Source organism: Triplophysa rosa, linkage group LG23 (genome assembly GCF_024868665.1).
Source record: "Triplophysa rosa linkage group LG23, Trosa_1v2, whole genome shotgun sequence".
Taxonomy (NCBI): Eukaryota; Metazoa; Chordata; class Actinopteri; order Cypriniformes; family Nemacheilidae; genus Triplophysa; species Triplophysa rosa.
In genome coordinates this window covers 8,277,612-8,349,700 of record NC_079912.1, presented here as the reverse complement: position 1 = coordinate 8,349,700, position 72,089 = coordinate 8,277,612, and positions in this window count along the sequence as shown.

Genomic DNA, 72,089 nt, shown 5'->3' with positions numbered 1-72,089 from the left:
GTCCAAAGAAAAGAAAATCAGGGTAGAACAGGTACATTTACTCTACAATAGTTGACTTTCATGTCTAGCAAGCAGAACTTATTCGTGTCATTTAAACCCAAAAAGAAGAGAATCGTGTGCAATATTCAAAGTACATGAAATACATGTTACATAAAAACAGGGTATTAACTCTTTCTCAGATCAAATGAGACTATATTTTTTGACATATTTTTAGATTTAAAAGGATTCAACATGGAAAAAAACGTAGACTTCATTGGTTGGTTAAAGAAAAATGGACATTACCAGGGCTGGACTTGTGCATGCATGCATGCGTGTCTTTTGCATTCGCATTGCATGCATTCGCATTTATAATACGTCCGTCTAAGCGGCCAACGCCTCCGTTACGGCCCCATACGTTAGCGGCAAACGCGTCCGTTATAGCCCCATACGTTAGCGGCCATTGCCTCCGTTATGGCCCCATACGTTAGCGGCCCACTGGGAAAACGCCCGGTACGCCAGATGGCTAGTCCGCCCCTGGACTTTACACACATAACCTTATATTTTACAGTTCTCCCAAAAATGAAATTTCTGTCTTCATTTACTCACCCACGAGTTGTTGCAAATCTGTATAAATGTCTTTGTTCTGATGAACACAGAGAAAGATATTTGGACGAATGCTTGTAACCAAACAGTTCTTGGCCAACACTGACTACCATAGTAGGAAAGATTACAATGTCAAAAGTGCCTCAGAACTTTTGGCTGTCCTAGATTCTTCGAAATATCTTCTTTTGTGTTCAACAGAACAAAGAAATGTATAAAGCATGTTTTCCTACTATGGTAGTCAATGGGGGCCAAGAACTGTTTGGATACAAACATTCATCCAAATATCTTTCTCTGTGTTCATCAGAACAAACAAATGTATACAGATTTGGAACAACTTAAGGGTGAGTAAATGATGACAATCATTTTAGGGTAAACTGTCCCTTTAACATACAAGACTGGAGTCAGGTGGTTGGTGGAGGGATTAGTGATCAGCAAAAAATATAAATTTTTAAGGGCAGAGTCGAGTTGATTTTTTGACTTATGTATTTTTACATTTACACTGAATGATTTATATATAATGAACTGCCTTTTACTAGATGTCTGAATGAGGAAGGTCCTGTGTAGCGTGTGAGCTGGCTTGTGAAATAATTGGCCCATTTTGGGTTAAGGCACAAGGTTTTACAGTACTAAAACTACTTAAGGGACCTTGCTGTGAATCATGCGGTCATTCAGTTTAAAAAGAGAGAGTTTTCTGTTAATGGAATGTCCATGCGCTGGTGAAATTGCATTCTATGCATTTTTAATTGTTTTGAATTAATCATTAAGAGGGTCCACTCAAAACCCACTAAAGAGAGACTCCATTGGGTCTATACCGTAAAATACATTACAGCATATTAATTTGTCCAATGCGTTTCACATTGTTCCTCAATAGACACACAGTAATATCAAGAGCTATAAAGAGGCCGAAGTTACTTTCTCAGCAGTTCTTTCCATATCAGTAACTGGGAAGTGCAACGGTCTTTAAAAATGCAGGAGGAATACAGCTATTCCAAAAATAACCATGTGCAGAAACGCAGTCCAAAACTGTGATGTCTTAGCATTCTGGGAAAGATTAAATTATCTCTCCATATACACTGTTATAGTCCACCGAGTCCACAGCTTGAAGAAAGTGAGTATAAGTGCATTAAATATTTGTTGAGTAAAGAATTCATCTTATAACCGATGTCTGTTTAATGTCTGTTAAAATTGTGAAGAAAACTAGCCCCTGCTAGTTCATCCAGATGCATGTAATCGTTCTCTAAAGAGGATTCAGCTAAACCTGGCAACAATTTAATACAATTGGTTTTTGATTTGGTTTCTACAAACACTCGCCCTTGCCCACCACTGGCAAGTTCCAAACACATCATTGGCTAAGAGCCACTTCCAAACTTTCTGTCACTGAAAAACATCAAAAATTCAAGTGTAATAGCTCCCCAAAAAACTAAAATTCAAGCACAACCTGCAGTTACAGAATAGGTTCACTGTACCTTTTGAATTCGGCAGAAAAAAATTAAAAGTAGGAAAACTAGTACCCTACACTGTAAAACCTTGCTGTAGTTTTGCAGCAGGTTTGCGCCAGTAGATAGAATTTACAATTTTATTTTAAACATAAACTTACCTAGTTCTTATAGGTTCTTTCATTAAAAACGACTTAGGGCCCTATTGTACACCCGGCGCTACACAAGTATTTTTGCTAGTTTCCGCCCGACGCAGTTCTCATTTTCCCGTCCTGCGCTGTGTTGTTTAAATAGCAAATGCATTTGTGCGCACATGGGCGTGTTGATCTAAAAAAGAGGTGTGTGCTCAGGCGCATTGTTGGCGCGTTGCCATTTTGAGGAACTGAAAATAGACTGCGCCATAGACCAACTCAAACCTGGTCTAAAGTCAATGGCGCAATATTTTTTTAGTTATTTAAAGAGCGCATTAGGAATATGCACCTATAGGCGGGTGCACAGCGCTCGTACATTCTGCTTATTACACACAGAAGGACGCGCAGCAGCACACAATAATGCAACATTTGACAAATAAATGGATTACAATTTAAAATATTATTATTGTGGACATAAAGATAAAAATCCGGCTTGTCCTGTAGACGGTCTGCTTGCGAGCTTTAACTTGCGTTTCCTTTATGGAGAAGTATATGCTCTTCCGAATTCAGCCGTGTAAATAGCAAATCCGCCATGGCGCAAGCGCAACAGGGAATGGGAGATGAGACTCTGATTGGTTTACTGCATGTTTGGCCCACAAAATACCCATTACTCATTAAGAGAATCGGGACAACCCGTTTAGAACATGCGCCCAGGCGCCGACTGTTTTCCCGTCGTTAAATTAGCAAAAGTGGATTCGGACACGCCCTGAGTGCACATGCGACGTGCGCTTTAAACCATGTGCTTAGATCGTGAAAATAGGGCCCTTAATGTATTAGGTCACTTTTATTGTTATGTACATATATCGTAATTTAAGAAGTTTTAAAGGTTTCTCTAGAAAAAAAGACCAAAAATGCTTAGGAAGAATGTCATTTTGGCAGTGTTGTTGTGCTAATGCCAGTAATGAGACCGGTCTTAACTTGCTCATTTTGAATCTCAAAAGTCAAAGTGTTTTAATTTTGATTTAAGTAAAGTTTAACTCAAATTGAAAACAGTACTAATAGGAAAGTAGTATTAAGTAGTAATTAAATCTACAGTAAGTTACTAGCAAACCTGCTGCAAAACTACAGTAAAGTTTTACACAGTGTAGATTTGACGAAATCTAGTGGAAATTGCACACATTTTTGTGAATGCAAAATGATGAAAACAAAGCCGTTGTTGTTTGCAACAATATATTTTAATAGCTGAATTAATGTCTTGAGTTTTCAGTTTTGTTGATTATTTGTGCATCTGGATCTTGTTCAGGCAATGAAGTTCTGAACAGCTGTGCGTGTGCAGATAAATGACAATGAGGGAGTTTGGAAAAGCAAATTCTGTCAAATAAAACGGTAAATTGCCGTAAAATGACTGGGTTTTTGGGGGGACACATAAAGACAGTACTGTGGTTTTTATCATGTAAATATGAATATTTATTTTCATATATAAGGCACTTTCTGCGAGAGTTCAAAATGGACAGACAAAAAATGGACATATATGTGTATACAATAACTATCTAAGAGCAAAGTAAATACCAGTGTTATGAAAATACTAAGAATTTAGAAAACCTTATGACAATAGCACCCCGGTATTATTTAGGAAATGTTCATTAATCATGTTTTCACCTGTTTACTGCATTTCTTTTTCCCCTAAAGACTTTTTTCTGAACCTCACCATCCATGAACAGTTTCTCTGATCTCGTACAAGAATTACCTTTATTCTCTTTCATGTCACCAGCCAGAATCTGCGGGAGCATCCCTATTCATTTGCATTTCGTCTTCTGAGAAGCTGTCAAAAGCCATTAGCTGACTACCTGAAGACCTTGGAGAGCCGAGAGGAATTATCTAACGCTAGCGAGTGTCATGGTTGTCTGCTTCCGGCCCTCATCCCGCTACAAGCGTGCAGTCTTGTCCGCTAATAAAGCCAGACAACCCCTGGTGGACCTGGGCCCTGAGCAACCGAATCAATTGATCCTGGCAAGGTCAACATGAAAGGAGCTACTTCCATTTATAAGAGAGAGAAACAGTACAAGGTGTGAGAGGATATGACAGAGCTAACATCATAATAGAGCTATGATAATTTGACCGAGCCATTGTAAAATAATAGCTAACAAAATTAGGTAAGCTTATCCAATTTAAGATCTCAGTGTCTCGTGTCCATTCAAGCAGGTTTGCTCGCCAAAGTGCTTTGATCTAATGTCACATTTTGCAAATGTTTCAGTGAATTAGCTTGAATAAACAAAAATGTTCTTTAAGTTTAGCTCCACACGAGTCACAAGCCAGCACCACATGAAACGATGAGAGCTTGAGGGAATTCTTTCCGTTTGGTCACGGCATTATGATTGATGGGCCGCTCTTGTTTCAGCTCAGTTTTTTGATTGGTAGCAGCTTTATGTGAGTGCAGTTTATCAGACTCTTGAAGGAACTGCACTACAGTTTCAATACATTAAGCCAAAGTCTGTAAATGAATAGAGCCAATTCAATAGCACATATATCATTATACCAACAACCTGTAATGATACCTGTATTATGAGGCGTATATTGTCTGACACTGTCATTAATACACTTTATTTTTGCCCCAATGAGTACCCAGCAGACAGCTATTGAACCGCTAATTTTATATGTGAGTGTCTATGGGACACACAAAAGGTATTTGACAGTCACCTTTGATTTTTTTTAATTGCCACTTATCGGCCCCCACCCAAAATACTAATTACCATAATATGTATGGGTGTGTGTGCGTGTGTATTGTTGTATTTAAAGTGGAATAAATTATCGATTTACATCACAATTATGAGTTAAACTTTATACAGAGGGAAATGTTCTATATTGTCACAAATTTGTAAGTGTTCTAATATAGCTGTAATTAGGCATGGACCGGAATAACATTTTGACGGTATGGTAATCTTGCACAAAAATGTACCACGGTTTCACGGTATTGAAATTACAACACTAAAATGTGCTATTTTCAAATGTCTGCATATACAAACAACAACTTTTAAACTGGACACAATACATTTAATTTTAAAGCAACATATAAAACATGTATTTCAGGTAAAAACAAAGCCTTTAAATTACAATATTCTTTCAAAAGAAAGTTGTATTTTAAACGTAAAAATCTAACATCGAATTACACAATTTAATGATTTAATACATTTTCTGTAAACACAGCTCATACCTTAGAAATGGCATCACAGAAATTGTTAGTGATTTTGTAGTCCCGCGTAGACTGAATAGGTCTGGAAACTTTGGCCGCTTTCTTTGGCCAAGGCCCGCCCAAGAGGCCATATGACTGACAGGTAAAGCAACCAATCACGTTTCATCACGAACGTGTCGAGAGTTAACAGCAACAACAATGACTATACGTTTTTGCCGTGATCTTCGCATACTTTTAAGAATTAAGCGTTTAGTCAATCGTGATGAATTCTTATTGCAACCGATGTAAACATGACAGCTTACTTCTTCGATCAGAAGTCTATGTGTTGTTTCCAGGAGGACTGTTAAAGAACGCGAAACACACGTCGCGGAAATCCTATAAAATTCAACCAATCAGATGACGTCTTCGAACGTACAGAAGTGTTTCCAGAAAAGTGTGACTTATGCATATGATGTCCATGGGCGTGACATCTGAGGTCGAGACTAGTGGCTTTGAAACCTTGACTCATTCACCTTGGTATACCTTGAAACCGGTAACCGGCCCATGCCTAGCTATAATTTTCTTGCACGGCGAGCAATGTATTGATTTTTTTTTCTTTTTGTTCTCTACAAAATGTCTGCAGATAATACAGGCCAAAGCACTTCAGACGCCATTCAGACTTATTTTTTGTCAATTACACAAAACATAGTTAGCAGGAGGCTGAGGTGATCAACAAAAATAAGATTTGAAATTTGAATGTTCTAAGAATTGGATTCTATCAGATAGTAATAATTCGACACAAGTCTTTAACACAACTCGACACAATTCTAAAACTAAATTAGCATGACATTAACCTTAATGGCCATACACAAAAGATTAAAAAAATAATGCCTCTAACTTATTTCATTCATTGAAAAAGCAGCTTTTCAAAGTACAATCTACTAATTTAAAGCAGTTAAACTGCAGTCAAGCTAATCTTTTAAAATAGCACTTAGCAACATTATGGTGAAGCTACTGTATGTAATGGGGAAATGTGGCTTAAATACATACAGTAATGCGACGACAAATATTACAATTTTATCAGACCATTCTTTCAGAACAGACAGACTCAAGATACTATTTAATCTTCAACTATTTATTTACATGATCCTATTCACTACAATAAATTATAAGAGAAAGAGACATGTTTTCATATTCCCTCAGCTCACTCGGCAGCAACAGTAACATTAAAAACAGAAACACAGTGTTTGGTTACGCTACACCACAAAAAGTAATTTGCTACTGGGAAAGCGACACTATTATGAAAGCAATCGAACTTCTCTCATGCCGCTGAAAATGTTAGCGTTACTAGCATTGCTACATTCAATTAGTTTTTCGTTAGTTATACAAACAACGTATGATTTTCAAGTGAAATATGAAAACAATCGAACTTCTCTCACGCTGCTGAAAATGTTAACGTTACTAGCATTGCTACATTCAATTAGTTTTTCGTTAGTTATACAAACAACTTATGATTTTCAAGTGAAATATGAACCAGACATGTTGTTGGCTGTTTTCACGACACTCAATCCTTTTGTGTGTGTGCGTATCTGAAAGAATAAAAAGTAAGACGTGACACATTAAGATCTCGTTCTCCTCCTGATGTTTTCCATGGGCAGGGTCTCCAACTGTCAATCCAGCCAGCGATGCTAAAAAACTGGGAGCTACAGCTTATTTTGGCCATCTTGTAGTGTTTTCTCAGCTGAAACCACAGAAACGTTTGGATCAGAAACAGCCTGACCACTGAGGAGTCGCTCTGAGACTCTCGGTTTTGTCTCCAGCATAATAAGGAAAAAGAGACGTGTTTCAAAAACTGTCTGTTACATGATGATGGAGGGTTGATGTAATCATTTGTCAGCTGTACTGAAACACGATACGAATGTTTTTCCCCTCAAAGCGGTTCGTTTTCATTCATGGATTCATTTCTCCATGAAAATGACAACAGAATCGGCTCTTTTGTTGCCACTTACAATGGATGAAAAGATGTTGTGGCAAACATGGTTAGCGGCCTCAATGGCGGCGTTGATGAGACTGCAGCTTATTTTGACCGTATTTAGTCTCACAAACTGGCCGCCTTCCAACTGCAACGTACACCTGCCTACCATATGCCTGCATCTAAACCTGCTTTATTTTGAATCACGCGGATTCTTCTCAAAGCGAGATGGAGATCCTCCTGTTCTGCCATCCAGAAGATTCAAAGTCAAACGCTGTCGCCTTTGATCTTGCCGTGTACCGACGTGTCGGCATCCTCCGTATTTGATGAATTGCTTTTAAGAGGCTGAATTCTGACACGCTGCGTGAGGAGGAACAGTGAGGATTGCATCAGGCTCATAGATGTTCTCTTTGAAAAGCGTTAGGTTCGCTCACATGACGGCGTTCACTGCAAATGTGCGAGCGGGGGGATCGAAGCGGATGCGGGTGAGCGAGCAGAGAAGTGAGGAGACGAGAAATGAGGAACAAAGAGGAGAAAGAGAAAAGTAATAAATAAGAAAAGAAATGAGGGAATTTAGGATGATGAGCGGAAGTGTGAGGAAAGAAAGTACTGTAGCGGAGGTGTGAAAGGTGTGAACTCAGAAATGGAGATCTTGACACAGAAAGTGAAATAATGGGTAAGAAATGAGGGCATGAAGGATGGGGATAAAAGAGATTAATGATTAGGAAAAAAATTTGAGAGAGAAGAAAGATGAGAAATAATAGAGAGAAGTTGCTATTTTAAATCTCATCAGATTTAATGGGACACGCTGTTGTTTCATTTAAAGGGTGGTTCGCACCAAATTCTGTCATCATTTGCACGTCCTCATGTGGTCCCAAACCTGTGTTTTTTCTGTAGAAGATGAAACTTTTGGAGAAAGTTGGTAACCGAACACGGGGGTTAAAGCAAAAAAAACGTTCTTTTTGCGGGTTGCGAGAGTAGACACATACGCAGGGTTATTTGTAAAACAAAAAATAACATTATTTAAACATTATTTCTCTTGAAACGAACTAGTAACGTGCCGTTTTTGAGCGTCACAGACAGACATTTCTTAAACTTGGATGGTATGCCATGTGTGTATGGACCACAGAATGACTCGAAAGAAGTGGGGGCATAATTATAACCCACAAAACCATAGTTTTATGCAATTATGGTATGCAAAAACATAGCTTAACATACCAAATTCATCAAAATCCTACTTTTTAAAAAGAAAACAAGTAAGACTCACATGTTTTGGCCTATCGAGGGTGGCATTTTGAGAGCAAAATAAATTGACCAGATCTATGATTAATTTTGTACTCAACTAAACTATTTTGTGCTCTAGTAGTAATTTTATCATTAGTTTCATAGGTATTAATGGTGATGATGTGGCACAGGTCACATCCACAACACACAGTAATGAGATCACAGATGGTCAAAGCAGGTTAGCATAAATGAGCCCTCAAAAAAGCAAAAGTGATCACCTTTTTGAGATCGTTTTTTTTATAATAATTAGTGGAGGCAGATTTATTGTCATTTAAACTCCTACTGGCAAATTTTGCACTACAAACTGTGAAATGAAAACAATATAAATTCCTATTAAAGCTACAAAGGTTACGGAGTCAGCAGTGAGTGCTTCTCTTTTCATTTGTTTGAGTCATATCAACCATATAGAATAGCAGTAGGCTGCTGTCACTAATGTATTGATATCCGTTTTCTTTCTCAACTCTTTACGCTCACTTCAGACAAAAACTACCATGGTTATGACTTAACTCTGTGAGATAGGTGCAATAAGCTGTGAAAAAGTTTGAAAATGATTTAGACGCTTTAGAAATCGATCCTTGATATCTCAATTGCTGTTAGAGCACGTGTGTGTGACGCGCAGAAGCGGAGGTCTGATTAGATGATTTGCCAAAACACAAAGTTATCGATCTTTATGTCACAGTCTCCAATTTGTGTATGTCATATTTGTCATGACGGATTCAGGCTTTATAAACTTACTCTCCATCCTGCCAACTGTTCGCTTGCTAACGTACTCTCCAACGTGACATCTCCACCCTGCCAACCAAGACCCGCCCCATTTTAATTATGATTGGCGAGTAATGTTTGTTCGGTTGAGAGTGATAGCCGTGTTCCTCTCATACCATTGGTAGGCGAACTTATGAACTCGAACTGATATCAATAAGCTTTTTAAATGTAATCTTTTTTTTAAGTAAATATTTTTTTCCGCAGTCAAACGCCGCAAGCCGGAGAGCCGGCACGGTGCCGGAAAACTTTAAGCCCTGCGAACAACATTGACCCCCATTGACATCCACAGTAGGACACCAGAGAGACATTTCTCAAAATATCTTCTGTGTTCCACTGAAGTGAGACTCATATACACATTTCAAACCACATGAGGGTGAATAAAACATCTGAGGTCCTACAGGTAATCTGAAAGGTTCAAGTTTTCATCCACATTAGATTAAGCGCGCTGGAGATTTTACCTAGCAGCAGAAGAACGTGAGGGCGGAGCAGAGAAAAAGAGGAGGAGGAGGAGAGACCGAGAGCCAAGAGGAAGAGAGAGACAGGCGAGGGAGAGCAGAAGGGGGAGGAAGAGGAGAGACAGGAAAGCAGCTTTCCCGCTCTGGGACTCTTTCCTGAAGTGACTGGAGGAAGAGCAGCTGCGGCAACAGAATAAATTTCAATACTGATCAAGTCTCACTAATAAATAAGACTGAGAATCAGAGCACCTGGCCCCGTTCTCCAGCGTAACTTCACCAGAGCGCTAGACTAGCAGCTGATTATACCAAACCTGCTTGATCCCACTAGAGATGGATGGAGGGAAACAATCACATTTAGCACTGTAGCGTTTGCGGATTTCTGTATGAAGCGAGCTAGAATTGCACATCACGTTGAGAAAGCAGGAAAACAGATGAGGCCAGACTTTGCTTTCTTTTCTTTATTAGAGAGGAGTGAGAGAGAGAAGATGGTGAAAGAACATGTTGGTAACTTGCATAAAATGGGATTTTCTATACATTAGATAAGAAAAAAAAAACACCTACTGTAAGGCATCTCAAACAGCAATATTTATTTTTAGTATATTAATGTAATATTTCAATATAGTTCATTTATATAACTAAAATATTAATAAATGAATTAAAATACCTAATTTTGACCAATTTCTAAGGAAGCATCACATGAATCTTTCACAGTTTAAGAAATTATTGTTTCTTAATGCGTTAAAATAACATACATCAAACATTTATTGATAGAGCAATGTAGACTCTAAATACGTGTTTTATTCAAAAGTGTCAATAAAAATGTAAATATAATTAAAAGTGGACATGTGGACGAATGAAGAGTTTAAAAACTTGCAATGTCAAAAATCATGTTTTATAATGTTATTCTGTTTTATTGTATTTTTTTGTATTGTGTTAGCTGTATTTTTTTGTTATTATTACTTAATCAAAACAACCCAACTGCAGTTTGGTTGATATTACTTGGAATGAAAAAACATTTTGAACATTTTTATAAACGGGGTTATCTGTTTTTGCAAATGAACTCTTCAAATATACTTTTATGATTACTGGTGCATCACACTGATATCTTAGCCTGTTAACTTCAAACTGTATAGGAACCAATGACGGATCACCAAAAAATGATCTTATGTGTGCCATAAAACTTGCCTAAAGCAGTCACTTGCTGTATGAGGTTTCCTTTTCCGTTTTGGATGCAACCCAGAAGGGTTTGGAAAGAGCTACTGTATAAAGTAGAGAGAACTTATAAACATTAAACATGAGCCTACACACGTTTAACTTCTGCAAACTTTGAGATCTGGGTCACCGTGAACTTACTAGCTGAATAAACACTGCATGGATTCAATTTCGTTTTAATTACAGCAACAAATCAAAAAGAAATAACAAAAATACCATATTAATTACTATTTCAGAATAAAAACCAAACAGCATAGGATTCTGCAATCCCATATGACTCCAAACCGCATCCCGCCATCAAAGGAGAGAGCGGAAAAAAGAGGCATCATTTTCGAGGCACGGTGGGTTTGAATTTCTGGGTTACAAATTAACAATGTAAATATCTTTGCTGTTAGCAATTATACATGCTTCCATCTGTACACCACACTGCTCTCTCTCTCTCTCTCTCTCTCTCTCTCATACCATTTGCTGGAGGTCCAGACCTCTTGCTTCTTAGAATTACGGTTCGTTCCACTCGTACGGAAGACGAAGAGAGGAGCTCTTCTATGTCATTAACCCGTTTGCCAAATTCAACGAGTTTGGCTAATGAGAAATTCTAATTAATATTCTCATTAGGTTTTTTTTCATAATTGCCTGCACCCTATGATTATGGAGCAGGAGTGTATCACATACGACACAGGCACAATAGATACCAGATAAAGAGTACTGTAATGTTCGGGCGCTAAACAAGTTCAGCTATCGTGCTAATTACAATATGCCTTGATGATAAATACATGCCTTCAGTCGACTCATTAAGCTCGACGCGGATTATTTTCAACGGCGCAACGTTTCCGCGTGACAGAACTTTGTGCATTTGTTTATGCCTATTTACTGTTTGTTTGTGGGCTGGGAGGGTTTTTCTCTATGCACTTGAGAAACAGGAGGGCTGTGTGTTTACGGAAAAAGGAACCGTCACATGTTTTTAAAGAGATTTGTGTGAACATGTGCAAACGTGTTTCAGGCCTCTGCAACAGCCGTGAGTCAAATCTGGGTAGAGATAAAAAAAAGAAATATAAGAATAATAAACTACAAAAAGGAAGGTTTGCCAAAACAAACTTTGAATGTTGGTTTCATTGGTGTCAAGCATTCATTTGATGCTTATACAGCAGAGTTTATGTTGTCTGAATATTTAGACAGTTTAAAGAGAGAGATTTGAAGCTTAAAGGTTAAATAATGACTTTCAAACTACACAAGGCCTATCTGTGCATTGCTGTTTGCTACACCGTCATGAGCGATTGCTAGGCAGTTGCTAAGCTGTTGCTAAGGGTGGGCACTGATGAAGTTATTTGTGTGCTCTGCCCGGTTGCCTAAGAATTTGCTAAGGGGATGCTAAAATGCTCTCTAAATGGTTGCTAGGTGCTTGATTAGGTGATCTTAATGGTTGCTATGGTGTTGCTAGGTGCTTGATTAAGAGTTATAAATGGTTGCCGGGGTGTTGCTAGGTGCTTAAGTGTTCTAAATGGTTGCTAGGTGATTTCTGCTAAGCCCCTGCTCAATGTAAGTGCAATGATAAGTGGTAGATAGACAAATACTGTAGATAGGGGCATTTTTTACTTTGAGCTAAAAGAAAGAAATGTGTGAACAACTTTGTGAAGTAAAACAGGGAGAATAGGATAGAATCAAAGCTGACATTTTGATTGACACATGACTGCCGCTCAGTTTCTGCCTCCAGGAATGTGTCCCAACACAAAGAGCCCATTCCTCCCTGAGAAAGAGAGATTGTATTGATCATGTGCATGAGAGTTACTGGTGTTCGGTCAGTAGTTCACATTGGCTTGAACAGCAAACATTGAGGATGGTGTGGTATTTTTAATAAAGAGACCTTTTCATTATTAACCACCCTTGAAGACCACTAACCACTTGAAGAGTACTAACAATTGATTTAATTCTGTACTTGAGGATATTAATATGATTTCTACAGAATGTGCTGTAGTATTAAATTCATAAGAGCTGTAATGCTCTTATAAGAAAACTTAAATGTAAAAAAAGAAAAATGAGATCTCTCTAACAGGAGCTTTTTTCTCATAGACAGAAACGAAATTACATGGAGAGTAAAGAGTGACCTTTGCTTAAGTCTTCTGCTACTTAACTTTTTTATATATTTTTGGGTGAATCATCCTTTTATCATCCCTTTTAAATGTCTCAGAAGAGATTCCAACTCACAAACTGTGCTCATACTTAGCAAGATACCAAAGTCTGCCATCAAAAGTGAAAATTTACTATAAACAAAAAACAAATTCTAATCTACATCCACTGAATAGCTCTGTACTTTTACTGTATGTCAAAAAGTCTAATTTGTGTATGTTTTTATATATATTATAGGAGAAAAAAACAACACATTACTGTGTTAAGGACAAAACACATATATTGTATTATTTCAGATTTTGTGTTACTTTTAATTCAACTTGTGTTGTCCCTTTCATTTATTAAATATAAAATAAACACAAAATGTGGTAAAATGGCATGTTACATAGCATGACACAAACAATGTGTTAATAACTAACACATCAGTTGAGAGTGCAGGGACATATATTGGGTTCTCACAATATATTTTTACTAAGTCGTGAAAAAAACAACTCAAAGCAAAATAATTTAGTAGGGTTCAAAATGAACAAAGTACAGTAACTAGTCTTGTACGAGTTGCATTAACTTTAATACTCTTTAAGACAACAGTGACGAGAGTTTGCACCTCAATTATGGTCAATTTATTTAATAGCAGCATTAAAGGAGTCATATGACACGGCTAAAACGAATATTATTGCTTTAGATGTAGTGCAATGTTTATATTTTCCACATACCATGTTTGTATCTCCTCTTTGCACCGCCTCTCTGAAACACGCAGATTTTTTACAAAGCTCATCGCTCTGAAAAACAAGGTGTACTATGATTGGCCAGTTAACCAGTGCGTTGTGATTGGTCGAATACTGCAAGCGTGTGATGGAAATGTAACGCCTCTTACCATATTTGGAACATCAGGTTCCAAAGCAATTGTACTGACAGGTACGCCACCTTACTTGCGTATACATTTGGGCGGTCTTAGTCAACTCATACCACGAACTGACGTAGATTTGTGGGGGTGTGGTTACACGAGGTGTTTCAGGCAGGTCTGGGTGAGCATTCGCTTTTAGATAGAATGCATCTTTTGTTCCCACACTTTAATTTTACGTGTCTAATACATGCACGGGCAACTTATAACACACCAAAGACACAGAAAAAAACGTATTCGTGCCATATGACCCCTTTAATATTTATCAGCATTTTTATTTGACTATTTAAAGGTCCAGTGTATGTAATTTAGCGGCATCTAGCAGTGAGGTTTCGAATTGCAAACAACCGCTCACTCCCCACTCCCCTTCGCAGAACTACGGTGGCTGACACAGGACTCACATTTCCGCTTCTTCGCCGAAGGAGATAACGTATTAACGAAACACGCTCTGTAGAGCAGTCCGTTTAGGGCTACTGTAGAAACAACATGACAAATTCCATGTAAGGGGACCCACGGTGTGTGTGTAGATATAAATAGCTCATTCTAAGGTAATAAATTATAAGGTCTTTTCACACCTCTGAAGACATAGTTATGAACATTATATTGCATTTGTCAAAAGATCCTTAAAAAAAACTACACACTGGACCTATAAAGCTCCAATCTGTAACGTTTGCCTCTATGTCACAATCTCAGTTAAAATTGCAGTTGACTTTATGTACTTCCTACATATATTGAAGTCAGATGAATTCAAACTGACACTTCTCACAAAACCGTAATTGACAGCTCAAATAAGCAATAACTGATTTGTGTTTATTTTTAACCAGCTTTAACTGCATTTTATGTTTCTATTTAACTGCATTCTATATTACATTCATAAAATAATGACCATTGCAAGGTACATTCATGAATAAACAGGGCTCTAGACTAACTTTTTGCACTGGATGCACTGGTGCGCCTAACTTTTTTTCTTAGGTGCACCAGCACAAAAGTTAGGTGCACCCAAATTTTCGACCGCATCGCATTTAACACCGCAGTTTTACAAGTTCACTTTTTTTTTAAATCGCTGTCCATATAGGCAATATTGACTTGTAAATGATTAACTAACAATCTGGTCAACATAAAGTTCTTTATTTGAAGCACAATTCTACAAGAAAGCAGGGCTCTAGACTAACACTTGAGAGAGGTGGCACTGGTGCTACCAAGTTATTCAGTTGGTGGCACCAGCCCTTAATATGATAGCACCAGAGTCATGGGGTGAGGTAAGAAAAAAGAATCACTAAAACTTCATTAAAATGTGTTTAATACATAAATAAATCAAGTATAAATTAATACAAATCATTGTTTATGATTGAATTATTTTTATTGTATATGTAAACTCTCTTTCAACACTTTACCATATTTAAAGCACATCTTTCTTAAAGCTACTTTCTTCCTTTATTTGTTGTGAACGACTCCTATAAGAGAACACAATTCCTTTAATATCAGTGAGTGTTTTGGGCCCGTCCGTTGTTGTTTGATGAACATTATAAACAGAGATCTTTATTATGCTGCTGCCCCTTTAAGAGCTCGCGCAATATACTGGAACACGTGTTTTGTTTCCCAACTGTTTGGTCACGAAACTGAATACCTTTACAAGGTTTCTTGTTAATATGGGAATTTTTAGGTTATTGTGTGTTAATATGTCCGTTTCAGAGTAAGAAGGCGTGAAAGAGAACTCCGTTTAGTATTTTGTGCTCTGACTCTCTGGGCGCGCGCATCTCTCAAACAACCCGCGAGACCTGAAGGCTTTTAGTGATTATTCTTCATGAAAGCTGCATTGATACACGTTTGGCTTCTATCAATAGCGACTCACAAATAAATAGTATTTAGCGTGATGTATAACATTTTGTATGCTTTGCAGTATTGTTAGAGATCTTTATACAATAGTTCAGTGCTTAAAGTTTAAACACATGTTTCCTGCATTAGCTTCACATGCATACAATACTCGCAACACATTTCGTTATCTTTGCTGTTTTGTACCTTAGCAGGGGAAATTCTTGTATTCTGCATATTTATTTAAGTTGCAAGATTGAGCGCTTCAGTCGTCTGCTCTTTTGGTCCTTCGCCTCCCGCGAATTACGTCTTTGGGGGCGGGGCACTGATAGATAAGTGAATGGTTTAAGGAGGGAAGACGAAAATGAGTGACTGAATGCGCAGCTTGCGCAATATAACACTTCTGCGCATTAAATTTATAATACGCAAAAATGATATATTGATCAGTTTGACAGTCGCACCGGTGCGACCATTAAGAAAAACTTGCCGCACTGGCAGGAAAATTTGTCGCAAAATGAGACCATTTAGTCGCAGTCTAGCGCATCCGATGATTTTCGGACGGATCAGGACTTAACTTAACATTCTTAACGAAAAAGTTGTCAATCGTTCTTTTCATCTTCTCTCGTCATCCGCGGCTACATCCACTCTGTTTATCTGACGGGCCTATAGGCTACTCACCTCTCTGTCCGACTGCAGCACAGCATTTTCAAACGTACACACACATACAGGAATATCTGGACCACGGCCAATCAGAGGGGGGTCCGCCCTTCACTATCTCTGATTGGTTTAGACCACGATATGGGCCTAATGTGTCTGTTGTTGAACCACAGGGAGACTTTCGCAGAGACTTTTTTACCAAAAAAAGAAAGAAAAAACAGAAAAAACAAAAAATTTTTTTAGTAGCACCATTGAGAAATTAGGTCGCATGTGAAACCAAATTGGTCGCACTCTAGAGCCCTGATAAATAATGACAAAAGAAAACTTGACTTATGTAATATTCCAAAAAAAACTTCTTGATGATTCTGAGCATCCAAACTGCCCACACAGCACAAAGCTTTTTCACGGTGGAGAACATTCATGACTCGCAGTTGAGCGAACTCCCAGAAATGACAGGCTGTCGGGTCACGCCTGACGTCTGCCAACCCCGTGCCCAAATGTGCCATCTTCAAATGGTACAAGTGATGCCACGGCCTGCTCCGTGGTGTTCTGCTAACAGCATTAGTAGGGGTTCATCATCAACACCCTGCCCCCTCAAAGCAGACCTCCCCTGGCTCTGTATGCATGTGTGTGCTTCTTCTTCATCATGCAGTCAGTGAAAAACAGATGGGTACTGCACACTTCATCTGGACACCGGGGAGCCACAGGCACCCTGATAACGCTCTCGTGGAGGAAAGCCAAGCCTGGGCTCAGGTCTTCTGAGAAACAAGCAGAGTTTGTGCTGAACAGAGCGCTTGGTTTGTTTGTGTAAAAGATTAAGTTCGGATTTTCTGTGCTTGGTGAAAAGAGAGGACATTAGAGAGTGATTAGACGCCGCATACGTTTTCAAGCATGGAGATTAAATCTCGAGGCTGTCATTAGTCTGATTTTACAGCCAAAATAAGCTCTGTTGTGAGGACAATAAACTGTGAACCGAGCCACATGCGAAGAGAAGACAGGAAAAACATCTTTTACACAAAATCCTAAATATTTTATTATTAAATTTTTTTAAACATGTTTGTCCTTTAGTTATAAAGCACGGAAATAAACAAATGAAAACGGTATTTTTTTCTTTCCAATGGTTATAATCCGCGTGAAGGTTAGGTTATCGTTCTTCTTTCTTGCAGCAAAGCCTTCCCGGTACGGTATGTTCCTGCTTTCTCGCAGATCGTGCCCCTCTCTTCTGTTTTCCTGGTCCGGCGTGTCAGTTTGTTACACAGGCAAGCTGTTTTGCATTTGCTCTAATACACACTGCATAAATATTGGATTAAATAAACAAATCCAGAGGCTAAGGGGGATGAATGGTATCGGAAAGTGGGCCACCGGAGCCAAGAAGGAACGGCACGGTCGCAGTCTGTTGCAAGCCTGCCACAAGAAAAGGAAACGAAATCGAGAGAAGGAAAAGGAGGGAGAAATGAAACGCTGGCTAATCCCCCCGTAGCGTTATCTCTCAGGTGTTTTGCAAGCTTTGCTGTACGGAAACTTTGAAAGCAGGCCAAGCTTTCATCTAGAGTCTGGGGTGATGGTCTCTCTCTTTCTGCCAGAAAACCCTGCGAAATGTACAACCTCATATAACATTCATAATTTTATGGAAGATCTCATCATGTGAGGAGAAGACGACAATCAGCGGTTAATGGTCCAAAAGTAAAACCAACTACCAATTCTTGATTTCCACTCATTCTCACAGTTGTACAGATATTGAGGACACAAATGTCCTACGATTCTGAACAAATAACGCAGTGTGAAAAAAGTCAGAGCTGTTCTTCCCTGTTCTTCGTGGACGTTGCTCGGTGGCTTTGGTCGGGGTCACTGAGTGCAGCTATGACACGTCAGAGGAGATCTGGCCCTCCCGGCTGAGCCTGGTTTCTCCCGAGGGTTTTTTTTCTCCATTATTCATCATTGGAGTTTGGGTTCCTCGCCACAGCAGAGCAGTGCAGTGTTGGCTTGCTCACCGGGAGACTGCATTTATTTATTCATTTATTCATTAGATATTATTTATTATAATGATCTTGCTTGGTCTATAAACACCATGCACTGTGCTGTGTTTTACCTTTCTGTGATTTTCTTATTTGCTCCTGTAAAGCTGCTTTGGAACAATGCACATTGTGAAAAGCGCTATATAAATAAAATTGAATTGAATTGAATTGAGAGCAAAGCGAAGTGAAATCAATCTTGAGTTTGGATCAAAATACCAAGTGTAAAAGCAGGTAAAACACTGCTGTTTGTTGGCTAACAATGTTCCAGACAGTCAATCTCAACAATATAGTTACGTTTAAAGAAAATGCACAACTGAGTGTGTGAACACTTAAGCCACTCACATTGTGCAGACAGACCTGTGAATATGTGTGGATTTTCTTGGCCTCTAGCTCACAGTAAATGTCAACGCATCCAGTCGGTGTCCAGAGCTCCTCCTGAGCATCATAAATGAGAGTTTGAGGCGATTGGGATGAGCGATTGTATTGCGGGGTGGGCTTCACTGGTGGAATCTAGAGTGCCATTGTGCATCAAGCCTAAGAGGGCATTGAAAAGAGTTGACCGTCTCACTCCGGGATAACTGAATGCCCCTTCACACTGAAATGACTGTAATGCCCCATAGAGAAAGAGAGCAAACTATTGGCATGGCTTGTAGGTTTGGATGACCTTTTACTAAGCTCACCACGTTACATTTTCAATGTGTGTCATCTTCCAATTCCTCCCTAGCTTTCTTCAACATCTCATACTGGAACTGTGAGGTGCCTTAAAGGGATAGTTCATCCAAAAATGGATTTGAAATAATGTCAGTAACCCCACAGATTTCATTCCACATTTATTGCCATAGAAGGGAAAATAAATGGGAGTCAATGGGGGATGCGATCTGTTTGGTTACAGACACTCTTCCAAATATCTTCCTTTGTGTTTAGCAGAACAAAGAAATCGATATAGGTTTGGAACAATCTGAGGGTGAGTAAATGATGACAGAATTTTCATTTTTGGGTGAACTGTCCCTTTCAGGGTAAATTTCCCAAAAGGACTCAAATAAGCCAGAAGTGTTCTATCCTCTAAGGCAGGGGTGTCCAAAGTCAGTCCTGGAGGGCCAGTGTCCTACAAAGTTTAGCTTCAACCCTAATCAAACACACCTGAACAGCTAATCAAGGTCTCACAAAGCAGACTAGAAAATTCCAAACAGGTGTGTTGAGCCAAGTTGGAGCTAAACTCTGCAGGACAGTGGCCCTCGAGGACCGACATTGGACACCCCTGCTCTAAGGTATAGTTCACCCATAAATGAAAATTATTTTATCATTTACTCACCCTTTTCAGCACAACACGAAAGAAGATCATTTAAAGAACATTGATAACCAAACACCACTGATCCCTATTGACTTCCATTGAATGGACACACAAGGTTGGGCAGCTTCAATAGGTGGCATAAAAAATATTTCTGTCTATATAAAAATACGACCAGCAAGGCCTATATTCTAAACCTGGCTATCAGGTGTCCTTCATGTTTAAGAGTGGACTAGGACACTATCAAGTGCAAGGCCCGATTTAAATACAGTGTTTTATTAGAGTTGCACTTCAAGACGTCTCCAGCTGCCCATGTAGAACAGCTCCTGAGGGGCCGTAGAGGGTAGTGTTGTCACGATCAGTGTTGGGTGTAACTAGTTACTAAGTAATTAGTTACTGTAATTTAATTACTTTTCCCTTGAAAAAGTAAAGTAAGGGATTACTCTTATTTTTTCTGTAATTTAATTACAGTTACTTTTGATGTAATTAAACTAAATACTTTGTGTAATATATGTGTGTAATAGTGGAATTGACATCAAAATTCAAAGTCTAACTTTAAAATCTGTGCTTTAATGTATAATTCTCACATTTGTAATACTTTGGTCAGTTAATAAGTGCACTTTATGTAGTTTAATATTATTTATTTGAATGAATTAAAAGAGCTCTTTCGTGCCTATCCTTGAATCACTTAACTAATCAAGGTTGATGTATGATATAGAAAGTAATTAGTAATAAGTAACTAAATACTTTTTGGAGAGAGTAATTTTTACAGTAATCTAATTACACTATTGAATATGTAATTAGTAACTAGTAATTAATTACTTTTTCAGAGTAACTTACCCAACACTGGTCACGATACCAAATTTCGGTACCAGTCGGTACTAAATGTGACGTTACTTGCACTCTCTACCGAGCGCTTACACAGATACACACGGAAGCGTTTGATTTTTACTTTGATAGACTTTCAAACGCTTCCGTGTGTATCTGTGTAAGCGCTCGGTAGAGAGTGCAATGCAATGATCATTTCACGCGCTTCCGGGTTTGGTTGCGCAAGCGCTCGGTAAGGAGCCATTAGAAGACATATCCGATGACCTTAGAAACACAATAGCCAATCAGAGGTCCTTCATAATTTGCTCAACAGAGCTCAAAATGATAGAGGGAAATGCAAGTATCGTCACATTTAGTACCGACTGGTACCGAAATTTGGTATCGTGACAACACTAGTACAGGGTAAAGCCCCCTTGATGAATCACACAAACGCCTTTCTACACGCAACATTGGTCATTGTGTTCCATATGTTCCAATGGTAATAGGAGCAATCGTTTTAAAAGAAGCAAGAGAAGCCATCAGTCAAGAGCGCTACATGAATAACAGCCCCGGCCACGGAGAGACACAGATCATAGTGTGTGCTCGTGTACCTGTGTTTCATAAATATATATTTGCATTCATTTGTGTGTAAATTGCCAATGTAACATGGTTATGAGGAAATCAGCACACTGCATACAAATTACTTCATAAATTTGTCTTTTCGTCCAGTAAAAATGTAACAACAACAATACACATACTATGATATTCCATCTTCGAGTAAATGTAACCACATTTTGTGAGGTGTACGCTTAAAACAATACAAAACTTTTTACAAATGCCTAAGAAAACTTATTTAAAAGGGAAACCAGCATAATTTTATTACCTTATTTTGCTATTTGTTAAACTGGCTCTCACACAAATCAAGTTGGCATTTTCAATTGTATACTGAACGCCTCGCAATCCTGGTGAGTATGTGATGAGTATTTAATGGATATGCGTGAGCTTTGAAGAGAATACCCTTTCGTATGGTAGAGGGATGTCCTCCCTCTTTGGTGCAATTAGCCAACACTGCTCACCATCTGCTCTAGCCCATTCTGATCCTGTAGAGCAATGCCTTTCCAAGGAAGCGCTAAGTCACTCTGACATCTTACGACTCCCACATTAGATAACAGACAGAGCACAAGAGAGGGAACTGGCAACCAGTTCCCGCTAGCTACCTTCTGTATAGCTTCTTGACTATGTGTGGCCTCTGGGAATTCTGGGAAACCTGTCAGGCCAAATGAGATTCTGCAATTCAGCGCCTTCATTTATTGGCCAAATCCCTCAGCCAATCATAGAACACCTGGTACAGACACAAATTTAAGTCAGTAATGAGAAGATGGAGAACTCAAATTGGATAAAAACAATTGTGTGAAATTCTGACACTCAATACAGTGGCCATAGAAATAAAAGTGCTGCCTTTAAAATTGACAACAGATAACAGTTACTTTGACAAATTAAAGAAATATAAGCATAGCCAAAACGAAGTTGAACTTCACTGCAAAAAAAATGATATTCAAGATGGCTGCCAAACAAACTGAGGCGCTCTCCAAATGTTTATTTGATTGAGTTGATTTGTAAGATCCACATAACCAGATGCAAACCATATCAAACGGAAAGCCTAAGGTGTTGCGGAATCACTTCAGTGAGGCAAGGCATCAGCCACAAGCTAATCCCTAGCTAGATGGACTTCTTTTGGGAAGGCCAGAGTTTCCTCAGGGTCTGCTGAATAAAACATCTAAGTTTATCAGGGAGTAGAAGTCGACACAGAGGCAGAAGAGACGCAAACACAGGCAGCGTGGCAGAGATTGCCATCAGGACAGAGGAAAGAGATAAGCCCTGCGAGAGAAGCCAGACAAGAGCGGTCGTGATTGGATGGGTGTGGGAGAGCAGAAGGGGTTGGGGGTGTTTTGGGCATGGCAAACTAAAGGAAAGGTGATAGTGGAACCTCGGTAAAGGTTACAGTCAATGATACTTGTGAAAGAATGTGTACACTCTTAAAAAAAAAAGTGCTTCAAACGATTCTTCGATGCCATAGAAGAACCTTTTAGTTATATAAAGAACCTTTAAAGTCCCCGTGAACCAGAAGTTGCGATCATTTTTACTTCCGCATTTCCAAGTGAAAAGGAATTTCAAAGGAGAAAATTAGTGGCCGTGGCTTGCGTTTTTTTAAGGCGAATTGATTGGATGTAAAAAAAACAGCTGTTGCATTTTGAAATGAAACTAGCAGCAGACTGGCAGTTGAAGGGGAGGAGTTAACGGATGCTCCGCCCAAGACGTCTAATTTGTCATTTGAGATGGATCATCATTTCAGGGAGGAAGTGCATTTTAAGATTTTAACTGAAGATTATGAGGGTACATGAATTTTAAAAAGAAAATGACGTACATTGATATATTTACTATAAACGCTGCAATATTTCATGGAGAAAAAAAGGCATTTTTAATTTCACTGGGACTTTAACATCTGAAGAACATTTCTGTTTCACAAAATGTTCTTTGTGGCGAAAAAAGGTTCTTCAGATTATACAAAAGTAAGAAAGAGATGGTTCTTTAAAGAACCTTTGACTGAATGGTTCTTTGTGGAACTAAAAATGGTTATTTTATGGCATCGCTGTGAAGAACCTTTTAAGCACCTTAATTCTTAAGAGTGTATGTGCATTTAAAGTAAGAATGACTTTATTTTTTAAGTTCGCATGAAAGATGTCAAACACAGTTCTAACATATTCTCTAGAAACTCTAAAAATCTAGTTTAATACAAGTGCAGTGATTGGTTAAATTAACAATTCCCTACCAAGCTTTTATTTAAAATCCAATAAAATCACACTATGTTTTTCAATCAAATTTTTGTTAACAGCATGAAACCATTTAACCGAGAAGTTTTGCTCCTTAACACGCAGCACTCTGTAATGTAAAAAGGAAAAATTAGGAGCACTTACGAGCACCAAAAGCCTTAACAACTCCAATCTCAGACTAAATTTAGTTGACTAAAGGTAAAAAAAAGAGTAAGCTACCATACCTCAACTCTTCTGTATTCCACACAGATATCATTGAGGTTCATCCATCATGGAAGAACCACAGGACTGACATCCACGTAACACAACCAGGTGTGTATGTCAGACGGAATCTGAAACAGAGGTTTTGACGACCGACTATCTCTACATTTAACTTGCATGACATCCCTGCACGATACAGATGCTGCATGTGAAATTCTGCAGTGGTCCCTAAGCAGAAGCATCCCTCTGCATCTTGTTTTCCCCCTCATTCTCTTGTTCACCATCGTTATTGCCTTATTTTTTCTCTTTGCTATCTGCCTGTGGCAGTGGTGTTTGTGCAGTCGCAGTGAATGTCAAAGAAACAGCCTGTTGCTCCCGTCATCTGTCAGCGGGTCTGCTTCTTGTCTGAGCTGACGTTTCTTATCACTCTCAACTGACTCGGGATCAGCGCTGCCCGGGAGTCCAGCGACCGGCTCTGCTCAGCATGGAAGCAGGCCGGTCTCCTGCTAAAAACTAAATTAGCTGGTGTGGTGGCTGTTGTTTACAGCACTGGAGCATTAACGCATAGTATGGCCGAGTGGGAAAGGTTATCTTAAATAGTTCTTTCATGACTCACAAAATGCATTTTTCATGTCCTTTGTGCATTTGTCATGCATCCAACATACCTAAAGAGATTTTTGCATTTGTGTGGCTAACCTGACACCTCCATGTGCGAATTATGCATCCCTCTAGAAAAGGAAATTCACAAATTGGGTCTCGATTGTCTCATTTGTATCGCCCTGGACAGCAATGAGATTAGATGGAAAGCAGATGGAAACTTTTTCTTGAGTCCCCTGCTTTACAATATAAATGTCCTGATATGATTTCAGATTTTGGCATTGACAAATCTGAGCATGTTAAGAACTTTAACATTTCTGATAAAAATTCTTCCATAATCAAATTATTTGACAAATAGTAGTAATTTTGTTGCTCTGTGTACTATACGTGTTGTGAAAAATGAATTGCTCGGGTATGTAGCTTGGCAACAGTAAACAGCATACAATTAGACTAATGTACTATATTGCTTATGGAATTATTTATGTAAATAATTAAATGCGAAAGTAAAAATAAAATAATGTAAAAATAAATCATAATAAAATAATGTACTTTATTAAACAAATTTGATCATATTGCAGATATAAAAGCTGTGCATCACAGTGGTTTTATCACAATAACGGGGTTTAGACCGCAAGTAAAAGACTCAACCTCTTGACAACCTCAAGTGGTTTATTGCTTCATTTCATTTCTTTGAAGATTTTTTTTTAGGAATTTTAGGCAACACATCTGTGACAGATACTGTGTATCTTAAATTAAAGGGATAGATTTTGTCACTCCGTGTAATGCCCGCCTACATTCCATTTGAGACACTGCAAGCGGTAGACCAATCACAGCAGACTAGACCATCTGACCAATCAGATCAGAGTAGGCTGACAGAAAGGAGGGGATTAGACAGATGAATCGCCGAACGAATCATTTGAGAGTCAATCAAGAAGTAAGCTAACAATAACTGCCTATTATTAGAAAATGAAGTGTTTTAACTATCTTAGTACAGTATGTTTATATACTGCAGTTGTCCTTTTGAAACCTTGTATCGCCATATTTCGTGTTTTTTTTCATGAATCATTATTAGTCACCCTTTATGTTTGTCACTTTTGCAAATATCTAACCATTAAGATGTATTAAAAAGTGCTTGTAACTTTGACAATCAATGTATTTAATCATTTAAAATGTAAAGCTTTTTGGCCATCCAAGGTTTTGAAAGAACAGCAAGGATCTGTAACTACAGTGAGCAACTTCTGCAGAATTACTCACAATCAAATATAAACACACTCACACAGTCTCTCTCTCTCCACTGTGAGAAGACCTGCTGCGAGCTCTCTCTGGCTGTGAGGAAGTTCAAACCTGTGACAAGCAGCGTGCTGAAATGAGAAAATAAGTGACACTTCTTCATTCTTACATGCAACGTGTGATGCAGGAATCATACACAAGAACACAGCTAGAGGGAGAAACAAAACATGAGACGCAACTACCAGGTGACTAATCGGATATAAAAAAGCCTTCAAAAAACACACTAAGAAGTCAAACATGCATTCAGCTCTTCTAACACGTCCTCGAGTCGCTCTCAACAATTATCTGCCCGATTCACCTCTACAGACACGCCTCAATGAGCCAAGACAGACAGATTTACAGGACTTAACGTCTACCAAAATCCTCTCACCTCCTGCATGATTCAAAGCGATAGTTCAAAATTCTGTCATCATTTCATCACCCTCATTTCATTCTTTACCCACAGTTTTGTTTTTCTTTCTATAGACCACAAAAGTTGTTGGACAGGATATTCATGCTGTTCTTTTGAGTTGACGTAAATGGTGCTCAGGACCAAACAAGCTTACAAAAGCACTATGAAAGGAGTCAAAAGTGGTCAATGTATAAAGACAAACTTATTTAAAGCTTTGAAATACAGTATATAGCATGCGTTACATGCAGTGTTGGGTGTAACTAGTTACTTAGTAATTAGTTACTGTAATTTAATTACTTTCCCCTTGAAAACGTAAAGTAAGGGATTACTAATTTAATTACAGTTACTTCTGATGTAATTGACCTAAATACTGTGTAATATATTCAATACTGGAAACGACATCAAAATTATAAGTCTAACTTTAATATATACTGTATATATATACAGGTATATATATATTTATATATATATATGTGCTTTAATTATCATTCTTGCATTTGTATACTTTGGTCAGTTAAAAATAATAATTTATGTAGTTATTAATTTGAATGAATTAAATAAGCCGTTTCATGTCTATCCTTGAATCAATTCTTATCAAGGTTTATGTAGGATATAGAAAGTAATTAGTAATAAGTAATTAAATACTTTTTGGAGAGAGTAATTTGTACAGTAATCTAATTTCAATAGAGTAACTTTCCCAAACACTGGTTACATGATAGTTTTATAGTGTGTGTATTATTTTAAAAGCATGACAGACAGATCATTTACTTTCATTGTGTGTAAAAAAGCCAAGTCAACATGCTGTTAAACATCTTAGTTTGTGTTCGACTAAAAGCATAACATTTTACAGATCTGTGATGACACAAGCATGAATAAATGTTGACAGAATTTTCCTTTTGTGTAAACTATCCTTTTAATATTCCTCTAACCAATACAGGATGCTAAAATACTAGGGGTGTAACGATTCGCTCGTTTTCTCGATGCATCGATTATAATTTCTGCCGATTCATATGCATCGATCTTAAAATGTGATTTTCGAATCGAGAATCCTTTCCTTTGGTCGATAATCGATCTAAATCGCGATCCAATGAACTACTACTCTCATGACGCTGGCGTTGTTGTTTACGTCATTACTCTCCGACTAGCGCTTGTTGAACGCATGCACAAGAGCACAATACGCTGTTTACATTCACGCATGCGGAAACTGAATGAATTTAATTAATCTGATGGTGATCATAATGAAAACACTGGGTGAAATGAACAGTTTGTCATTTGTCATTATTTATAGACATTGCATTAAGGCTAATAAAGTCCTTTAAGTTACTTGAATTGAGTTGTTAAATAACAATGCTGCTAAGTGTATAAAATTTAACTGAAAAAAAATCTTTTGAATTTAATTGACTCGTGGTGAATCGAATCGAATTTAATCGATTTTCATTGTGAATCGAATAGAATTGAATCGTTCTGAAATTTCAGAAATCGTTGAATAGAATCGACAGACAATAGAATCGATGCCTTGGGAGTCATGGGTAGTAAGTAAGTAAGTATTCTACAGAGGCAAAGCCTGGATATCATGAGACTTTATTAATTCCAACCAGCTGTGAAGAAGGTGGAAACAAACCGGATAACTGAAAGAATCATTCACACTAAGGACGTGGAAGACATTCAAGACGTAGAGAAAATTCAAGACGTATGAGAAATCCAAACTTACTACACTTTAAAGACATCCGATAAATGTGGATCATTGAAAACAGATTGCTCAGTCTTCTGAAGCACAACGCCTCATATTGTGATGCTGTTTCTATCTAGAACTTTGGCATCATCAGGCGATAGGAAAGAAAAATGTACAAGCATAAGAGAATGTAGGGTCGGTCAGGCCACAGTCACAACCACAATAAAGAGTCTTCCGTCACCGAGCACTATTTCTAGGCATGGATAATGAAAGACAGGCCATGAGGAGATAAAAACAAAGGATGAGAGAGGACATACATCTTTGAAATAGGACTGCATGGATTAGAAGAAGACACCCACATAAAATGGCATGTTTGGCAGTAGAAACCTGAATCAAAGCGCTTTGCAGATGTCACCAATGTAGGGTTGATAAACAATTTACAAAATTGCATTTTAAACGTAAAAATATGTTTAACAACTACAAATGTGAGTGGAGAGTCTCTGATGTTCTGGTCCCCAGCTTGTCTCAGGCCCAGTCTTCAATCTGTGTGGATTTTTTCAATATTTGAAACTGCTTTTGCCAAGCACTTTCAAGATTTGACCGCTCAAGAATTTGTGGCATATACTGTGACTGAAGCCAAGAATAATATTACAGAGTAAAAATGACTTCTGTTAGCCAGAACAAAATATAAATCATGATAAAACTCGAATGATATTGTACTTTTTTGGAGAAAGTTCACCAGAAAGCAATAAACTAAAATAATGCAACGTTTAGTTGTGCTGTGTATTATTTGTGTTTATTATTGTGTTAGCTTGCAACATCTGCTAACATAAAATCTGTTAAAATCAACTGCCAGTATAAAACAAATCTCTTTGGAACACAAAATGAGTTATTAAAACACCAAAAGCCTCTTTATATACTCTATGTACAGAGAATGTGAATCTACGTCACGCCGTGTTGAATGTTGCGCCATCTTGGGAGGATCGCTGCTAGTGCATTCAATGCAGTGTTTTGTTTTTCTTGTTTGATTAGGAAATATAACTATGGTAGGTTGGTCTTGCTGTGTTTAAAACTGCAATAGCATTTCACAGATTCGTTCAGGAAAAGCCCATGGTTCTTTCACTTTCGATTTCTCCATAAATCAATATATATCCATATATAACGGTACATAACAAAACAATAATAGCAGTGGAGTATGATCCTCCCAAGAGGGCGGCGCCACTGCAACATGCAACACAGGGCGTGACGTCAGCTTCACATTCTCTATACAATATGTAAACAATAATTAAACATATTTTAGTTGTTGTTGTTTTATTTTTAATAAAAGCATAGTAACCACTGACAAGAATAATAAAAAATTAACCATGGTACAATATTTAGTTAATCTAGAGTAATATTAATGGTATTTAATCTGCCAAAAAACATGGTTAACTTTTCTAAAACAAAGGGTGATGTTGTGTTCACCGTTCACACAGATAATCAAAAAATGTATTTTACTTATAAGGAAAATGAAATGATATATGCTTTATATATGTAAAACTAATAATATATGCTTTATAAGCTAGTGCAGTCATTGTTTTCCAAGTAAAAACACACAAACTACAGATACTTGAAAAAATGTACTTGAGTAAAAGTAAAAATACTTCAGTACTATCTATCTCTGTGATGGCAAAATAGCTACAGTGACCAGGGCTGGATTGGTAATCGGGCATACCGGGCATTTCCCCGGTGGGCTGATGTACTTTTTGGGCCGAAACGGACGCATGGGCCGGAGAGATGGACGGATTAGAAGCGTGAATCGGGCGCGCGTGCACGGACCGCTAATGCAATTGCAAATCGGACATTTATGCAGGAAAGGCAATGACAGCAGCACAATCTACCACTCGCACAACGAGTGGTAGATTGTGCGAGTGGTACCACCCCCCCCCGTTGACAAAAATGGTGGAGGGCCGAAGGGTCAAAAATGCCAGGGCCGATTTAAAGTCCAAGTCCAGCCCTGACAGTGACTGTTGGTGGTAGGAAGTGGGCGTGTCCAGCAGCTACGCAACAAAGTTGAGAAAAGTTCAAATGACTTTCAAGAGCAACCAAGTCGCTGGCAGTGTGAACGAAGCATTTGGAAAAAAAATTCAAATGCGCCCTGCAATCTACATCAAACATTGTTAGATAAACACCAGCGTTTCATTTCCCATTGATGTCTGACTTTGCAGAACGTGTTTTGTCCCTGTAATTAGTGAGTATAGTGGACATGTAGTTACACAAGGGTTGAAGTCAGTCCAACCCACTCATGCCCATCCAGCCATGAAGAGCTTCTATGGAAGCCCCCATACACAATGATGTACTTCAAATTCACACCTTGTGACTCAGCCCATTCTGTGTTCCGCACAGCTTCACTATAATGGTGATGATGAAAGCAGCCCTCTGTTTTTACATCAGTGATTTGTGAAGACAGAATAATGGCTCATTAGAAAACAGGTGTTGAGTTTAATATCAGGCTGCATGCCATTAGCGCTATATGTTTTTAATGACCGCAGTTCAATGCCGCCGAGATTGACCGGTAAATATCTAGCATCCAAGTTTCATCAAAGGCAAAGTTCTTTTACATTAATGACTGCTGAACGATTGCTTTGCAGTATAAAGTGATGGAGCCTACAGGTCAGTGCAATATCATCCCGGCATGTTGTGTGCTGCGCAGAGGTTTGTTGTTACCCAACTTCTATTTCCCCTCCTTAGATGTCCACTAAAATATGCAGGCAGTAAACCCATACAGAAATGTACTATTGTTTGCTAATGGCATCCTCCTAGTTTTATGCTGTGAATACCACTGGTATCTCAGTCCCTTAGGCTCTGTGTGGTCTTGCATACCAAACCCCTAAAAAAACCAGACTATAAACAGGAGAACACTGTTATTTACATAACTACAGCCATAAACAAGGCTAACAAGCCACTGCCTATACGACAAAGGCTTAGTGTATGTGGCATCCACAAATATTCCCAAAGGTCATGTATTTACAACCATGCTTATGGTAAGTTGGTCACCGCGAGCAACATTAATGTTGAATCACTGTTGAGAAGGCATCTCTGGGGCTAAATCAAATTTACAGTGTGATAAATATCAGTAATCACAATTAAAGCGAGAATATCTCGAATAGATGGAGACAGCAATGTTTGGAATATAGACAGACCAATGCAATGTTTCCAAGTAAACAAATGGCAGCATTTCATTTCGTCAAGTATTGCTGACAATTTATGTATGCTGATGAGTCTGAACATGAAGTGGGCGGAACTGCATCACCATCTGTGTGATTGAAAAGTTTCAGTTAATTTGTGTGCATTATCTGTCTGCCCACCACTGCCTTTTATTTCTCTCTCTGACCCTGGTAGGCAGCATAAATGAGAAGGATTTTTATTAGAAACGCTGCTTTGATTTGTTGGGCGTTTAAAATGATTTGCTTTAATGAAACAGATGTGATTCACCGGGCTTAGAAAATATATTTAGTGTGATGGATGGAGGAACAAGTACTAGGAACTTTAAACTAGTGCTTGTGCTTGTTTGGATGTCAAAGTTTACTCTCTTTCACTAAGTATTAGGGAAAACAGTATGTCCATTTTATTCACTTTTTTCTTTGTGCTCCTTCTAAGAAAGATTTGTGGTAGTAATAGTCAGATAAATTGCAGTGGCCGATAATGTTTTACTATCAGACGATATTTTTTGGGTTGTGTGAGGTGGATGAGATACAAATATTGTATGGTAAGTATATTAAAGGGATGGTTCATCCAAAAATTTAAATTCTGTCATCATTTATATACCCCCAGGTTGTTTTAAACCTGTATACATTTCTTTGTTCTGTTGACCACAAATTTTTTTTTTAGCAATTTTCAGTTCTGAGACATCATCCACTACCATAGCACAATTATTTTTATATATATTTTTCTGCTCAACACAAAATGAGAATTTTGAATAATTTGGGAAAACAAACCTTTGACTACCATTAAATTATTCCTACTATTGCAGTCAATGATGATTCTGAACTGAAACATTCTTCCAAATATCTTTCTTTGTGTTCATCAGAACAAAGTAATTGATACAGTTATGAAATTACACGAGGGTAAGTAAATGATGACAGAATGATCATTTTAGGGTGGACTATCCCTTTAATTCATCTATATTTTATTCATATTTCGCCACATTTGGCTTAGATTAGCGGAATGTCATGTGCACCTTTTCATGTTGTCAAGTCTGTTTTAATGCTAAGCTACGTGCTATTAACTAGCCACAAAATAATTTTGTCTCACCAATTTTTTCTCATTTACTGCGTTCGTGTCACCTCTTATCGACCACAATGCTTTTTAATATCGGTATCAGCCATTAAAAAACAGCCGTTGACCCCTAATCTTCTTTTTGGCATACTGTACACATTGGTGCGTGTGGGCATGACAGCTATCATGCATTACAATTCCTGTCAAGCACACTGAGAAATGAATAAAGATTTCTAGCTACATTCCCCACTAAACAGGAGAAATAATTTAACCCCACGTCACTCCTGATCCCACTGAAAACAGTCACCGAGCAGATATTTCAGCCTTCATCATTTTATCTGCTGGACTGATTTAGCTTCTCCCATTTTACAACTCTCTCACCGGCGTGATAAAATCGCTCTGGAATAATTAGCGCCGTCACAGCCATTGATTGCAGATATTGATAGAATGAGACAGTGAAGTGAGCACATTTGGGTTGTTTAATTGGAGAGCCGTATTCCAGACCGGCTGCGAGTCGAACCCTGATCACAATCAAGACAAAATGATCCTTGTGCTAGCGAGAGCTCAAGCTCGCCGTATTTTGATGGAGACGTAGAGTTTGTATTGATTAGATCCCTACTCATTCATCAGATTATACAATAGACAGATAATTCAACCCAAGCCCTCTGCTACACATCTGCATCCACTCATTTGAAAAATGGCTTCTACAAATCACCAGTTTCACTTGTGTAATCAAAGTCAGACTAGGCAAAGTCATGTTTTTCCTTTTTTTTCTTTTTTCTTTCTTTTTTGTTTTTGTGGTGTCTTTGTTGTAAAAACATTTATTTATACCAGTTAACTTCCCCAAAGCTGAAAAAAAGGTCACAGTATTGTTGCATTTAATCAAGTGAGGAAACTTTTGAGGAGGAGGAATTTGTTCCTGGATCTGTTATGTAAAGGTCTCTGCAGTCACTGGCATCTCTCGAATTTTGTACACTGCACAGTAAAATCGCCAGTGTAAAAAAATGTCAAATTAACACTCACAGTGTATAGATAATCCACACTCTCAAAGTGTGGATTATATAAACACTGAGAGTTAATGTGACCTTTTTTAACACTGGAGTAAATTTAATGCTCTCAGCATGTGATGATGTTATGTACAAATGTTTCTTTGCTACCTGCTGATAGTAGATGCCGTTTCAAGTAGTTTTGGTTTGACGCTCCCCGTCACGTGAAAATAACTATTAACTATAACATAACTAATATAACTATTCCTGCAAGTAAGAGTGAGGAACGTGATGCTTCGCGTCTGGTGTGAACACAGCATTACAGAAATTAAGATGAACAAAAAGAACATTGTTTTCATCGTATACAAGTTAAGTAAGTGACTAAAGCTGTGTTTCCATCACCCTATTTTTATGCACATTAAGTATCGCATCAGAAACAAACTATGGACAAATAAAAAAAATCCCTTCATTTACCAAAGTTTTAATGCTCACTTGAGGTGGTTTTTGACCAAAAGAGTTACAGTACAAATGACTGTATGGGAGATGGAAGCACATTGGCCAAATCAATTCCGACGCAGTGAACATTAAATCCATGTAACTAAATATCTGTTTCTGTTAAATGTTTAATTTACTATTGGTTACTACAAATACCACTGTCATCTGCTCAAACAACTTGATGGAAACACATATTTCACATTTGGTTTCTTTGCGAACTTTGAAAAGATTTTGTCTCATGAAACCCAGATTATGAAGCTATTTCTTTTGATACATACAGGTGTATGATTTAATGTTAGAAATTCAACAAAATGGTCAACAAAATAAAATGTTAGCTTTCTAATGAAGGAAAGTACGCAAAAAATGTGTTGATAAGCTTGACCCTCTTAACCTTTAAAAAGAACATTTTAATTTTGCACACCCATAATCTTTAACAAATTATTTATTTTATTATTTATTGTTAACCTTGGAATTAACACTTGCTTGATGTTTTACACATGATTTTATTCGACTGGAATTCGCCTGATTACGACATTGTTCACTTTCATCTGATTGTTCCCCAGTTGACAACATGTGGGATCTCTATAATTTTCTCATGGTCTGTTCCTCAGAAAGGTTTTCCTTCAGATGACACAACTGACAGCCTGCCTCACGATTACAATCGAAATCCTGAAGTGTTAAAACGCAAGCTTATGTACATTCCATCATGTCTGACTTACGATTTCTTTACAACACCCTCATAAAAAAACAACCAACCTGGCCTTAGCTCCCAATCCAATGTTTGTTTAATATACTCTCTTGACCAAGCGTGAATATTCAGAGGCTTGTTTACCAAGGATCCTTATGCGGTATTATAGTGTGTGGTACCCAGAGGATCCGACATCTAATGTTGTTTTTCTAAGGACTGCAGAATTTCCATAAGGAGCCCTTGGGAAGTCATTACATTGAAGCTCTTTCACCAACCATCAATCTGTAATTAATATATGCGATTCGGATAACTCACTTCGGCCCACATCTCCATTATTATCTGCCCGACCAAAAAATAAATTCAGAGACTCATTAAGGAATCACTAAAGCAAGCGGGGAAAATTCTCTTTGATTAAATGCACAAAGGACATCTGTTAGGTCAGAGATCATCTCCAATGTGTGAACTAATAAATTCCAAATATGAAACGAAAGGAAATGTCTGCTGTGTTGAATGACAGGAAGGAATTGAAGGAATGGGTGTCGGATGTGTGGAATTCCAAGATGCCTTTCTAAGGACCGCAGCGGCGGAAGGCCGTGTTGACCCACGCCTGTATTAGCATGAGACTGCATCTATGAAACCAGGAGGAATGTGTGCTTTCCTTTTGCATGTTAAGACACCGAAAACAAGAACGAGTCTATAAAAATAAAGAACAAGCAACAGTGTGCATGGCGTCCATTTTCTTAATCCAATCGAACGCACGTAATTTAAAGAATACCTTAACAGATAGTTCACTAAAAATGAAAATTCTGTCATCATTTACTCAACCTCTTGTCCTTTAAAACCTGTATGACTTTCTTTTATCTGCACGGTGATGGTTTGAAAAATGTTGATAACCGAACAACAGGGGTACCCATTCACTTGCATTGGTTTGCGTCCATACAATAGCAGTGAATGGGTGACGCCATTGTTCTGTTAACAACACTCTTCAAAATATCTTCTTTTGTGTTCTGCGGAAGAAAGAAAGTCATACAGGTTTAAAATGACAAGAGGGTGAGTAAATTTTCATTTTTGGGTGAACTATCACTTTAAAACGGCACGCAAACCACGAAATGGTACAAAACACATGTAACAACTGATCTTTAAAGAAGAGAAATCTGTACTTAAACTCATAAATCTTTTCTACAAACCTAACAGGATTATCTGAACGTTAAAAAGAAATTGTATTAAAATAAGAAGCAGAGACGCATCTCATGCACGTGTTCCTGAATGCTATAAACTATAAATTACAAATTTAAGAATAGTTATACTTTTGTGAGCATTATTTTTCATCTGAAAAACAGTGAAGGAAAGAGGGCTAGATCCCAAAGACTTAAAGATAAGAAAGGGACAATATTAAAGTACAGAGAAGCTGCAGAGAAATATTTGCCCCTATACGCCCGAAATGTTTGATTGCCAAACCAAACGTGTGTGTTTGCGATAACGTGCGGCTTTGAGTCTTTCATCTGAGGCAGAAAACTGCGAAAAGATGATCTTCCGTACTCCCTTGTCCCTTTTGAAAGAGAGCAAGACGAAAAGAAAAAAGGTGTTTTTTTCCTCCTCGGTGCGAGTCGACACAGCTTGTCTCGTCTCGTTTGACTCTGCTTACAGCGCCTGTTAATCACAGCAACGGCCGGCGTCTTTTGATAATGTCATTTTGTCGGGGATGCAGTTGATTGTTGGCCTATTAGCATTCTTTTGAAACATTCACCAAGGAAACAGGTGCCAGCTTATTGGGCGGTAAGAAACTTGTCCGGAGTAGTAACACGTCGGCAGTCCCTGTTCAATGTGGTCGACCGAAACAAGAGGATCTCTCTCAGGTGGGTCGACTTCGGTTTCTTCCCCGCAGGCGGGCATGCCTGTTGATGCAGAGATTACCTGGATGAAAACACACCTGCGGTTCTCCTCAGAAGTGTCAGTAAATACAGACTCTTCATTGATTGCCGGGAGTCGCTTTGACTTGGTCGCCTTCGAATTAAGAACCAGTCTTAGCTTACTCATGGTACTGATGCTGGTCATGCGTCTGAGACATTGAAAACGGATGATGTCATTTGTGCACGCTGACCTAAAAAGTATGCAAGGTTGAAGTTGAAAATTAAACGCCACAGGTAGATGAACGGTGTACTCTGTTGTCCCAATAGTCCTACTACATACTAAAAAAAGTGTTATCACCAGGGAACTATTGTACTTTAAAGTATGCAAATTGAGAAGCAGCCAATGAAATTCACAGCATGAAACATAATTGCATACTGTTTGAATTTAATAGAAGCTGTTAGATAAGCTATTAAAAAACACCAAACCCATGCCGTTTTGAAAATATCCTCAAAATTACACACAATATTAACTTTTTCATAAACAGATTGTAAACTCAAAGTTTATGAGTTTGTTCGGATATTACGCTGCTGTTGTTCTACATGCGCGTGGATTCATTTAGCATTTTAAATGCGTAAACAATATTTTGAACATTATTAACCTGCCATTGTACGTCCCTCCTCGCCTGAAATAGCATGCATTACATTCATCTCCCTCATCTGTAAATGGAGGATAGTTACGGAAGCTGTCAAAAGACGATGCTTCATTAACACATAGATGTAATATCGCATAAATGCTTCATGAGGAGCGTTTCTGTAATGTAATGGCCCCGACACAAACAAAACGTGTCGCCTTTGTACCCGCATTTTAAATGTGAGCAGTCACGCAGGAATGTGAATGATATTGTGAGGTTAGTGTGACAGTGCTGTGGGCTTCTGATGGAGCCTCTTGTGTTACATAATGAGCCCGACCGCATCAGACTGGACTGTGTGATGATTGTATCTGGGTTAGTTCTCCTTTGCCTGCCAGCTGAGCTTCCTGTCACTGCTGAAAAACACACAGCATATTGCAGTGTAAACAAAATGATGAATGAAAAGTTAGATGTTTCATCCCCTAAAGTAAAAAAACAAAGACAAATACATACACAGCGTGACAGGGGTGCTAAATTGTGTTTCAATGCTTTTGCGCCATTACCGGCACCAAACCGAATTGCAAAAAGTATGCACATATTCTATTAAATATATTTATACATACAGCCGCGTAAAAAATTAAGAGACCATTTAAAATTTTCATTTAATCAGCATTTCTAGGTGTATTGTTTTCATTACAGTCCAGTTTCTGTTGAATTTCAGTCATACACCAGTCATGTAAAAGACTGACAGCATGACAAGACACATGAAAACTATAAATAAAATTCTGGTTATCACATAAATTGAACTTTTAAATAAATGTACAAATACAGTATTACTGTTGCATTGCTTAAAAGTGAACATGAACTTGTTTTCTTTGCAGTATTAGAGGTCTGAAAAAATACAAAGCATATTTTCTGTTATTTTCGTTTTCTGCAAATAAATACAAATAGAAACAATATTTTTATTAGAAATATTGTTAGTAGTTCACAGAATTAAACAAAAATGATCATTTTACCTTAAACACATACAAATTATTTTAAAATGGTCTTTCTAAAATGGTTTTTTTCCACGGCTGTACATTCACACATATATAAAATACCAATCAAGCTGACATCAAAACAATCATTTTCTCTGCTTTTAGACTATTTGTAAAACCCCATGAATTACAAAAAAAAGCTTATCACATGTAAAAACATGTTGGGACAGTAAATGAATTGCTCTGGAACAGGATGTAAATAAAGGCGCACAATTACAGATGCATGATCCACCACAAAACAGTTCCGAGTCTGTCTAGAAATGTGAGTCATGATGTTAAGCTGCCAGGTGCATGTGAACTGGTGGGTCTCTGGATCTGCACCTTTGGCAAAACACAAGAGCTCAGCTGGTTCAAATGGACAAACAGCGCCGAAGAAAATTTGAGGGAAGAGAACGGCAAACAAAAGCTGATGAATGAGGATGGAGGAAGCAGAGATGAGCGAGACGCTTCACAGCCAGAGGCCGGAAAGTTCCATCAGAGTTGCACAAGACCAAACAGATGTGATGCGCGACACGAGCGGGAGATTAACTTCCTTGCACATGAGGTCATGAGGAAGTTTCTCAACTCATCGTGCCAGGAGTTCATGTCAGGATTTATTAACACAGAAACTGAAATGCAGATTTTGCACGTTTTCAATTCCTGTTTCTATTCTGTAAACTCCCGCTTCTCTTATTTTCCTAGAATTCCTACGGAAGGATATAGCTATGAAGGACTATAAAAAACAATATAAATATAATAATAATAAATCTTAAAGTATAAAAAGAATACTAATATTTAATTATGTATATATTTAAGATCAATAAATATGGCAATGAATCAAACATCTAAGCAGTAAATGGGTATGATAAGGTAGTTTCAATTATGCCTAATTTTTTTTTCCTTTTGTCGGGAGAGGTGTGGTTTTGCTAAACTCTTTCACACTCATCAGGACATAAGGCTTGTCATTAGATGCTGATGCAGTGTAAACTTGATCTTGAAAACACAGCTGAGGGAAGTTGAGAGCTGTCAAGAGCTCTACAATAAACAGTAGGTTGCAAACTTCAGAAACATGCCGGAAGATGTCTCTGCCCATCTCTTTGTTGGTGCTATTCTGCATACAAGCCTCATCAGCAAATGTTGGCACCTGAAACAGGTTGTATTATGCAGAAAAAATGCAGTGTTTGCTGATTGTTGCCCACTCTGCCAACTCACACTCGTCTATTTAGTGACGAGGCTGCTGATTATAAGAGCCGGGAACAATCTCAGTCTTAGACAAGCAGACAGCAAAGACAGCTGAAGTTGTAGGTCAGTTCAATGTGAATCATTATTATACCTAGATGATCTTCAATGGTGCGGCATGACAAAGGGGCGAGCAATATTTTCCATGTTTATCAGACTTTGTGTCCTAACCAGCCACGACAGCAACAAGCACAGAATGACAGCAAACGTTTTCGATTGGTTGCGCTTCGTTTCCATTTCGCAGAGCCATTGAGAGAGAGAGTCGTGTCAACTCCGTTGACTCCAATGGAACAGTTTTTTCACAGCAATGGCGGTTCATAGAGGCTCTCAATAGTTCCCGTTACTAGTAACGCATGGAGCTGCGGCTAGACAGACCAACAGAGGTAAACATTTAACCCAGTTGAAGACGCAAGTCATTTAATGAATAACAAATGAAAGAAACAAAGCATTTAAAGAGAAAATATAACTTCCCGGAACTAACTGAAGGCTCCATGAATCACGTCACATGCGAAAATTTCGAACTTCCGTTGCCGCACCTCTCTCTCTCTCATTGGCTCTGCGATTTTGTAACATTGTGCTGGATAGTCCCACCTACAGTGTAACGTCATAGGATCGAACTCCTGCTCCTCATGAATATTTATAGACGGAACGTTCGTTGGTTTACTTTTATAGCGATTTTTTATTAACTATAAAACAATGACAGCAAATTAAAATCTAAAGTTGAAAGGTCCTGAGGATGGCAAGCGGTCAAGCTTAAAAAAAAAACGTCCAGTAACGTAAATATAGTTATTGTTGTAGTTTCATAGTTATCCTAATAGTTGTCATGCTTGGTGTGAATGGGCCTTAAAGGGACAGTTCACCCAAAAATAAAAATCATCATTTACTTACCCTCGAGTTGTTCCAAATCTGTCTTAATTTCTTTGTTCTGATGAACACAGAATATATTTGGAAGAATGCTTGTGACCAAACAGTTCTTGGCCACCATTGACCACCATAGTAGGAAAAATTAAAACGGTAGAGTCAAAAGTGCCCCAGAACTGTTTGCTTTCCTACATTCTTCAAAATATCTTCTTTTGTGTTATAATGAACAAGGAAATGTATAAAGCAATTTTTTCCTACTAGATTTAGAACAACTTGAGGGTGAGTAAATGAAGACAGAATTTTCAATTTTGGGTGAACTGTTCCTTTAACTCTCAAACATGAATTGAGAGTGACTTGTGAAAGTCTAGAATATAAAATAACAAATAGCTTGTCGCTGGAATGTTGTCGTGTTGTTGTTGGTTAGTACGGCGTGTTAGAGTAAACAAGGTGGAAACGGCGATAACAGATCCAGTCGAGACACTGAGGTGTCATACACTGTTCATTTGGCAGTTTTAACTACAACAACCGTTTGATGCTGTCATCATATTTCCCCGGTCTAATTTATCACTCACTTTTAAAAACATTAACACAAGGCCTCAGGACATGCTGTCAAGCCAGCACATATTGGACCAGACGTGCATGAGCTTGTTTTGTTGCTAGTGTCTCGTTCACTATGATTATGTGCAGCTACACAAGTTATTTCACTAATACCGTTCATGTCTATCTATACAGGCAAAGCAACTCTCAGTCCCAGGACGATATTTACTGTCAAAAATCTTTCAAAGCACTTCAGACAGTGTTGTGGGTTAGGCAGTTATGAGAAGGGGAATGCCATATAATGATGTCATTATGTACCTTGCACATGCTTAGCTAACAAAATTCAGGCGCAGATGTTTGCCTATACCCCAGCAATATTTTGAACACTGATGGTATTGAGGATGGAAAACCACATGACCACCAAGAATCACCAAGAAAATGTCACATATTTTTTTGGTGTAAGTCAGACTAATCACAGCTTTTTAACCTATTTTAATTTTAACATTTATACAGAGTAATTGCCAAATCAATGTGTTTTACGAAAAAATGAAACCGTTTAAATGATTTATAATAATAAAAATAATGTTATAAGAATTATGTTTATAATAACAATGTTAAACTGTTCATACTTTTGAAGCCTCAAAGAATGTCCTGAAGCTACACAGAAGTACTAAAATGTATTTATAAACTTATTTAAATATTACACCCACATACAATTAGATAAATATTATGTAAACAAATGAAGCTAATTTAATGTGGATTGTTTATTAAATTGTTAACAACTGGAGCAGACCTGCAAAGAATGTACTGGAGTACAGGCTTGACTCATGAATATTAATTGACCTTCGCCCAGCAAACCAAATGATTGGCTGAAAGACTTTGAAGGCTTGGTGCATGAATATTAATTCCGTTTGGATGCTTGGGGAAGGTTACAAGGTCACGTCATTCACATTGTTGTCGTATTCACAACCATCATACTGTCTGAAGACATTACTAATTGGGGCCGGGTCTACAGGAGGCTAGGGGGACAATGTCCAGCTGACAATAAAAAAAAATAACATTAAATGGCCCTTATTGGTATCATTTTTTTGCTATTAAAAAAAGATCTGTTATTTTAATTACAGAGAACATGTGAAATTATGCATGCAATGAACTACGATTATATTACTATAAAAATTGTTGCCCAACCAGAATATCTGATTGCCCCCCTCAGTCCTAGTACTGGGCCTGTTCCTAATAAAAAATAGTTTGGATGTAAACCAAGAGTAAAAAATTAATTGACCAGAGACAAGCATTGAAAATCTATAAATGTATCATCAAACATCATCAAAAATTCACCTACACTCTAAGTTACTGATAGACTTCCATTGCATTTTCATTACAAACTTTTAAAAATGAACTCCTTATTCCCTCAGTATTCAGGATATTTTTTTTCCACATTGAGTGCAGTAAACTTGGAAAAAAAACAATGCAGATTGTGTGTGGGCCAATCCATTAGTGATACAATGCCCAGGCGCCTGTTATTATTGATAGGACCATAGACTGGTCTTCAGATGCCCTGGTGGGTGATTAAATGGCTTGTTTTACATAAACACTCTATGTAAATAGTCGTAGCCTTGTATGATACCATAATAATGTATTTCCCCTGTTAATAACAGTATAAAATTTTACTGTCCCATTAAATTTTACACAGCCATTAATGCCAACTCAGGAATTCAGTATGTGTTGTGAATAACTGCTGGTATCTATAGACATCTTCCCAATGAAGTTGAGGGAGGGATTTTCTAGTTATTTCCTATCAATAAACATACTCTGTTAAAAACCGAGCGGTATTTCATTCCTTTACTCTGGCGTTTCTACAAGTCCAATGTTTTTAGTGTTCCTCAATGGGTTATTGTCAGATCTTTAACTACCAGTTTTACCACATCTCAAGAGGTGAATAATGCTGAAGATAATTTCCACCATGTTATGACAAATTCATTAAAACTCTTTACAGTATGCATCACAACTGCTTAAACCAAAATTGCATGTGGTGAAACACGTCCTTTACAAGTTGGTAAATGTGAGAATTTCAAAAGCTTCTCACACTCGCTCCTAGCAAATGGTTAAGAAACAAGAATTTACCCCGAAATCTCTGCACTCTCTGCTCTGAGTGTACATGTGAGAGGCCGTTTAGCGTGGAATAGTTCATATTAGCCAAATGACTGAGTGTTTTGCAACATATCATATAATCTGTTGACTCAGTAGGAAACAGGCCGGTTAAAGTGCACTGCTGCTCTGGTTGCTCAGTCCACCCAGCAGTGGTTTATTTACGAGCTATGTGATCAGATACTGGGGGTTTCGAGGCCAAATAGGGCACTGATATGGCATGCTGGGAATGCAGGCAAAATACCCCCCACAGTTAGGTCAGGCCACCGGTCATGTAAGGGATGGGTACACATCAAATTGTCAATATTACAGTCCTGTCTGTTTACCCTTAAATGGAAATAAGATAACCCACCTTAAGAGGTTATGGGATTTGGGTAAATAATATAGATTTTCTGTGGTTTGGAAATGCTGGAGAGCCATAGTCACTCCGTAAGTGATATGATCAGGAGACATAAGTGGTCAAAAGTGCATGTACATCTACAAGTACTCACTTGGAAAGGTTTTCTACCTACCACTGTATGTGGGCCCAGACAAATACATACATAGAATATTTATCACCCACAGAAACATTATCTTGTCAGCCTTGCCTACATTCAACTCAAACCCTCAAATGTTTTCATTCCCGTCACCAAAAGTCCTTTTCTGTCACCTTCCCTTAAATTCTCATTAAGAATAACTTCTGCTCATTTTGTCACTGCAATTCATTCTCAGTGTGAAGAGGTAAAGAATGCAGAGACAGAGGCAATACATTTGTTCTAATTAAAGGTGTGGGAGGCATTTCTTGTCCTCCAATGTATAGCTAATGGCGGTGAGATCAATTATTCAATATCACTTAGATCTGTGTCTTGTAAACGCAAATAAAAAGCAAGTGCTGGGTTGGAAGTTCAAGCAAAACCTGTAAGACAACTAACAAAAGTGAACCACATCTTTTATAATAACACATGTATATGTCGCTTTAAAGGATGACAGGAAACATAATGAGAAACATGGCCTGCTGGCAAAGTTGAAAAGAATAGCAAAAGGTTTTGGCAACTCATCTGCGGTTGGGATCTTAATTCGTAAAGCAAGCACGACATTTTTTATTGTTAATACTCAAAGTTAGCCCAGGTGAAAGAAGTGCCCTAAAATTGACTTAAATGTATTCAATATGCTCCATTTTGACACAAATTTTGTACTTTACAAAAAACGAGCCTTAGTACTTTTTGAGATACAGTAAATCTAAGATCTAATTGTACTTAACTGTGCTATTATGAGACACCATGACTAGAACAGACTATATTTCTGGTATATTAAGTACTTTATGTGTGAAAATAGAGCACTTTAAGTGCACTTATGAAAGTGTACTACGTGTAATTAAATAAAGTGTATTTTAGTCAACCTGATCTCACAGGAATTTGTAACTATTTTACGAGGTGGCTATGGGTGGGTTTATATTTGGCATTAACATGCGATCTGTATCTGGATGTTGTCCACATATACATTGAAAAGACAAGTGTAAACGCGCTTCTAATTGGAATGTCATCCGATCAGCGTGTCCTGATCCAGAGGTAGTCGAGGACGCAATGTGATCGGATCTCAGTGCAGGGGCGGACTGGCCATCTGGCGTACCGGGCGTTTTCCCGGTGGGCCGCTAACGTATGGGGCCGGAACGGAAGCGGAGGCCGCTAACGCATAGGGCCGTAACGGAGGCGTTGGCCGCTTAGATGGACGTATTATAAAAACGCGACTGCAAAAGACACGTATGCATTCTGGTGCATCAAATCTGTAACATGCTCATCCTCCCCGTTATACGTGTTGTGTGAAATCTCCCCGCACCGGGGCTATTTTTAAATTGCAGGCTTATTAAAATAATGAGCAGGAAACTATAGAGATCCGATCAGATGTGGAAGCCACTTTGATGTTGACAAGTGTGAACGCGCTGTGTCCTGAATGTCTGAAGATCCGATCTGCTTGTTCGGATCACCGAGATCGCATGTTAATGCCAAATATAAACGCACCCTAATTCGTATGAATTCGTACGTTGTGAATCGTTTACCTGTAATAACTTACGACTACTAGAAAAAATGCAATACTGAAGCCCCACCCATAACCCCGCCCCTACACCTAACGTCACTGGAGCGAAAGCCAATCGTACTAAAATGTACGAATGAGATCGTACAAATTGAAACGGATTAGCCAAAATTACCCACATCGTAAAATAGTTACGATTTTGCCATGAGATTGTATTGATTTTAGTGCACTAAATTTTTTACACAGAAGTGTTTAACTGTGCTACAAACAGTAATGGTACCTCGAAGCATGTCGCTAACAGTGAAGCACGATTTTATTTTTGTCTGCGATCAGACTTAATAAAATAAGTAAAAAAACAATGCATTTTAATCACATCTTAAGGAGGGACCTAAATCATAATTAAGACATATTTAATTTGGGGCTCTTTTGATATAGCTAATACACTATAAAGCAGCATTATAGTGTGGCAACAAGTTTAGCAAGAAAAGCAACTATCCGATTCGGTCTTTTTAAAATGTACAAATCTGATATTTTTATTCCCAGTGTCATGGATTTGCTCTCAAAATTCAGTCTGTGTAGCACCACTTGACACCTACAAAATTGTGCTTCAGCCGTACGGGCTGTTGGTTCTTTCAGCTTTAGCCATGTATTATGTTGAAAAGCATTTTGAATTAAATTAAGCACAAATAATTCCCACCAACAAAGACGAGCAAGTCCAATCACGATCAGATCGAAGTGTTTATTCATAGCCAACGGACCGTTTTCATGCTTCACGGTCGAGACACGTTCAGCCGCCACCCGCCAAAACCCGAAACTAGAAAACACAGATTGTTTTGAAAACATTCAACTTTCCCTCATCCGAACGAGAATATGGTAATCTTCTGAATTGCATTTTACCAGAGGGGAGCAGACTGCCGTCAGAGACGAATGCCAAGAGCAACAAATCGTATCTAAAAAAATCCTCCTGAAGAGCAAGAACTATTGCTTCATAACGTCCAAGACCTCATGGGAGAAACTGTCGACCTTTTTAGTTTAGTGTTCTAGAACTTTGGCACACATGGTTACCCTAACCCCTAAATTAGTTAGGCCAAAACCTTCAGAAAGGGCAGCGGAGAAGGTGGGGTGCTGAGGGAAACCTATTACATCCTTGTCGTGTACCTCCTTGGGGTATGATGTGACCTTTGACCTTCGGTCTTCACAGAGCCGCCTTTCATCTCTCCTAAAATCTTCTCCTTTTTCCTTCCCCAAATATTAAATGAGCTCACATGATATGTGGCTCTAGTGAACAATTTTCAAAACCGGACCACCAGAAGTGGATGTCAGAACAAATGTATCCTTAAACAGGTATCCTTCAAATAACTACAGGAATGTTCTCTCCAAGAAAGAGCTATTTGTTTCCCTTTGGGGAATGACCTTTGACCCCTACAACAGGAATAATGCCATGTAAAAAAAAACACGGCATGAGGCTCTACTTTAGTCTGTCAATCATCTAGACATGTCCCCTTCGCTTAAGTGCTTAAGACACGTCTGCTTTGCGTGATAAAACACCATAGTACGCTGTAAAAATACACTTACCAGAACAAATGCACTTTCCAGGTAAATCGTCACACGAGGAGCTGTCCAGATAAAGCAGTTATTTACAAGACGCAATAATTATAAGTGATGTTACTGAGCTAATGATGTTGCACTTGTGTGTTTAAGAAAATACACATCATGGCTTTAATAAACACCTATTTGACAAGGCTTTGACGATTCTATTAAAAGAAGAACGTGAGGTGAATGTTTGTCAATGCCAAACTTATCTCCACGTCTGCTGGTTGCTAAGGAAGACCAGGATTAAAAGGCCCAAAAAGGTCTCGATTATATTTTGGTCCCTAGATATTGTTGGATTTATCCATTAATGTAATTCTATGGGATTATATTCCCCCAGGTTTTATAGAAAAGTAATCATAGAATCATTTCACAGAAAACCTTACAAAAAGGTGTAAGGTATTGTTTGTCAACAGCACAAATAGTCCTTGACAAGTTACAAGTTCAAGTTTAATACATTAGATTTAGGTTTAGTTTGTTCAAATCGCTTTAAAAAAGAAAAATCAAATCTCTTTAATATCTCAACTGTGTAAATATTAAATGGAGAGCAAACCCTTGCTTAAGTCTCCTGTGTCCCAAACATTTTGCCACAGAAAAATCCAGAAATCTTAAATTATCTCCATTAAAGTTTCAGAGATCTTATTAATGTCACAAAATGAGCTCAGCTTAAAGTCCGCAAAATTCAATTTTAAGGATTTAAATACGAACATTTCTCATCAAATGTAAACACCTATGCACTAAAAACAGTGGCCTCTCCATAGCAAAGCATTGCTAAAAAAGACTCCTAGAAATTATGTTAAAATCGACAGTCATTTCCAAGTGACAAAACAAAAAATGGCCATTGAATTCCATCCTGCAGCAGCCCACAGTATGCTTCCATGACCTTGAAGAGCTGTAGAATATCAGTGATAGAAAAAATATTCACTGGCAGAAACGTTCTGAAGGTGTTGGAGCAGATAAAAGCGAAGAGAGGACATTAGAGGTATCTATGGTTACTTTGGCTCCATCACTGCTTGTCTTGGATTGCAAGTGCAATAAAGTGAGAAATAATGCACAAGTGAGAACTCTTATTGCATGAGCATTCTTTCACACAATGTCACCAAGAGACAAGGCATGGGGTCCAGCCTGTCTCTCTCTCTCTCTCTCTCTCTCTCTCTCTCTCAGTTCCATCTGCTCTACATGTTTTATACACTCACAACATACTCATTGCTCCTTCAAATGCCCTATAACATCATACTGTATTTCACAGCATGTTTACATTGTATAAAAGCACACCAAGGTCCTTGATTTGAATAATATATGGAAATCGTGTGTCTACTATGTCATTATCTGACTGTTCCATGTTTCCATTGTAATGTATGTTACCTCTGTTGCAAACCTGTGGATCAGTCACGCTCTCTACTGCAAACTAAGAACATTATAGTTTACAAAATCTACAACTTAAAACATTGCTGTTAATTGAAATCCAATAAAATATTAGCCTAAATATAGTAGATGAAAATCTAAAATTAAATGAAAATTATAAATAATTGAGACACTAAAATTGAAGTTAATTTGCAAAAAAGATTCCAGTTGTAAATATTTTTAAAAATCATGTATTTCAAGTAATATAAACCAATCAAGTAATAATAACAAAAATATAGCTAACAAACACAATAAATCATGATAACACTATACATCTTTTTTGTAAAATATATAAAAACGAAGTTTCTCTTCAATTATTTACGGAAGATACATAAACCTCAACTGAAAAAATACATGAAGCATATATAAAATAAATAATAAATGACTAAAGCACATACTGTATCAAAACAGATACAAATTCATCTAAAATTAACACAAAAACTAAAATATAAAAATAATTGAGAATAATAAGAAATGTAGAGGAGACTCGATTCTTAATTGATCCCACTTTGTTAGTAGTTGGTTTATTGGTTAGTTAGTATGTTTGCATGCAGCCACATTCTCAAACGGACATTCTCATAAGCAAAAAGTCAAATGTACTTTACATACAGAGCATCTCAGAATCCGCCATCTTCCAATCCACAGACATTTTGGTCAAAACAAGGTACCTTACAAGGCAACTTAATATTGCTGCCCACATCTCTGGCAAAGTCTTTGCGACGAAAGCATGTCCGTGATGTTTTAAAACGGTGCCATCAGGCAGCTCACAAGATTTTGGAACAGAGCAATTGTGTGTTATTCAGTGCAACTGTATCATTCTGTGCCCATCATATAAAAAAAGACACAATTTGGGTATTTTGTTCCAGTGTGCACCCTGATAAACAACATAGACTGAAATGAATTCTTCTCCTCCACCCAACCCCCCCTCGCCAGCTCTCCAGGATCCTGGCCCCACAATTCACAATATGCTGCTTAAGACGGGGGCAAATTATTTCCTGTTCCCCCCTCTCAAGATCTATCATCCCTATGGTGGGAGACCATCATCACTGCTATCTCTCTCTCTCTTCCTCTATCCACCAAAGAGGCTGGAGAATTGAACACTCGGCTATTATTAGTCTGTGAAAGCACAATGTTTGGAGGAGCTATTTGGCGAGATATGGGGTGTGGAGGAAAGAGAACGGAGGGGTGCCAGCCAACCTTTTCTTCTCCATTTTTCTCCTTCGTTCTACTATTCTATTGCCTTGCTATTGAGGAAAAAATCACTTTTCCATGGACAATATGAAAGATTATTCGCCATGTAAGCAAACCGAGAGTTGGCCAACCCAAGGGGGTCGACTACTACCAACTTTCCATGTTCTCAGTGCATATCCACACCATTTTTTATTTATAATGTAACATGTTCATTGCTCCACCAATTTCTTATGCATTACATTGTAAAAGTGTCCAAAATGTACATATTGACCCCTTACTCCCATACACCACCTCATTTTATTTCAATTTAACCTCAAGCTATTGACTTGGTTAAGTGAAACTATTGAATATATCATAACACTAGTAATGTGTATTGACACATGGATACATTTCCTTATGTGGTAACAGATGAGGATGCTATTTTAGTGGATGCACGCCAGCTCTCTTGGAATGTTTACTGAACATTTTGCTGACAAATACAAATCTGGCCAAATGTCGCAAAAATGCAAACTAGAAAACTGCCATGAGACGCTAAGCATGGTGAGAGAGCAAAGCAAGTTTCACACACACTTTTCCCACTTTGAGATTAAAATAATAAGAGCGTATAATAATAACAAGCATCCTTCGAGATTTGGAAAATGTGTCAAACTATATTACTGGGCAAAATATTTTGTCAAAACATTTGATTATTCTTACTAATTAAATACTTTTGTTAAAATATTGTGTTAATAACTTCTAAATGTAAACAAGAAAATAAACAATTTCATAAAGTAGAAATACAGGGCTGGTCCTAACGTACATGACAATACAGATTCTAAATACAGTAAAAGATACAGTGTACAGTACACAAATGTGTACATTTGTTGATCAATATGTTAGGACCTGTTTGTTAAGCAGCTCAACAGCATTTTAACAGTAGTGTATTTCCCTTCATGGCTTTAAATCGCACCAGTCTCATGGTTCAGTGACCTCTTTTGTATCTGTAACCTCAGAGAACGGTAGGTGTACTTTCGCAAGCAGACTTGTCATCCAAAGACTTTGATACAGAGCCCAGATCAATTTAAGACTGAGGGATTCATTATAAGAAAAATTTTAGATATTATCTAACCCACTTGTCAAAAAGCTGCCAACCCATAATCGAGACATTTGCTCTGGAATTGACTAAGACTACCAGCCAAAACCTTGCAAGTAAAATCTGCCATTTGAATTCTTTACCTTGAAACTAAAATCCATCAACAACCTCAACTCTGAATCAACATTTCTCTGCCCTTTACATTTACTCCAATAGCAAATTTGGCGTAGTTTAAGATGTTGTGTTGGCTTTCTGATGATGCTACAAAAGAACATGCTCTATATAAAGTCTCCGGAAAAAAGGTTAAAATCTGAATGTTACCTCAAAGCTTTTTCATTAATTTATCGTTCCATTAAGTTTTCCACCTTCATCTTATGAGGTCCACAGTAGCATCGATTTTTCCGCTACATGCTGAAGAGACTGTATCAATATCCTCAGCTCCTGAATCAAATCAAGTGTAAGTACTGCTCTTCAGAGGTGGTTAACAATGAAAAGGTCTCTTTATTAGAAATACCCTACTGTTCTAACCATGTTCAATTCCAGTCAGTGTGTTTTCAGGATAGACCAAAAACAACACAAGCCCATCGATCAATAACAAACCCTTACTCTCTGTCATCAGCAACAATCACTATTCATGTAGCTCCTTGATTCAATACTCGCAATGTCAACGGCAGCATTGCGGGATGGCTGTCATGTGACTTGTTTTCATGCCACAATTCTCATCAAATTCAAGAATAAATTCACTGCTCATACTGCAACTACAACTTCGGATGGAACAGTAGCATACGATCAACAATCTTCACCTCAGAAGTTGATAGGAAGCAAGGTAAAATATGGCTATTGGCAAGTTATTGAAGCATTAGTGACCACCGCAGGCACCCGAATTTGCAGTTTTAGGCTTTACACGGGTAGCGAGATGTAAACTCTCCTCCCATCACACACCCGTCCACACGCCGGGCCCAGTATGGCACCTTCAACCTCACGTGGCGTGCGGACTAATTGCGGCAGGCGAACACTTTAGACCCATCATAAGGTGTTAGACCCCCTCTTTGTCCCCCTGTTGGAACAGATGGCTTTGGCAGCCTTCAGGATTCTGTTTAACTAATTGCCAGCACTCAGAGGACCCAGAAAGGGGTCCAGAACACAGCCACTCCTTCCCAGCACAAGCCAGGCGCCTGGGGGGGAAAGGTCAAGGCCGAGCAGAGAAGCAGGAGGAGGTGAGGTAAATATAGGCGTGGTGCCTAGCACCCCATAGTCGTCGCAGGAGGGAGGAAGGATGGAAGGAAGAGAAGATTGTCGCAGCAAACGGAGTGGTGTCGAAATGTTTTGTGGAGACCTGTTGTGATCAGTATGAGGTGACATCGAAAGCCGGGTCACGGAGTTCATGTTGTCTTGTCATACACTTCTAATGCATGGATAATGGGCATTGTTAGGGCTGCACGATATTGAAGTAAAATGCAATAACGTAAAAAAAAATACGATATACTGTCATATGCAATACAATAATGCTTGGCAAAATGAATTTGAACAATACTAACATCTGTGTGCCAGTCTCTTCTAAAATTATGTTTAGCCTATACAGTATATAACATTTTGAAGTATTGAAATCATCTAGTTTTTACTAATCAATGCGATATGCATTTTGCAGTTTGCACATTTGCCATAGTTTGATTATTCCGATATATTGCAGCCCTAGTATGCTGTACGGCTTTAATCCATTATTTTTCATAACAACGTAAACACTTTTTTTTTGTGCACCAATGAACTGCTTTAATCTCAACTAATCATAGTGAATTGTGAGTATTACCAAAATCCGTTTAGGCAAGTCTTGCCACTCGGTGGCCATTTTTGCAAAGCGCCTCCGGGCACTTACAACGTGATTCAAACAAGATGTGAATGGGAATACTGATATTTCTACAATTGCCGGCTAAAATCCCAATTAAACGACATTTTTAAAAACAACATTTAAAAATGATGTAAACTGTACCATAACTTTGTTTTCTATGATCAACTTGCGCTTAAAAACTGTATTTTTCATGTTGATTGAGAAACCATATTGAACGTTGCGTTCCTCCCCGTTCATTCCAATGGCAGTGACGCATCTTGTTAATTTTTATATTTTTGGTATTACATAGTATTACACTATTGCAAGATGTGAACAATGCTGGTCCAGAAGCACTTCCTGTTCAGTTTTTGAACACTACACAAATGTTAGAAAAATATACTATGAACAGAAGATTTTGAACAGAAGCGAATATTAAATAGACATTTTTTTATTTTTATTTTTATTTAAAAATAAAAAAATAAAAAAATGTAAACAGGAAGCATTTATGGTGTTTCAATCGCAGGAACCGGGTCAAAACCAAGTTCCAGGTAGAACTTTGCCCCACAGAAAGTCCCTGCACGCGAGGTAGTCATTTTTTCGAAGTTCAGGACCATTCGGGGGTGGGACTTGGGCACTGAACATGCTGATTGGTTGAGTTCACGCAGCCTTGTACTTTGCCGCATCGCAAAATAAATGATGATTGTCTATTGCTGTATGACGTTATCATGGATCAACCAGAGATTGTAATGGTGGCCAACGTATATAAATAAACATTTTATTATATTAAAATCTACATATAGGTTTATTCAGTGTAGTGAAGCTTCTCTTCCATTGACATCCATTTAAAAACAACATCTGGTCTCATTTGTTGCATTACACTGAAGCTGCGGCGTTATCATTAGTCATTACGTTTTTGTGGCAGAAGGTTGTAAGCTTTCCATGTAGCGTCTTTGGTTCTACGACGTCACTGGACTAATTTGCCTCATCTTCACGGTAATTTAGACCACAATGAAAACGAAGACAGCAACAGACCTGGGGAGAACAATGTTCCTGGGAAAAAGTTTCAGTGACAAATTGCTCCAGGTAATTCCGGTGGAAAAGCACCATAAGTTGAGCTTCAATCAGGTCATCGGTGCACAAAACGATTTTTTTTACATATTTTCTTTTTAAATAATCACAGATGTCACCCGCCTGTTTATTTTTCAACCTCTCCCCTTCAACCAGCTGTTATAAAATACTTTTCATGATTCAATAATTTCCTGACATATAAAATGAAGTCCCTACATTTTACTCGATTTTGTGTTGGAAAAACACTTTTGTTGCATTTGAAAACGCATCACAAAAAATAATAATAATAAAAGTGCATGCTTACATACAAAACGCAATGTTAGTCTATCAGCAACCGAACGTTTTCAAGGCTAAGGATTACTGTGTAGTCTTATTATATTACCTCGAACAGGAATTTCGTGTGGGATGTGTATCAGTAATTGCGGTGCCATTTAGCATCAACATCCCATAATAATGCCACTTCTACAGATCAATGTTGATTAAAGACATCGATGTGTATTAAATGTAACTCGCACACGCCCACACGTGCATTTATATAAAACTGGATGCGGTTGCATAATGCATTCGGCAGAGTTTCACAGCTGATCCTCTGGAGGGGCGAACGCTAATTGAAACCCAAAACTGGATGTTTGAGAGACATTTGAGTTCGGTGTGTGTTTGCAAATGTGTGCAAGTGTAGCTGCTTGGCTTTGGGGGCACCAAACGCAGGAATTTATTCATTGCCTAATGAATGTGACATTTAGTTGATATTTACATGCCATGTGCCATTGCTTTTGCATGCAAAGCGCTAAGCTTGGATTAAATAAATCTAGCCAATTACATGCGATCACCCATGCACCTACGTCGTCCACGCTGGCCTGGATGTTTGTCTCCAACAATTAATGTCACTGGGCTCATTAAATGCAAACGGAAATACTAGACACAATGAAACGCCGAACAAAAGTTGATATCCAGTCTGGCCGAATTTCACGTTTGCATCACCTTGAAAGCTGGATGCAGGTTGCCACGGTGACCCTCTGTCACATTCTATTGGCTCACTGCTCGTCACTTTTGCGATGAGGGAAGATAACAGTTAACAAATTTTCCCTGGTAACCAGGAGTGATGCTCGGGCGCATTCCCTACAGATTCACCGATGGACACATGACGAGATTGTGGGGCTGTCTAGGGTGTCGACTCGTGCCGAATCAGATCAGATTCCAAGAGGAACAGCATTACTTGTCTAATGGATATGTCATGGTCACCGTTTGACTGGCAGGCTGCTGAATAGCACACATCCCAAACTTCATTTAAGATGTGATAAAATATCAATGTAACTGTGTATGCCTGCCAACCTGCGGCCAGAAGACGGAACCTGGTTAACGGTGAATGACATAAAAGATTTTTTAATATGTAAACTGACACATCTCTACATGTAGCTGATTTTCAAAAAGTGGCCAAGGTTAAAAATACAAAATCTGAAAGGTCTGTCCATTTGATCAGAACATAAAATGCAAAATGTAAGCCCAATTACAGGCAATATTTATGTTGTTTTACTTCCTCACCTAAGGTGTCAAGTCTCCTTGATTCGATTAATTAATTTTCACATGCATAAAAAAACAATCTAAAAATGAGTTATGGTTATGAAGCCTGCTGCGATCATTTCTGACATTTGAACCCTATTAAGGTGCTAATGCCCGTGGCTGTGTTACGTTCAATCTTTCTACTAAGATCACACTCATTAACTGAAAGGTCTGTCATGACAGTTGTAGCATGGCAGGCTGCAAGCAATCACGCTAATAGGATTTCAGAAAAAAAAATGTTTCACTTTCTGTCGCTACGTAATTAAATGTGCAGCCAAAAACATTGTGTCAAACCTCAGGGCCGCATTATTGTTTGTGTTTAGTTTGGCTGAAAAAAGATTAGTCGTTACAGAAGGACAAATTATTAGAAACTGCTTTGTTTTTTACAACATAATTTATAAATCTCTAGACTTGCAGAGAACAGCAATATAAGAGAGTGTGATTGCAAATTGTTATTGGACAGCCTATCCAGTCTGTTAAAGCTGAGCAATACAGCTAAAATCTTGAGATTACTTACGTTTTTCAGCCTTTTGGTGAATATTTTGAATACATCTAAAAAGTTTATTTATCCTAGATTTCCTGTGGTTTTCATTTGTACGACTAAATTACAAAATGTGTGTACTTTTTTATTGAATGGAATTTCCTAACTCAATCAATATAAATATAAATAAAAGTGCATTACAATCACTGTCCACAATGTTTAATACTTTTAATAAACTGTAGATATATTGCAATATAATCATACTGACCATCATTTGAAATATCCCCAACCATCTAAATTTACCTAAAAATGACCAGATTAATAAGATCGAGAGTTTAAAAAAAAATTCATCATTTACTCATGTCATTACAGATCTGTATGACTTCTGAAGGAAAAAAATATTTTGAAGAAAGTTGTTATCCAAACAACACTAGACCCCATTGACTTCCATTGTATGAATACAAAATATTTATCAAAATTACCTTCTTTTGTGTCCCACAGAAGAAAGAGTCACATACAGGTTTTGAAAGCCATGAGTGTCGAGTAGTTTTTTATATTTAGGTGAACTTCATTGTGTATGGGTGGTCTCATTTACTAAAAGATCAGTAATTGGCAATAAAACTTTTCTTGTCCTTTTTTTCCATCTCACATACCCACGTAAGTGCACTAGTGAGTCTTATCTTTCTCCCGAGCAAAATCATATACACCCCAGGTGTTAGGTGTTCTTGCCAAAATAAATGTGTACGTGTGAGCAAAAAGTGAGAGTGTTGCACTGTGGACCCATTTGCCAGGTCGCCTCAAGAGCTTTCTGATATGTGCATGGGAGAGTGTGTGTTTCTCAATGTGAGCGTGTGTGTGTGTATGTGTCCTCCGGGTGCTGTGAGTTGAGTCTTAAAGTGTCTCTAATTATCCCTGACCTTCTGGGACGTTCTCCACTTTCAATCCACACCCCTGTGGGTTCTTTCAAACGTCCTCTTTCTTTGAGTCCCTCTCCCATTCCTCCCGTTTGTCCCTCATCCATAAAACTAACCCCTCCAATCCCACCAACCCATTAATTGGTCCATTTTCTTTGGAGACAAAGAAAAAATGTGTTTGGGGGGGTTTGGGTAAGACGTCCCTCCCAAGGTCAAGAAAGGTGAGACTGAAAGACGCACCTGGACGCTTGGGTGAACAGGGCTTTTGGTAACGCTGCTGCCTGTTAATTGTTTGCTGTGGAGTAAAAACCCATCGATTTGGATGTATTGCATTACATTTTCAAAAAACATTCTGTAACGTTCTCACATGAACGTCAAATGCCATCGGGTTCTGTACGGAAATCGAGATGCCTGCTGTTTCCTTGACTGTTTGACCGCAGTTACAGCTATAAAATGGCCACAAATGCAGAAAATTTCCCCCCAAACACCTGAACAGACAAGCAGAGTAAACATTAGCTTCAAGTACTATCAACAAACAGCTCCTTTGTGCCTACATGGACTGCGTTTACCCTTTGCCCCCTGAGCAGGGTTCAAAAGTTCAGTCAACCCTTATACAGTAGTGTCCACACATAACAACAGCACTATAGACAAACATTAACTAAAAGAACTCTCTAAGTGAGGAATGTGCACTTCAAGGGATAGTTCACTCAAAAAATGAAAATATCATTTACTCACCCTCTTGTCATTTCGTTCCTGTGTAACTTTTATTCCGCAGAACACAAAAGAAGACATTTTGAAAAATGTTGATAACCGAACAGCGGTGGCACCCATTCACTACTATTGTTTGGTTCTCAAACCTATTCGTTGTAAGGCCACTTTGTGTAGGGTGCATCACTTTGTGGCCCCCCAAATAAAGAATCAAAATAAAGAATCAAACCAAAAACATACACCGTTATACAATGATGGAACATCAGTTCTTTTGGTTTCATAATATTTCATAAAATGCCACAAAAACTGTGGCCCCCCTGGATCTATCTTGGGGCCTCCCAGAGGGCCAGGGCCAAGGCCCCCAGTTTGAGAACCACTGTCTTAAACAAGACGGAAAGTTTTAATCAGAAAGTCAGTTTAAAAATGAATACTAAAATGAATAACTCTGCCTGACATATCTAACACCGTGTCTACACCGGACGCGGTGCGATGCGACAAGACAATGAAATGCATTAGAACCCATTATAATTCGAAATTTTGTCCACACTGGATGCGTCGCGGTGCGGCAGGACAATCCCATTAGAACAAGCCGTGTGTTATGTTGCGTTGCGCCGGTCGCGTCCGGTGTAGACACGGTATAAGAAAATAAGTGAAATGGAATTCTATTCTATTCTTTTTTTGATTTTAATTGTTTACTTTTGGTTTCTCTTGTAGTGAAACCATCAATCGGTTTCAAAACAAGCCCCCTATGTTGTGAATCAGTGCTTATCATGTCTGCAGGTTCGAGCACTACTAGTAAGGACCCTTGCTCACTACACATTGGAACACTGATGAATTGTGTACTCCTGACATGAATACTTAACCGTATTACAAAACATCACTACTGCTATTTATCAACAAAAGGTAGAACCGGTGTCTCTCCTTCTCTTTTTTAATCCGGTTTAAGTACAATTTGAAAAAAACTTTTATTTTTCTGTTACTTATCCATGCAGCATTTCAGCTGTTAATTTAAATGTTAACTAGATTGTGTTTCCTACCTGTCAAGTGGTGTGTTTTTTAATATGGGATTTTTGCACTGCATTGTGGGATTGTTAAGGAACACTTTTTTTTTTTTAAGTTATACTTTATTAGAATTTGTATGCCTTTAATTGAACAGAAAAGTGTAAAGTAGACAGGAAAACATTGGGTAGAAACAACGGGATCGGCAAAGGGCTCGCGTGACGGAAATTGAACTTGGGTTGCCATGAGCGCTTTGTCATTATATGTTGGTGCACTAATCACAAGGCTATCGGCACAGACAAAGGGAACAAACATTTTAGTGTACTGGATTTTTTGACTAGCCCAACCCTTAACATGGCCAACAAGGGAGCTGATTAAAGGGGTCATATGACACGGCTAAAACTAATATTTTAATTTGTTTTAGATTTAAGGTTAAAAAATGCTGTATTTTCCACACACCGTGCATGTTTGTATCTCCTCTTTGCCCCGCCTCTCTGAAACACGCAGATTTTTACAAAGCTCATCGCTCTGAAAAGCGAGGTGTGCTATGATTGGCCAGTTAACCAGTGCATAGTGATTGGTCGAATACTGCAAGCGTGTGATGGAAATGTAACGCCTCTTACCATATTTGGAACATCAGGTTGCAAAGCAATTGTACTGACAGGTATGCCCACCTTACTTGTGTATACATTTGTGCGGTCTTTGTCAAATCAAACCACAACCTGACGTACATTTGTGGGGGTGTGGTTACACGAGGCGTTTCAGGCAGGTCTGGGTGAGCATTCGCTTTTAGATAGAATGCATCTTTTGTTCCGACACTTAAATTATTACAATTTTACGTGTCTTAATACATGCATGGGCAACTTATAACACACCAAAGACACAGAAAAACACGTATTCGCACCATATGACCCCTTTAAGATTCACCTCATATTCATGGTTGGCCAAGCACTTGACGTATGTTGTTACCAGCACTGAAATCTCATACGTACACAACAAGACTTATTTCACGCAATCAACTAGCCACAAAACAATTAAGTTATGATTCATAATGTACCTGTTGGGAGAGCAAACAAATTCTTGGTTTGCAGGTTCAAAGCCATAGTGTAAGTATAGAAAGATGTTTGCAACTATAATATATACTGGTGTGTTTCCAAGAACCCATTATGACAGTACAACCAGCAATCCATTAAACCCAATTCATAGGAAAATAAATAACAAACGAGAAAAACCCCAAACAGACTGCAAATTGCTAGACACAGATGTTATTTGGCGATGTCCTTGCCTATGTGAAAATTACATTTGAGGGCACATAAAGGCAGATGCCTTGTTGAAGATAATAGTCATAACTACAAATGTTCAATTCCAAAAACAGAAGAGAAAAAATTCATAATGGCATTGCCATGGAGACTGTAATTATCGTGCTCTGTCTCCGCAGATGTGAGCAGAACGAATGAGTGAGGGCGGTAACACGCTGGCGTAACGGCGGCGAATATAGTAGCCCTCGCTGCCAGTAAACAACCCTTCCGTGCAGCCAGCATCCTGCTGTAAAGTACACTATCTTTCTGGTCGGGTTGCCATGGAAACCAGGAAGGAACAGAATGCTCTTGAAAGTGAGTCTGAACTGCTAGACAGACAGGTCACTGTGGCCAATGCTAAGTTATGCGACCTTGATATTTATGCGCCAGTGTGAAGACAGATTTAGATTCGCACTGTTTTTGATATGTGCAAGGTTTTTACATTAAGCATGCAGTGTTTTTTCTCTAGTCACGTGGTTTTATTATAGTAAAAGTAAAGTAGCGTTTTATAACAACAGTTTAACTACAATTATTAAATATACAAATACTACTAAATGGTTAAATTATGGTTACTGCACTAAAACAATAGCCAGTTTGTGGTTCTTAAGGTTTTAATACAAATAAACCCCCCAAAAGGAATAGTTCACACTTAACCCGAAAATGAATATTCTCTCATCATTTACTCACCCACATGTCATTTCAAACTTGTATGGCTTTCCTTCTTTCCGGAACACAAAAGAAAATATTTTGAAGGACATTTGTAACCAAACAACATTGTGGCCCCCGTTGACTTTCATTGTATGGACACAAAATCACTGAGACATTTCTCAAAATATCCTCTGTTGTGTTCCACAGAAGAAAGAGACTTATTCAGGTTTGAATCAACATTAGGGCAAATAAATGATGACAAGATTTTTTTTGCCAAAACTATCCCTTTCAACCATTGTTAATTTTTCTAAGGGTGTCAAAACGTAACCAATATGAAAGCTAAGTTAATTGACTTAATTTAAAGGGAATTTGTACAAAGACAGATTGAAATTTAGCGTTACTTCTTGGTATTCTTAAATAATATCCCACAATTTGTCTGTAAAAACACAATAGAAAAGTCATTTCTCCTGACCCATGACTGCAGTGGCACATGTCAGTCTGCCAGCGTCGCAGGATGGTTTTAACCAGCGCAGGACTATTCCTGTCAGTCGCTGCCATTATCAGGAGACGGCTGATGGCTGGCTTTTTTTTGTAATTGACAGGTTGAAAGCTGTGGCCCTTGTGTCCTTAATCACTCCAGCAGCATTAATTAGCCATTTCTCCTCTCCGCCAATTAAGCATGCATAAAGCAAAGTATTCAAATAAATGATCCGGTCTGGACCCCATATGTCTGTTGCATTCACAAAGCCCAAATATAGTTCCTGTTTCCACTCTTTTCACCAATTAAGCACTGATCAAAGCATTGCTTGATTTGACAGAATCAGATTTGGCAGGAAAGAAGAGAGCTCTGCTGTATAATTTATTTCCGGACAATAAATAAATGTATAACAAGATTAATTAGTAAATGAGCAGAAGTCGGTTTGACGGGACTTCAAAGGAATGTACGAACATGAGTTTGGATGCTAATTTTTGGTTCGTATTCTAGTCTAACAGGAAAATGGTTAAATTAAACTGCAAATTTAATCTCGGTTCTTTCACTTGTATTTCTCGATCTTATATAGGTTGATCGTTTTTGCAACTGGGGGACGATGAATGTCGCCATTATTGCTCAGATCTACAGAAGGGCTTGCCGAGAAGATGAGTGCTACTACTTTTCTGTTACTTAGGGCCCAATTCTACACCCGGCGCAAGGCGCAAGTATTTTTGCTAGTTTCCGCCCAACGCAGTTCTCATTTTCCCGTCCTGCGCCGCATTGTTTAAATAGCAAATGCATTTGCGCGCACATGGGCGTGATGGTCTAAAAAAGAGGTGTGCTCAGGCGCATTGTTGGCGCGTTGCAATTTTGAGGAACTGAAAATAGACTGCGCCTTAGACCAACTCAAACCTGTTCTAATGTCTAAAGTCAATGGCGCAATATTTTTTTGCTAAAAATAGGGCGCATTAGTAGAAAATGCGCCTCTGGGCGGGTCCACATACAACGCGCTTTCACTTTACTTATTACACAGAGGGAAGCGCAGCAGCACACAAACATACCAAATATAAAAAATAAATGGATTACAATGTACAAGATTATTATTGTGTAGATAAAGATAAAAATCCGGCTTGTCATGTAGATGATATGCTCGCGCGCTTTAACCTCACGCACGAACAGATGCGTATCCTCTCTAGAGAAGCGTGTAGTCTTTGCTCTTGCAAAATCCGCCGTATAAGAAGCGAATTAGCCATGGTGCGAGCGCAACTGGCTCTTAAAGGGAATGAGAGATGAGACTCTGATTGGTTTACTGCACATTACGCCCATCAAACACCCATTACTCATTAAGAGAATCGGAACAACCCGTTTAGACCATGCACTCGGGCGCACCGACCGTTTTCCCGTCGTTAAATTAGCAAAAGTGGATTCGGACACGCCCTGAGTGCACATGCTCTTTAAACCATGCGCTTGGATCGTGAAAATAGGGCCCTTAGTGTTTGGACATATAAGTGGGTAATGAAATGGGCAAAAAAAGTTCCATATCATCGTTGACAGTGCAAAGGTGGTGGGTTTGATTCCTAGAGAACAATTTATGCAATGCTAACACAATGCTCTACCATCAGCTAAAGAAACAAATACAGGAACAGAACAAAAAATATATCATAGAGAATTTGGAGATTTGCCCTGTAAGAAGCCACCTAGCAACCACTCAGAACACCCTAGCAATGCCCTAGAAACCACACTCCGGTGGTTGAAAAAGGGAAAAACCCAACCGTTGGGTTAAATTAACCCAGAAAAGCTTTATATTTGACCCAACAATGGGTTAAAACACGAAAGCACTACAAACATTTTCAGTCAATTTTTTCAGTCAAAACTTGAAATATAAATTCGCAGAGAATGTATTTATTACCAATATATGGAATCATTTGTTTATATTTTACTAAACCCCTGTTGATAGTCAGTTATGTTGAGTCCCAACATAAGAAATATATCTTAAGAAATACAGTATATAGTCTATGCACGAGTTTTCTATTTTAAGAGAAAATGTATGCGTTATGGATGTGACAAAAAAGGACACAAATTTTTGAGAGACAAAATACTTTGTAGGATTTCTGTGAATTAAAATGCACAAACCAGAAGGGAATGGCTCTATATGGACCATAAAATAATTCTTTTCATTTTCATGTGGCCATTTACGAGGAATATGGACCGTTATGGATGTGACATTTCACTAACCTGGCTTTGGAAAACTATGCTTAAAAAAGCACAAATTTTTAAGAGAGACTTCCCATTGATATTTAAACCACCAAATATTGACACCTGAGCGATTAGTATGGTGAAAACCTTTCGTAAAAACTTTAGATTTTTCATCTTAAGGTTGATATTTGCATGGAATTGTCCCTTAGCAACTGTCTAGCAACACCCTTGCCTAGCATTATGATATATCTAGACCTATCCTGCATACTCAAGCAGACACATTTTTTAATCTGATCGTGAGTTAAAAACTATAACCTCAGGCCAGCCACACTTCAAGCACAAGTATCTTAAAAGCTAAAACGCTGAAATTTTGCCAACAGCACATTCGATATCTGACATAAAATCCTCAGGTTGCTCACCGGACCCTTTTGTAATCTTATCGACTCCCCCTTGAATCGTGAACCCACACCCACATATAAACACACAAATGTAGACGCTTACACACGTGTGCCTGTCTCAGATCAAGGGCATCGAAGCACACATTTAACCTCCATCTGTAGATGCTCCTCCATCTTTTGTTTATCAGTATGCAGATGAAAGGAAAAACCTATAGAGGACCTTTAAGACCCAATGGAGCTCCTCGAGGTTCCTTTAATCAAACCTGCCAAGGCGTAACGTCTGAAGTTCAACCTAACGCTCTTCCGCATCGGTAAATAAGTTATTTATTAGACTACTCAGCCATTGTGAAGTATGATTGTTAGGCCTGTCAATCAGACGCAGTCATTTTGTGGGCTCTTTCATGTATGCAATGACTTCACAGATGCGGGATGCGTTCAGCGCTTCAAAGCCTGCACCCGAAGGAATGCTTTATTGTTTAGACGTGGCTCTTTTATTGCTCAAAGAGACAATAAGTTCTCGGTTTCATGACTCTGTTGTGATGTTTCTATTCATAATGTGTAGTAGAAATACAAATAGACACAAATGAGACAATTGATGGCATTATAATAAAGAAACGTATCAAGATCAATGTGTTGGCTATAACAAAATAGGATCAGATTTTAAATAAGGAAGATAATTTGTTGCTTAATGAATCTGGGGAGAAACAATTGTTTCTCAAATCATTTTTCTTTCCAAAGACATCCACATTTGTGATGACAAATTGGTCATACACAAATGTCACAATCTTACAAGAAATAAAATCTTTCAGCAAAATGCATTATTGTATACTGTCAGAATGTGTTTGTGTGTGTGGAAGGTTTATTTCACTCCCGTTATTTCAAGGCTGACTATTTAACCGGCACTAGCAACCCAACCAACAGGAAAATCGACCTCCCTTCTGAGAAGCACAAGACTTGATCCTCTCTATAGTTCTCTGAATCTCCTCTCTCTTTCTCTGAATTAAAACACAGGTCCATCCATCACACGTTTTTTCTCATTTTCAAAGAGGATAGAGGAGCCAGTTATCTTTCCGAGGCCGTAATAAGAAGCAATGGTTTCCTTTATTACTTCCATGTTTAGTGGCCCAACTTTATGGCACGCTGGCTCCTCCTCTGTGATGTACTGTCAAACTGACACAATCCCTCATTCTTTCCTTTCATCTGCATGATGGAAGACGAGTCCTCGGGACTATAACATCTGCGGAGAGCCAAAGTTTGAGATGAACATACTTGAAATAAGTGAAAGGCGGATATACTGATAATAGCACTTATGGAAATTGACTTTATGAAACGGCTAAATCAGAGACGTCCTCATTCTGCTTAAACTATTAAGCCCCAACTTCTTTTTTTCCCTCCAAGACATGCACTCTCTATCCTTTAGACAAATTCAATCCACATTCACAGTCCTGGTATAAGGTCAGAAACTGCAAGTCATCAAGAGAATGAAGTGATAGAGAAGATAAAGAGAGCTCAACAGAAGCAATATGCAGCTGCTCGGTTATTGATTTTCTTGTGCCATGCTCTGCCCTCGGTCACATACCCAGAACTCCATCAGGGCAAGAGTATAAGCCATAGGGACACACGACAGACTGGGGGCAGCTCTGTCATGACAGGCCATTTGAAGAGCGTGTTACACACACCCACACCATTTGATATCCACAGGGAAAAGAGAAAAAGCACAATAAAAGGCGTGCAGGCCATGTTGTTGAGAGCGGCCTCTGTCTTGGGACCGGATTTGGGCACGCTGTGTGACAAGAAGCTCATGGACCAGCCCTGACCTCAAGTTGGGATCAGATCTTCCTGCTTAAGCAAGTCAGAGAGGAGCTTTTAACAAGAAGGACTCACCAGGACAGCACCAGGCTAGCCGCTGCTAATGCTTAGGGATAGTGGAAGTCATTCTGGTGTGTTCAAGTCATTTTTAGTGTGAAAAGGGATTTTTTGTTTCGTCAATGATAGCAAGGACTGTACCAACCAAAACATCTATATTTTTATAAATATACTGAGGGTTATAATATATATTTATTTATTTTGTTTTTCTAATGATAGCAAAGACTGTACCAACAAATGTATACTGTATATACTGTATATATATATATATATATATATATATTATATAAATATATTAATGGATTTAACAAACACGTGTACACATACATGCATTTTTCTATTTGTGTGCTTGTGTGTGCGTGGGTTTCTATACCTTCTGGGGACCAATGGTCTTAACCAACCATCATTGTCTTTTCAGTTCAATCAAATGGATTAAAATAAATTGATTGAACATGACATTACTGACTAAAGAACTTGTTTTTTGTATTTTTAATAATATTTTTGTATTTTTTGTTTAGTTTAATTTTTAGCAGTTTTGCAAAAAATGTACTTTCATTTATATTGGTATTTCTTAGATCGTCATATAGGTTTATATAATAAGTGTATTTTTATTTATTACGTTTTTATTTTATTCACCAACTTTAGTGCCAAACTCAAAGGTTAATTGCCAAGGCAACATTTCTAATATTTGCCTAGTAAAATATATATAATATATTTATATATACATACAATTAATTTCATTTTCAGTCTTGTTTTAATATGTTAAATAATGTGTTAAATATGCTTAATACATAATGTGGTTTTACTACAATAAAGCTTCTAAGAAAATGCTATAATTGCTATGACTAAATCAAAACAGTTTCATTGTTATTATGTGTTAATTGATTCCTAATGCCGTGTGCTAACTGTGCCATTAAAGTTTACAGCTCAACGGCCCACAAGAGTTCAGTGGCATCTTTAACACTCATACCTTCAAGTGTCTGTGGTGGCTGTGATGATGGCTAACAAGGATTACAGTTAGTGGCATAGGCCATGTCCTTTCTTTTCTGCCTCTGAAGGCCACAGGCTCTCAGCGTGACACAAAGTATCTCATCCCCTGTGCCCTGGACTTCCGCCCAGCCATCTGCTGTCCCTGCAGCAGCTGCCAATCATCAGACAAAAAAACTCCTTTCCAGAATCTTTCATCTTCTGATTGATCGGCAAGCTAATGCAAGACACGATTCAGTTAGTAGCGGCATGATTGCTAGCATGCTAATACATATGTTTATTATAAAAATGCTTTTTGTATGGTATCTATCCCCTTGTTTATACCGCACGCATCTGCGGCATGTTAAGGCTCCGGCAAGGTTTTGTTCCGTTCTCAATGCGGTGCCAATGTACACCAGGAGCGTCTCAAACGCGAAGTGTTAGTTCTTTCATGATTTTAGGGGTTTTTACCATAAGAAAGTTGGCAAAATGGTTCTTTGTCCAGTATATTGTTGTGTTTATTGCTATGAGTCATGCTTTGTTCCCTTACGAAAATTGACTGGTTTTGTTCGAAGATGAACCTCTCGTCATCTATTTCTGGTCTTATGTCAGGGATATGTGATGTGAAATAGTCTGCAAAGGGACTTTTATTTTGACATAAAACTGTGTGGCTTGTACGTGGCGTCCATCAAAAATAGACATATCTTTGGTGCGCCTCTTTAGAGAGGCGGCGCTTCTGGGATGATTCAGTAGCGTGCTGCTGCGCGGCTGTTATAAACAAAAGCACTGCCTAGAGTGGCCACGATCAGCTCCGGTGGCCGTGTGGGAGCTGTAACGCGTCGCACACGCGTGCAGTGTAAAGGCCCAGGTATTCTTGACTTTACGCGTCCGTCTCGCGCACAAACGCGAGATTTAGTGACACAGGTTCTTGAGCATACTCAATCACGGATAAGTGCGGAAAGACGACTTCGACACATGCGCATCATGTCACCGAGAGGACTCGGCTGAAACAACATTTTTTCACACAAGCGCTGTTGTGCGCAGCCCATCCGCGCGGACAACCGCAGACCCTGCGATGACGAAAATTACGTCATTCGGGCGGCCGTACTTTACTTTTGCCTTAAATGAGGGGTAACTGGTTTTGGTACACACACTTTAATATGACTATAGTTACCAAATTAAACCATTGATGGATCCTCATTTGATCAACGTAACGATTCAAAAACGTAATGTAAATGTTAGCAGCTAGCTAGTGTTTTGCTGTTTTAAGCGGTTGAGCAGAATAAATACATACAGTATACATGCCCTCATGAGCAGATGAGAATCATCTGCCACTCAGAATCATTCATTCTAGAGCTGTCAGTCAATATCTGTCAAGTACATGGGCGTGTTGATTGGACAGATGACATTTTCACTATATATTAGCGTGTTTGCTGCCGGTCCGATAAAGCACATCAATACGCTTAGACTCTCCGCATACACAGACCACATCTCACCAGGCTATTTGTTTCTCCATTTCATTTCATTTCATTAAAAACAGAACACAGGTTGCTTCTAATGCTTGTGTATGTTCGTTTCATTTTTTAGACCTTTCATGACATTTCTTTGACATTAGCAATAAATCAAGTAGGCAACGTGAACCAGCGCTATCGATCACAGGCTGTGCACTCTTGAAACTCATGTTCCTCTGATTCCATGGAAACATCCTGAAGTGACTCAACACAGCTTCACGATGGACAGTGTCTCACAAACCTTGAAAAACTTCTACAATACAAGTGGAGGCAAAAATAAAACACTTAAACAGACAGTAACAAAATGGGATGGATGTCCTGAAACTCATGAAAACCATTAGGTGACTCAGTCATTTTTTTCATGATGCTCAAACCAGAATTGTTGGACAACACTGATTGGACATTCAAGATGAATGCTGATGTTGCTATGCTAGCGCTGCAGTTGTTCAAGGGCTGAACCTGAAGAAAACTTGATAAATGCGTCACGAAAGTGCACCGCATCCCTCAAACCAGATTTCTCCTTGAACCAAAGGATATGTTCCCACTTAAACTACTGCTTTCTCTATCCCTTCATCCCTTCTTTTGTTATCATATCCTGTTTTCATGATCTTCAAAGCAAAGTGTGACTACAGTAACTGCACGGCGCCTAGCATCCGCTACACTAAACATCTTCAGCAACCCAAAGCCCCTTTCTAGTGCCGTCTGAATTTAATCAACAAGATTTAGGAATCGTCCCTGACCTCAAATATGGCAGGCATGAGATGGACCTTCAGTTACACTTTCCAGCTGTTCCAAGAGTCCATGGTGTGTAAATGTGTGATACAAAAGAGATTTAGCGACACAGTTTGTCAGCTTTCCTCGTGGAGCCTAGGGCAATACAACCAGGGGCCTCATTTATCAACAGTGCGTAGAAAAGGTTCTAGATTTTGTCCTACGAATGAAATTTAGAATGTGTGTAAGTACAAAAAAATCTGTATTTATCAAACATGCGTACACGGTTCTTACGCACACATCATTGTTGATAAATCCCACATGTTCTTAATAGGGTTGTGTTCTTAATATGGCACCGGTACCTATGTATCCGGTATGTTACTGGACCGAATCAATACGCAGATTTCGGTGCCTCATTTCGGTGCCACTTAAATGCTGACTGAGCCGTCATTCACGTGAACGAAAGTTGGAAAGCTCTGATAATACAAATTCATCACATCTTATACGATGGTTAACCGGATCGCGAATGATCTGTGATCCGCACGGATCGCGTGCGCCCCATAGATCGGAACGCGCATGACCAGTGGATTCATCATAGTGAAAGACAGTTTTAACGCGCACTCTCTCTCTCTCTCCCTCCATCTCGGCGAGTTCAGCATTCATAACAGGGAGCAGTCTTTAAAACGTGCCTTATGCGGCGGTTGAAGTTAGAATGAAACTAACGTTAATTCGAAACGCACATGACGAGTCTGTAATGCAAGCGATCACAATAAAACTGTTGCGCGCGTTTAAAATCAATGGGAGCTCGTTCATAACACAGTAACGCATTTGACAAGAAAGACAAGCGAGACAGCAGTGAAAGTGCTAAACCTTATAGCATCTATCTGTCAGTCTGATAGACATGCAGTCTGTCAAGATTTTTACTCTGACTGCATGTATAGGCATACTTATTCATTATAATGTCTGTTTTTAAAATAATGCACGTGTAAAGTAGCCAAGAAGGCTCTCATCTGTAAATGGACTTAAATCTGTTGATATATTCAAAGCATTTTCTGCCCCTATTTAATACAACTATAGTGAGCATTTAGTTGTAGCTGGAGGGTAAACAGTAAACACTATAACATCTTTCTAGCAATGTTAGTGTCTCATTTCACATTCACTTAAAACTTTAATTGTGAATTTGTTGTGCATTTTTTTATTACTTAATCAATATTTTTTAATTGAACATTTTGTTCTTTAATGTCATCCACCAGTGTTTTGTGGCTCTTTTTTAAAAGTATCGATTTAGGCACCGGTACAGTTTTAAAAGTATCGATTTGGCACCGGTATCGGAAAAAACCCAAACTATACACAACCCTAGTTCTTAAGCGCCATGCTCGTTCACGTTCATGGTCATTTGCATTCGGAAACGCCCCCAATGAACCATATATGGTGATGAAACCTCCCTTTATAAATCGCGTGAATGTACTCTGTGCTCTGATCACAGCGGTCATTGAAAACGCATTCTTTGCGCAATGCATGTTTTGCTCAATTTGGTTTTTATTTTTAATTTCATGATTATTTATAGGAGATTTATTTTGCATAAATTAAAAATGTTCACAAAAGAAACCGAATTTGCGGTTCTTTTTTGGTGAAATTGCAATGTTATTGCAATTATATGTTAAAAAGCGATGTAGTAATAGAAAAGCAATAACATGTAAATGTTTATTTATATAATTTTGTAATAATAATTAATATGCAAACCTCTTTTTGTTATTTTTCAGTTTGTTTGAATGTTTTTTCTTTTATTTATTTTTTCATATACGTAAGTGTGTCTGTTACATTGTGATTTCAATAAAAGGTTTGTCTTTTTATTAAGCTACAATTGGATTATGCCGAACGACAGGTGCTACACACAGCCATAAACACCACTGCGTTTTGAAAGTTTACCCAAACAAATCTTATTTATTTTAAAACATCATCGCTGATGAAACTTTAGCCTTTGAGGGTCTTCCATCTGATTTCCATCTACATTTTTTCTGTTATAGACACTTACAGTTCGCTATCTCCTGAGTGGAGATAAAGAAAGAAGACAAACGCAGTAAGCTAAATGTCACAACACTTTCCATTTTCCTCTCTGTGCACAGATAAGGCTCAGCACAGATGAAAGCCCGTGCTAAAATAAAACAGGGAACTGCATTTGTTCTGTTTCAGATAGCATCGGCAGGGAAACACACAGAGGACAGAGCCGTTTTAAGATGAATGTGACATCTCCAATAGAGATTCTCGCACTTCTATTCAAAGACGTGAGATGTGACGCCTCCTATTTATCAAATCTCGTTGTCAAAATGCGCTTTTGGAATAAGCTGAAAAAGTACGATTTGAAAAGAAATGAAGGTGAAGAATAGAACAAATAACAACCCTGCAAAATAAAATCGTCCTCCTTTTGTGATCTATATCTAACAAGCACACTGATGTAAGAAATTAAGATACGGGACGCCTTTATGAGAACGGCCGAGGGGGGATTCTTTGCCAATTTCAGTGGAAGCATAGAAACAATAAAATGACAACACCAAACGGGACATTTTACCAGAGGTTCTTTGAAAATGTGTCTCTAAAAGAGATTCCTCGAGGTCAGAACCATCTCAGGTGATTTATTGCCCTTTTAATGTAGTCTTTCGACACGACTGCTCTGCGGTTAAGAGACAAAAACACAGGAGTCTCATTCCTATGTCATTGACAATACATTAAAATGTGGTGTATTCCTGCTCAAAACAACATCTTAAACCAACCCAATTTTTGGGTACAGAATAAAAGTAGCTGAACACTAGGTAAGAAACACTAGGCCAGGCTGAAAAACATCTATCATGTATTAAACCAAACTTAGTAACACCGTGTCTACACCGGCGCGACGTGACAAGACAAAATACATTAGAACGCATTATAATTTTACATTTTGTCCACACTCGATGCGGCGTGACAATCCCACAGGTTGTCATGTCGCGTCGCGTGGCGCCAGTCGCATCCGGTGTAGACACAGTGTAAGGCTTCTTTAAGTTCTACAGCAAGGTTAAATCTTTTCTGAGGTGATTCCTGGTCATGTGTCTTATTAAACATTGGCAAGGTTTAATTAAAGTTAAGGTTTATTAGTATTTGGTTAACGAAAGAGAAGAAAGATAGTGGGTGTTTGTTCAGGTTGCGATTATTAGTTGTGGGAGTGAATGTTGTGGAGGGCAAACATTCTTTGAAAGCTCATCTTACAGCACCACTGATATGAACAGACCACACTCAGTCAGGCTATTCCATCTGTTTGCTTTTCACAGGTTATACAAGATAACTGCCCCTTTTCTAAGTCTCTCCCTTTCTACTGTATAAACAAATGATGCCATAAATTAAAATAACAATTTCCTCATCCGAAAGCAAATTCGATGGAACATGATTTAAAGCATAAAGGCAAACAGTGACCAAACACAATTAGTATTTATATATTGTAACCAATCATACATTTGACGTATCCCTTTGGAAGTTTCCATATGGTCAGGAATAACAAGTCGAAAGTTGTATGGACAACTCTGGATCGTTTTTGTCGTATTTAAAGCTTGACTGCTAACTCCTGGTAACTGTACGGTTTCAGTGATAGAAAAAAAAAATTGTTTAGCTTCAAAGTATTTGTGACCCTTCCTGTAAAAACCAGGTCTCATGATCTAATTTTGAGGAAACAAGCATCGAAATTTGACTTCAACAATGAATTACACTGCAATAATAATTTTTGAGATGACCTTACTCAGTCAATTAAAGATACTGTATATATATTACATTTTCAAAAAACATTCTTTACATCATGAAGAACGATTTACAAGTCAAATTTTACTTGTGTTCCCTAAAATAAAGTTAAACAGTGTGAAACAACTACAAAATGATGAAAACATGAAAAATGTAAATAATATAAGTGAATTATTTTTTATTCATTTTTGGGTGAACTACTCCTCAACCTGTATCTTCTGGATCATTCAATGCGATTATACATGAGCCAATTTACAAAGACTGACACTGGGACCTTTTTATCACCATCAATATCTGGCGCAGTCTTTAAGGCTTATAGTTAATGAGAAACGATTTTTAGTAGAAATCAAACAACAAGTTTCAAATGGCCATAACGTGGTTAATGCATTAAATTAACCGCTGTCCGCATTTCCATGAATCTCCGAATGACTAAACAATGTCGGATTTAATATCCTGGTCAAAATATTGGTCACTAGACTAGAAGTTGGATCTACACAATAAGCAATCCATATAATACATTTAACGCTGTGCTCGCAAGCAACGTAATGTGCGAGACAAATATTTCAGGCCAATCCTACAGTAGTTTTTCACAGCTGTGGGCGGATCTCAGGTCCTCCCACTGAATTAGACGCCATCTGTTTTCTAGTGCCCTAAAATGTGCTCGTATCAACAGAGAGTGACTCAAGTCATGTACTGCTCGTCAATATAGCATCAAATGTTGCCATATTAATTCATTGGGCCTATAATCGTCTCCATGGCGACAGACACAAATCTGCATCATCACGCTCCCCGTGAAAATCTTCAGGAGTCAAAAGCGACAGTAACGGATTAACAAACTCTGGATGTGAAATAGGTGTGTAAAATTCCTCTCTTGCATCTTTGCATGTTTGAGACAGACAGACAGATAACGGCAAACTCAAGGACAATATATTTCAAACACACACGAATACATTCTGAATACGTGCTCCCTACGCCATCCTCATGCATAAATCAAACTACGGCCTAGAGGATCTCATGGAGAGGCTATGACTGCAAAATCAGCTCACTTTGATGATCTACCTCTCCTTCTAAATGACAAACAGACACAAGGACATATTCAGTAATCATGTAATCATGTGAACATGCTCTTTAGATGAGCCAATTT